Genomic DNA, 72,089 nt, shown 5'->3' on the forward strand with positions numbered 1-72,089 from the left:
CTTGGTTTCCTTAGGTTTCTTAGAATTTTCATCAACTCTAACATTGATGCTTTCAACAATTTTCAGAGTCCTATTGTTAAAACATTTGAGAGCTTTTCTCTTTGTGGAATACCCTAGGAATATTCCCTCATCACATTTTGCATCAAACTCTCTCTGATGTTCACTCGTCTTGATATAACATTTGCTACCAAACACTCTAAAGTAGCTTACCACTTGTGTCTTACCGGTCCAATACTCATAAGGAGTTTTATCCTTACCTTTCTTGATGAGTACTTGGTTCATAGTGTAGACTGCAATGCTCACCACTTCTTTCCAAAAAGTGTGAGCAACTTTTCCTTGGATCAACATTGTTTTGGCTGCTTCAACTACAGTCCGATTGTTTCTCTCTACTAGGCCATTCTGCTATGGAGTCTAGGGGGCAGACAATTGCCTCTTGATGTCGTTCTCTTCACAGTACTTTTTGAATTCACTGGAAGTGAATTCTCCTCCTTGATCATTTCTTAGGCACTTAATCCTCTTACCTCTTTCTATTTCAACTAGGGCTCTGAAGGCTTTGAACTCTCCAAAGGCTTCAGACTTGTCCTTCAAGAATGTGACCCACATCATTCTTGAGAAATTATTAGTAAGAATCATAAAATACCTATCTCCTTGCACACTCCTAGTTTTCATAGGACCACACAAATCAGTATGCACAAGATCAAGTAAATTGTCTGCAGTGAAAGATTTACCTTTGAAGGTTGATGAAGACATTTTCACCAGTTGACACTCTCTGCATAAAGGATTCTCTAGTTTTCTCAGCATAGGAAATCCTCTAACTACCTTTATTTTACTCGCCTTCACAATATTATCAAAGTTTACATGGTAGAGTCTCCTATGCCATATCCATCTATCATCAAACTTAGCCATTAGACATGTACTGATATTTGCATTCAATTGAAATAGGTTACCTTTGGTCTGCATACCAGTGGCCATCAGTTCACCACTCTTACCTTTTATTTTACACACTCCATCTCTGAATTCCAGAGTGAGTCTATTATCATTTAGCTAGGAAACACTCAAAAGGTTGTGTCTGAGACCTTCTACCCAATACACATTATCAACACTGCTTTTTCCATTCAGAGAGATGGACCCTTTGCCTTTTACGATACATGATGCATCATTACCAAAATGAACCACACCACCATCATACTCTTCTAGAGATAGAAACTTACTTCGGTCACCAGCCATATGGTGAGAATAGCCACTATCAATGATATACTTGTTGGAATTATCAAAGTAGGAGACAAGAGCCTTCTTATCTGACACATCTTCCTTAACTGCTACAAACACAATGTCTTCACTATCTTCATCTTCTGATTCCTCATCAGTAACACCTTCATCAACTGCTACAAAATAGTTTCTCCTATTTCCTCCTTTGAACTTCTTGAACTTCTCCAGTTTGTCCTTGTTATCACCATTAGGATAGTTTACATCAATGTGTCCTATCCTATTGCAAGAAAAGAATTTCAAAGGGAGATTTCCTCTGTATTTACCGGTTCCCTTAGGAATTCTCTTGGCAAGAAGAGCTTCAAATTCCATCAGGATCTCCTCATCATCCATTTCTCTGCTTTGTCTTGGTTCACCACTAGTACTAGGTTTTTTAGCCTTTCTAGATGTTGCAGCAGATGCTCTAAAGGTTGATTCAGTCTTCTGAATACTGGCATCATAATTATTTAGCTCATAAGTTGTCAACTTAGCAATGATGGAGTCTAGGGATACCTTTGTCTTGTCTATAGACCTCAACTCCTGAATAGCAACAACCCTTTTTTGCATAGACTGGTAATAAGGATCTCAAGACTTTGCTAACGATAGTGGAATCATCTATTATACCACCTACACTCTTGATGTCTCCAACAACAATTTTGATTCTTATTCCATATTGTTGAATGGTATCTCCTTCAACCATCTGCATGTCTTCAAACTTTCCCCTAAGGCTCTCTTCCTTAGCTTGTTTCACATGCTCATCACCACCATAGATATTCTCAAGAGCATCCCATACTTCTTTGGGATTATCTTTATCCTAAACATCAATAAACTCAATGTCAGATAGACTGCTGATTAGGGCTTCCATGACTTGCCCATTCTCCTGAATCTCTCTCTTTTGATCATCGGTGAGAGTACTGGTAGGGATAACATAAGCATTCTCAACATAGTTTGAGTGTTGAGCACCCATAATTCTAATGTATATCTTCATTCTATCCTTCCATATTTTAAAGTTGTCTCTGTTGAACTTTGGACCTTCCCTCTTCATCATTAGAGTAGGATCTTTTCCTCAAGCAGTTAGGCTTACAACACAGAGGACCTAGAGGATGCTCTGATACAAATTGATGAATAAATGATGAATAGTTAGTACCAAACCGGTACTGAGAGGGGGGGTGAATCAGTACAGGAAAAAACACTTACCCTGAACCAGTTTGACTACAAACACTGCACTTTGACTAACAAGCACTAACACCGGTCTAAATCAGATTACTACTGGTGAGACATAGTGAGAATTTTAAAGACATAAACCGGTAACACTTAACTTTCCATACAGTCTAATACCTCATTTCCACTTCACCCTTAAGCATAAACAAGTAATTTATAATAAAAAATACAATGACTGCTAGTTCCACATATTTTACCAGTTTGACATAAAACACTAAACCATCACATGAAAGGCATCACACATGACACATTGATTTTTCACGTGGAAACCCAACCAGGAAAAACCACGGTGGGGATGAATACCCACAAGCTGTTCTTGAACTCTTTTGAAGTTTGCTCTATTAGGAGCCTAGTCTGATTAGAGACTTTTGCAACAGGTTCTGCTAGGAACTGATCCTGCTAGGGATTACCTAGTTAAGGGATGGCTAAATACCTGATTAAAGGTTAGAACCCTTTTAAAGGTTACCTCGCAAGAGGATTTGAAGAACTAATTGAATTGAGTCACCCTGTTAAAGGATTTACACAAAAGCCTATTAAAGCTACCCGGTTAAGAGATTTTCCAACTGCTGAAATGGTTAGAAGTCAACAAGTAATACACTGATCTAATAATAGCACTCAATGCTAAGGCAGATCCAGTTTAGCTCCTTTTCTTCTACAATCACACTCTCTAGGTATCAACACACTTCTCCGGTCTGGTAACAATCAAGTATCACTCACTGGGATACACACATAAAATTTGCCAACAACTTCAAAATGAAAACATCATTGACCTTATAGGAAACAGATAGGTTGGTAGTATAAACCCTAAACCCTAAACATTTAGGTTTTACAATCCAGTCGGTTCAATCCTGACCGTTAATCACACTGCATTGAATACAACAATCTTGAACAGATCTCAAGACATTCTCCAACGTTCATTCTTTGCCGCTTCAGGAAGCTGATAACTTATCACATGCTCTCCAGTGTTTACAGAGACTTCACACATTCCCGAGGTAGATAGGATCAATCTGCATGCAAGATCCTCAAGAGAATCATTCATGCGCACAAGGCTAACATGGCAACACTTATCCGGTCTTCATTACAATGCTAACTCATCACAAGATGTCATCAATTGAATTGCATAATCTTGGAATGCATCAATTGGAAACCTTGAAGCTGAGACTACCAACTAGTAGTCATGCTAGATGAAACCCCGATACAAAACTTCTATTTACTAGTTCTCATTCCAACATACCGGTTCACCTTTTCACAAATACTGATTTACATCATCATACTAGTTCTCTTGCCAGTTTGATTACTACAACATCAATGACAACATACAATATCATCATGTCATCATGCTCTGCACATATGCCAACAGAAATTGCTGATAGCATTTTGTTTAGTCTTCATTAAGAATACTTAGTATAGAATCAATTAGACACTATTGAGTGTCTGGTCTCAGTCTCGTATTAGTAGATAAAATTTCACTAAAATGTCGGACCACCTCATAACTAATATCAACCTCAGATTCAATCTTATTTTCATTCTTGAAAATGTGGTTGATTCTATTAGATGCCTTGTATTTCATAGTAGAGAGGTGGAAGAATTTGGTGTTCCTATCACTATAAGTGAGCTAGGTAGCTCTCAAACTCTACTTCCAAATTCCTCCTCCTTTGATATGATATCATGGCATTTTCACAGAATATCATTTTCTCTTGCTAAGTAGCCATCCATATAACCTTTCGCTTGCATTTTGTCTTGAATTTAGCCAAAGACTTCCAAAATTTTCTTCTTGCAGGTTTTCTATTTGGGGTGTAGATGTTTGAAAGGATCCAACTGAAATTATCTCTAACATGATCAAATTTAGTAGCAATATGATTATAGTCTTCCAAAACTGATGAACCACTAATGCTATCAAGATTTCAGAATGAGGCAATTCCTCCAAAACCTCCTTCAGAACTATTACCATAAACCCCACTAGAGGTGAAGAACTTCAATTTTTCAACTCTTTCCTTAGGCATTTTGGAATCTTGAACTAAGACTATATCTAGTTTGTGATCTCTAACAAAATTATGTAAAATTTCTTATTTATGAGAGCTATTTAGCCCCCACATATTCCTTGACATTATATTCATTACTTACTAGGGGTTAGATTCTTATAGATCTCAATGATGGTACACTATATCCTATCTGCAATGTCTTGACTGCTATCCTTCTATTTACCAAGTGAATATCAGTGTGTTTTCCAAATATTTATCTCTCATCTTCACAAATGGGATTAGGGATCAAAGCATTGTTGAAAGACACAATCCTATTTGCTTCAATTTCCCTCAACATGCTCATTTTTTTAACCTTTACATCTCTAAAGAAACTTCTCACAATCATTTGGTTTTTGATGTTCTTGAAGGCTCTATGGAGACTCCATATACATCTAAGGAGTCTCCCCACTCCATTCCTCAACAAATAGAATAATATTTTGACTCAACACATTTGCTGAACTCATTAATCCTATTATATCTAGTATATAGAATAGATGAGAAGATTTTCATGTTCAAGCATTTGTGGATCAAACAACTCTAATTCCCTTGGGAAGAAAAAATATATCCATCAAAAAAAGAAAATGAAGTCCATAAAATTCCTAAATAGGAAAACCTAGATGATATCGTAAATAGAATCCTTCATAGAGTGGGTGAATCTCTCATGGGTTAGATAGCCAAATAGGTTCTTCAAAAAACTAATGAAAATAAGAATTATAATTTTTTAGTCAAAATACCAATATACAAATGAGGTAGATTGGAGATAGAAAAATATATATGCCTCTATTAAAACAAGTGAAGAACACCAAGATTTGAAAAGACATGAGAGGAGATAGCAATTGGCTTATAGCTACATTAGACAAAAACCTTAGTTTGATGAAAGCATGTCACTCTTGAGATAAATTAAGATCATTTATGAAATGTTAGGGGCATAAATGACCCTAATAAAAGATTCTTAGTAAAATATTAAATAGAGGGAAACAAGTTATAATATAATTATGTTGCAAGGAAATAAATTAGAGTCGGTTTAGACAAGGACTTTTTATCGAAATGACATCTTTGGAACTTTGAAATGTTTGAGGCTTAAGGTTATTTAGGTAGTTTAGCTATTCTATGGAACACCAAATGTATTCATCTTCAATGTTCTGTGAAAAGCCCTAGCTACATTCTAACCAAAATGCATTTCCTTTTCATAAATATGTAGCTTTCTGTATTCAATGTGTACAACCCTTCCTAAAAATTGGATAGAAATATGCAATCATATTTATAATAAACTATACCTTGTGAAGGATGAATTTAGTAGTGTTAGGAGGATATTTTAATATAATAAGTTCATCAACACAAAAAAGATGGAAGAAGAATCCTCTCCAAAATAATGGATTTAGCTTCAGAAGTTTAATATTTTACCATGAATTGGTAGATTTATAGGTACTAAAAATAGGAAATTTAATTGGTAAATAGAAGGAAAGGTTTTCTTCTAATTGTAAAAATATTATATGGTTTTTTCCTCTCCAACAATTGACTTATTTTAGATCATAGACATTAAGTTTCCACAATCCATGAGATATTAATCAACTATTTTTGGATTCAATTGTGTGTAATTTTTTCAATCGATGTTTTGGATCACACTCTGTGATCCATCATCGGGATGAATATTTTAGATCATAATATTTTTTAGAAATTATTCCCTTTCTAGGGTGGCTGCAAGAAGTTGAGTCCCACTTTTGGTCAAAAGGTGGAAGTGTTTTCTTTGTTTTTCAAAATTTATGTCGATTGATGTCAAAATTTGATACACTTAGAGATTGAATCTCAAAAAACTTTAGAAATAGAAAATGTAGTTCTCGAAGTCTAGTTTTCAAATATGTAATTTATTTTAATACCCACATGGTAGAAATTGTTTTTTAGTAGACATGTTTAAAAACCGGTTTTTTAAAATGTTTGTTTCAGGACCATACTGCACATGTGTACGACCACCCTTTTTTGATGCAAATAAATGATTTTTTGCAAATTCTTCTAGGAAACAATACCTAAGACACCAAATATTCATGAGAATATTTTTGCTTATTTCTTTATTGAATATATTTTTTATTTATTATTTTTTAACTGACAATAAAGTATATTTTCAAAACATCGGGTGTACGACCACCATAATTTGATGAAATTTTCATATTTTTCAATTTTTTTTTTAATATTCAAAAGAATTGTATGTAGATTGATGTCATAATTTATTTTTCTAAAATCCTAAAAATAAAAAAGTTATTAAAGTTTTAGTGAACCTCGGTTATTTTAGGTTTAGATTCCACTTTTGATTAATAAATAATACAAAAAAGTAAAAATAATCTTATCACTATGAAATTTACATTTATGAAATTAGGATGCTGAAAACTCTAATGGGTTTTTCGTTTCGGCAAAAAATTTAATCAGAAAGGCCCTCAAAAAATTAGGCCAAGGTAGAAATTTGATGTCGTTTTACCTTAGCCATTTTTTTGTAGGTCCAAGCATAGGCTTGGTGGGACCAAGCCTATCTCAAAGCAAAAAAATATGCTAAGGGTTGTTTCCTGCCCCTACTTTTAACAAACAGGCGCCCATTTTTTAAATTCAAAAAATGGGCGCCTATTTCGCTTTGTACCATTGAAAGCGAAACGGGCATCCAATTATAAAATGGGCAACCATTTCATTAAATAACAGGCGGCCATTTCTAAAAAGAGCTATTGGGCCAAAATCTGGCCCACAAGCACAAATCCCAATGATTGAATGATTTTTCAATCATTGCTTGACACGTACGATCTGCAAAGAGAATGTTTTGATTAATCATTTTTTTTTTGTGTCTTATTGTTGATTTGGTAAGGAGATCGATTCAAATTCAAAATTTGATGCAGCAATGGGATCAAATCAACGCAGGAAGAGGCAAAGGAAGGTTCTGACAGCTGAGGAGATTGCAGCAAATAGGGAGAAGGAGGCAATACGTCAACGAGAGAGAAGATCAAGAATGAGACAAGGAGCTTCAAGTTCCACAATCATTTTAGAAGAGGAGAACATCAATGAGACCATAAATGTTGATGAAGGAAACACAATAGAACCATTTAATTCAGGTGCATCTTCTAATCCATTATTGGATACATGTATGTCTTCACAGCCCTATGTTTTTTCTCATGAAGAAATTGGTGATTTAGTAGAAGCAGGTTACTTATTAAATCAAATGCCAATTGAAAATAAAACCCCAAATGAAATTAGAACTCAAGTTGAAACTGGAATTGAAATCCAAATTGAAACCCCAAATGAAACTAGATCTCAACTTGAAATTGAAATTGAAACCGAATTTGAAACTCCAAATGAAATTGAAAATCCACCTGCAACTGAAACCAATAATGCGGATGTAGACATGGAAACACCAATTGAAAATGAAACATGTTTGAATGATAATCAAACGAATGAAAATTTTGAAATTAAAAGTGATGTACTAGACAACCTTCCTAGCTTGGTTTCATGGAGACAGGTTAGGACACATGCATAAAGATTGTTTAGACATTTTTTTATAATAAGAAATCTGGGTTTCAATGTCAATTAATGGTACAACTAATTAAAATGACTAAAATGCGAAAAGTGATGAAGAAGTTAGGCTTTTATGTCAAACCCAAGAAGAAGGATGAGTCTTTAAAACAAGTTGTATCGACTGTTGCTAGCGTCTTTGATACAATCTGAAAGAAAAATCATTCTAAAGATAAAAATGCGACACGATGGGCAATAACAACAACTTTTATAAGCCAAACAACTTCTGATATAATAATGATGAGTAACATAGGTGGATATCTTAATATTCATCATAAAACATTGTCAAGAGCTGTAAAAAGAAGAGTTAATTTTGAAAGCGATTCGGCAAACAATTTTTTTTTTAGTGGTAGACTACTAAGGTCTGATATGAAACTTACTAGTGAAGTCAAAACTTTGATCAAAAAATTCTGGCATGATAATACGAGAGTATCACCTAATGTTAGAGATGTTCTTAAATTAAGAGTTGGGTCAAAAATTCATGATCCACATCCAAAACACCTATTAGACATGACTCAAATTGTACTATACAAATTTGTTTTGGATGATAAGGTGTTGACTATTAGCATTTGTCAAAGGTCTTTTGAAAAATGTAAACCTTGGTATGTTCGAATTAACAAGGAAAGAGTCACATGTTGTTGCAAAAATCATGTTCAATTTCTCTACCATTATGATGTATTTCGATATATATGTGTTACCATGCATAGTCATGGAATGTTCCAAGAATGTGGTATAAATATACCACCTGAAACTATAAAGGAGTTTATATCATGTTTGTTTTGTAACCCATCAAATGAGCAAAATTTTCTTTTAAATGCATGTGTTTTCGGTTTATGTGATATATGTGGCAATCTTGCATTGTTGGATAAATGTTTTCATGAAAATATTTCAAATGATTTTGGACAACAATTAGTTGATGTTAAAAGATTTAAAATTGTTGAGTATCCACCGAAGGATGGAAAGGTTGGAAGACGGTGCGATCTAATTACTGAAATAGTTAGTGTTCATGCATTTATGAATGAATTTAAGAGTAAGATTGTACCTAAATATGTTAAGAACACTCAAAATGCTAGATGGCTCGATGGTCAATTTTGAATATGTAAGGATAATTTCTTGTTGGTAGTATACTTTCGGTCATTGACTTTGTAGAGAACTACATGCTAGCACCACAAGATGACATCCAATCACAATACTACAATTTAATGCAAGTATCGATTTATGTCCATATTGTCTATAGGCATGGACCAGATAGTGTAGAAGAGGATTGTAAAATTTTGAGAGAGTACCATTTCTATATGAGTGATAATAAATTACACTCATCTGATTTTGTCCAGTATTGCTTCAAGACCTTTTTTGAGAATTTGAGGGAGAGAGAAATTCAGATGACACAACATCTAATATGGTCAGATAATTGCATAGGGCAGTTCAAGAATGCTAGAATGTTTTATAGGTTGAGTAGGATTCATAAGAAAACTAATATCGAACACATGTTGAGTTTTTTTTTTAGGCTAGACACAGGAAAGGAGAACATGATGGTGTTGGTGCATGTGTTAAGAGATCCCTTTGCAGAGAGCAACTCAAATTCGAGGAAAAGGCTAAATTTAAAAATGCAAGTGCAATTGTGGATTGGTGTAGTGCAACTTTATCCACAGGATCAAGTCAGAACTCTACAATTAGACATTTCTTCTAGCTAGTTAAAGAGGAGAATATCCTTCCAAGATATGATTGTGATACACTCAATGGGTCAGCTAGATGGCATTCATTTAAGATTTCTAATTCTAACACTTGGACTATATGGACTAGAGAGCTTGCATGTTTTAGTCAATTTTGTGTTGTAGGTGAATGGGAAGAATGCGAGAATATGGAATGGGTCGAAGAATGGCAACACAAATCCTTAACTCCTTGTGAGACACAATATCAAGATGTTAGAAGAAATGAAGGCCTAGATCATGTATTTGCATCAGAAGATTATGATCGTGTTTTAGACCTCCTACAACCTAGTAGTTTAATTCAATTTCTTGTTTATAACTTTAAATCATATATTTTTATGTATTGTCATATAATTTATGATTGTATTTGAATTATAAATTTGAACAATTTTTATTTCTACATGTACTTAAGTTTGTTTTCTAGGAAATGTGTATGTTGTTGTTGCACGCAAGGATAATGATGAGAAGGTTGAGTATTGGCTAGCTAGATGTATAGAACCTAAGAAAAAGTTGATATGTGATCAAGTAGATGATGATGGTTTTCATTATCTAGTTGGGTCTGTTGTGGTAGTTGGCACATGGCTACACAAATACTTAACAAGAAGGAATGGCTTACTAGCTTATGAAGACTACCAATCAGAAAAGAAGATTATACTCTATTCTCATTTGGTGGTGGCAAAAAACATCAAATTAGAAAGATACAAAGGTAAACCTGCTAATAAGGTATTGTGGACACTTTCAGCAGAAGAGCATGAGGCAATCATAGATGCATTGCAGAAGAGAGAGGATGAAGATGGTACATTAGGTTGAATCAAATCTATATGCATGTAAGTTTGTGTTAATTGTGGTAACTCTTTTATATTTAATTATGATAATTGTTTTTATTTGTCCCTTTAACATTGTATTTGTCTACATTTGATACAATTTTGGTTTCATAAACAACATTGTATTAGTTATCTTCTTCTTAATGTTATTTTATGCACATTGTAATTGTGTTACAATCATTCTGATATGATATATTTATTTTATCATAATCTCTTCGTAGATTAATTGTAAGTTCTTGATTTTATTATTATTTTAAGAATAGGATTTTATTTTAAATTGGGATAATTATTTTATTGAATTATAAACTGTTGCACTATAAGATGATCAATCACAATGTTAAAATATAAAGTCATAAATAGATCATATATAATCACTAGAGGACACCAAATCACAAAACAACATCACATATATAATCACTAGAGGGCGCCAAATCACTTAACAAGACCTGATATCATAATAGCAACAAAATGACATAATAAAAAGTCCTATATATAATCACATAACAATTCCTGATGACATAATAACAAGTCTTGAAAAAATAATAACAAGGAAATGACATTAAAACAAGTCCAAATAACATAATAACATAGCAAGTGTCATCATAAAAATTCCATAATACAATAACATGACATGATCTAAAATATATAATCTAAGAACTCTCGTGCATCTCATCTCCAGTCCTCTTTACTCCACGTGAAGGTGGCTGAGATGAATCAACCTATTGTACATGGTCCTGAGATGCACCATCTTGTGTGTGTGCAGTATCAGTGTCTCCACCCTCCTGTACATTATTAAAATATTTTGCATCAGAAGAAGATTTAACATGAGAAGAAGTTACTTACATAATTCACTTATAAAGTAATTAAATGCTGAAAATTTAAAATAAATTACCATACGACCGTGCTCTACAATGCCCTCACTAGTATGTGGAGGTCCACTATCATGAACAAGAAAAGTGGTTGAAGTCAAGTCCTATAAAAAAACATTATACATGAATTTTGATAATACCTCAAAAAGCTAGGTACATAGTATAAATAAATTAGAAATTATTTTTCTTATCATCACCACAAATGACAATGTCGACGGTTGCATCTGGCTCAATCCCATAGCCATACCAATACTGGTAGTGGTATTGAATTGAACAACATATAGAAAGCATGAATCAACTTGTATATATACATAAATTATAAAGTATATATATAGACTACAAGTTTATCACATAAAAGCATACATATGGTGTGTCATGTGCAGGCAAATTAACTGATGGGTGAAGGTGTACATATGATGCACCATCAAACAATCCAAAAGCCTGCAATTGCAAAAAATAACGAACATGAATCAGAGTTGTACATAAATTAGTAAGCATATAAATGCTTCAAATTAATGGATGAAAAACATACTAGTGGTATATGAGGCTGAGCCTCAGTGGTCGACGGGTCACGTGAAGAACTCCCACCTCGGTGCTACATGAAGCACCCTACAAAATTGAAAAAACATATCATACACATCATTACATTAAAATTTTTATTGTTTATTTTAAATGTACATATCAATACAATGTATCTAGATGAAAGTGCATACAGTAAATGGGGCACCAACATCTCTAGGTATCGAGGCAACATGATGTCGGTTCCTTAATGATGTGGTATGATCCATCATTTGTTCAAAAAAAATTGACTCATGTTATGGTTCATATGTGTATATATAAGGAATTTAATATTGCACTGTAAACTATATAAATAAATTTGTACCTCTGTAGGTTGATCATCGTCTACGCACAAGAGACCAACATATGAAGAGATGACATCAACATGTGCAGCCTCCTCAGCATCATCATAACCACCATGGGCAGCATCAACATCACCAAAATCACCATCTCCTCCAGGGGAAACCTCACTCTGTGGACCTGTACATACATTCTCATAGCTCATGCAAACATGTGCTAAGCTGGGGGCAACCCTCACCTCGTGCAACTACAGTACCAAATTGCCCGATAAGGCACTCAATGAACCAAAAGCAGAATCCACTGCTCGATGATGGGCACGTGCTGGAACAACCGGTGCAGGAAGAGGAACCAAGGGATCATCACGCACATAGTTTCTAACTCTGTTGCTCAATTTGGCCCTCGACCTATCTTGGGGCATGCCTCTCCCGACCCCCTGAAATGATCTAATATCAAAGTAATTGGATTTTTTACCCAATTCAAATTCAACCCACAATTTTTTCAAAAAATACATGGGGACCTCATGATTGGAGTGTGGCTGATAGTAAAAGACCATCCACCACCACTCCCAAAAGTGTCTAGCTATGCTTGGGTGCCTACACCATCGAATTCAGATCTGTGGCTTCTTCAGATCTATCTCTTCACCCGTCTTAGGGTTAACAAAATATTGTTTCAAATCCATTTTTGTTATTTTTAATTCATTGACTTGTTTGTATGATAGGCCATTAGTGTAAAATGCACGCAATCTCTCCCTCCAACTATGATGGCTATCCAGCTCACTATCTAAAGCTTGTACAGACTGTACAATCCCTTTCATACTATCTACAAGGCGTAACAGCTATGGAGGTGGATGAGGCTCATGTCTAATGGTATGGATATCTCTAATCAAAGAATCAATATTCCTCCTAATGGTCTACCTCAACTGATCAGGTAGAGGTGGAGGTGGAGGTGGTGCTAGACCTAATAGCTCATCTATCTCAAACTCATCCATTATGTGAAAATAATCTGCATATATATACAAACATGAAAATTTACAATTACTATTTAATTTACATTTCACCTTCCAAAAAAACTTATAATTAAATACAATTTACCAACTTAAATATAAATAAAGGAAACTCACACAGATTTATATTATTAATAGGTGGGTCTATTTTAATAATAAGCATCATTTAAGAAATATTATTCACTTAAATCAAAGTATAAGAAATATTCTACAAAATAAAACATCATAATGCCCATGCAACTCAAACAATACTTTTTAACATCTAAAGATGCATTAGTATAAGTTCCATCAAAATCATAAAAATGATCATATGAGAGAGAGAGAGAGAGAATAGATAATGAATAATCATCTCCTCTAGAATCCACTAAGGGTTCATTCTCGATTAAGATTTTGTTTTCGTTGGCATTTTGGGCCATAATGGTGCATTTGTATGTTTTTTATAGAGAGATGGATGATTACAATACCTATGATAGTTGTACTTTGGGACCCATAGTAGTTGACCATCCTATCATGAGAGGCTTCCAATCATAGTGTAATGGTAGCGTTGTGTAGTTCATCTTTTCAAAGAAGGTAACTTCCATGGAATTAGAATTTAGTACCCTTGCAATATTTAACCATTATCTTCAATTAGGCTACCACTTTATATTTTCAACTTGATAGGAATCAATTCAACTACTCTCTTTTGGTTTTAACTAAATCCATTAAAGTCATAAGTTATATCTATGAACTTGTCAATACATGTATTGCTTTGTTGTGTTCTTTGCTAGAATCATGGGATGATTTAGTGATCGCAACTAGTAGTACTACACTAAGTTGAAGCTTGAATAAATAGTAGGTTCTCTACTCTTGGAGGAGTTAAAACAAAAAAAACTCAATTTTTTTTAAAGGATGCATTGGTTATTAGAGGAAGATAAAAGGGTAAAGCAAAGAGAAAAAAAAGGAAAAAGGACATGTTAGGAACTGAGAAGGACAATTGAGAGGGGGGGGGGTTAATCAGTTGTCAATAAATTACAACCCAAAACAAAAATTATTCCAACTTAAAACTTAGTGTTAGTAAAATAGATTAATAGTTATATTAATATCGGTACAACTTAATATATGAAATAGAAAGAGAAACAACATCTGCAACACATGACACAAAGATTTTAATGTGGAAACCCTATAAGGGGAAAAATGACAGTGGGAAACCTTACCCACAATCAGATGATACTACTACAGATAGTAAGTGAATACAATAATGGGGTTTGCACATGCAGAAAGGCCAACCGCCTAGTGCTCACTTCTCAATTAGAAAATAGGAGTCACACTGACTACAATTGGATGGTTAAATCCAATAACAATGTATTGCTTCAGTATAGTATCTACAATGCTGGATTCAGTACTGGTTTAAGCTCTGACTATGAGTGCCAAACACTTCATAAACCTTTCCTTCAACCTTCAAATAATATCTGCTTGATTTGTACAAGGATCTGCTATTTTTTGCTTTTCACAATGATCTTCAATATTCACACACACTTATATACTGCTTCCAAATAAGATCTTACAATTATTTATACAAAACCTAAGACCTCATCATTAGGTCGGCTCCCAAAAGATATTACATTTACAAAATAAGTCTTGATGCAATACAATATGTTGGCCTCAATACATTTACACATTATCCAATCAATAAACCATTTCCAAAATGTGTTGTGCTGATCTGGAATATGATATCTTGTATCGTTCCATAACCTAGATGTATCTACTGGTTAGGAAAAATATGTGAACCCGATCAGACCAATAAGTAAAACACCAAATGTAAACATCCAATCCATGTCTTCAACATAACCAAATGATCTCCAGATGATAACAAGTCATCATCAACTTCCTGGGATGCCGATAAAAAATATAAGCTACCAGTGAAACATATACCGGTGACTGTGCATAAGCCAATATCCATACTGGGACCACAATGTGTCGGTTCAACAACAAACCAATATAACCAGAGTGCCAAATTAACAATGTAGACCTCCAGAAGGATAATTGTTGACATCAATGACAAAACCAATGCAACACATGATGAAGTCATCCATAATACTGAGAATCTCTTGCTTTGGAATTGATGGCAACACTAGATGGAAAAACATCTAAGTGCCAAAATAGAATGCCAACAATCTCCCTTAAATAGATCAATCACAAAGTTCTGTAGAAAAAATAGAAACAGTATAACCAAAACCAAAATACATCTTTCAGAGTAAAATATTTTTCCATAGACATCTCTCCCCCTTTGACATCAAATGCCAAAGTAGTCAAGAATCAAAATCAGAACATAACATACAACTAACTACTCCCCCTGAGTAGTAGCTCTCCTTCATCAACTTGGAAAAAATATTTTTATGTTAGTCCCTACTGGTTTTATGCCAATCTTCATCCTTCAAGTCTTTGCTGGTGGGGTGATTACCCCAAGCTTCTCTCTGAGATATTCAAATGTTTCCTTAGGCAAAGGCTTTGTAAAAATAACTGCAATTTGCTCTTTAGTATTCACATAAGCCAATCTCACTTCATTTTCTTCAACATTTTCTTTCAGAAAATTATACTTAATAGAAACATGTTTTGTTTTAGAGTGAAATACTGGATTCTTTGATATATCTATTGTTTCTAAATTATCACAGTAAATAATTACCAGTTCTTTTTATTTTACCTTGATATCCTTCAATATTTGCTTGATCTATAATACTTGAGTGCAATTAGTTGTTGCTACAACATATTCTACTTCTGTTGTAGATAATGATGTACAAGGCTACTTCTTGTTGATCCATGAAATTAATCTTTTGCCAAGAAAGAATGCACTACCATTGGTACTCTTTCTGTCATCCATATCTCCTACCCAATTTGCATCTGTATATGCACATAACTCAAAACTATCATCCTTAGGATACCATAAACCAAGATTTGATGTGCCTTGTAGGTACCAAAAAATCCTTTTTACTGCAGTTTCATGATTTTCTTTGGGATTTCTTTAAAAATCTTGAAACAATACACACTACTTTCATTATATCAAGTCTGGTTTGTGTCAAATAAAATAACCCTCCAATCATAGATTTGTACCTTGTCAGATATATAGGAGTTGAATCATCCTTTGATGTCAACTTATCAGTTGTAGTCATAGAAGTGCTTACCGGTTTGGAGTTTTCCATTTCAAATTTCTTCAAAAGTTCCTTTAAGTATTTTGTTTAACATATGAATATACCTTTATTTGTTTGAGAAATCTGCAAACCTAGAAATTTTTTTATCTCTCCATTCATAGACATTTCAAATTCTTTCTACATCTTGTTAGCAAAGTCTTTGCATAGCTCTTCTTCTCCTCCAAAAATGATATCATCCACAAATACTTCAATAACCAAAATATCATCGTTGGTGATTTTGTAATACAAATTACTATCAGTATTACCTTTTGTGTATCCAATCTTTAGAAGATATTTATCCAGTTTAGCATACCAAGCTCTGGGAGCTTGCTTCAATCCATATAAAGCTTTCCTTAACCTGTAAACCATATCCTTATCATCTGTTAATGAAAATCCATTAGGTTTTTCAATGTAAACTTCTTCTTCAATATCTCCATTAAAAAATGCACATTTTACATCCATCTAATAAACATTATAGTTCTTGTGAGCTACAAATGCAAGAAATAGTCTTATTGCTTCAATTCTGGCTACCGATGCAAAGGTTTCATTATAATAAATTCCTTCTTTTTGAGAATAAACTTTACAAACTAATCTTTCTTTGTTTCTGATTACTTCACCATCTTCATTAAGTTTATTTCTAAATACCCATTTAGTTTCAATTACATTTTTGTCTTTAGGTCGGGGAACTAATGTCCAAGTATTATTCTTTTCAATCTGTTCTAATTCATCTTCCATTGCTTTTATCCAATGTTTATCTTGACATGCTTCAACAACTGATGCTGGTTCAACTTGATAAATTAAACATACCTCTTCATTTGCCAATCTTCCTCTTGTCATAACACCTTGATTTTTATTTCCAATTATCTGATTTTCTAAATGATTCAATCTTACATACCTGGGTTTATTCTGATTTTCACTTATAGGCTATTGTTCTTCAGTCACAGTTGAGTTTTCTGATGATGCTGATGTGACTGGTTCTTCATTCTATTTTGGTGCAATCAGTACTGGTTCATTTATAATCATTTCTATTGCCAGTTCAGAACCTATAGATCTTGATTCTCTTCTAAAATGTTCATCTATCTTTACATTAGTACTTTCAATGATTTTCTGCAGTCTTTTATTATAACATCTATATGCCTTTCTTCTAGTTGAATAACCAAGAAATATTCCTTCATCACTTCTAGGATCAAATTTGCCAATAGACTCATTTCTCCTAATATAGCATTTTATATTCTGAAATATTTAAGAGTAGGAATATGACTGAACCATAGTTCATAAGGGGTCTTACCGGTTTCACCTTTGATGTGAACTCTGTTGAAAGTATAAACCGTTGTATTCACTGCTTCTCTCCAATACACATGAGGTATATTTTCTTCCATCATCATGGTTCTTGCTGCATCCAGTATAGTTTTGTTCTTCCTTTCCACAACTCCATTCTGCTGGGGTGTCCAGGGTGCTGATAGTTGTCTTTTAATTCCATTCACTTCACAAAATGAATTGAATTACCTAGATGTAAATTCTCCTCCTTGATCAGCTCTCAAGCATTTAATTTTCTTGCCTGTTTCATTCTCTACCATTGCCTTGTATATCTCGAATCTTGCAAAAGCTTCTGATTTCTCCCTGAGAAAAGTAACCCAACACATTCTAGAATAAGCATCAATTATTAGCATAAAGTATGTATCACCCTAAAGACTTCTTGTTCTTGTTGCACCACATAAATTAGTATGAATTAAATCAAGAATATTATTGGATTTTTCAGAAATGCTCTTAAATGTTGCTCTAACTTGCTTTCCCATTTGACATTCCTTACATATCGGATTATGAGGTTTTACAATCTTAGGTAAACCCCTTACTTCCTTGGTTGAACTGATCTTTACAATGGAATCAAAATTCACATGACAAAGTCTTTTATGCCATAACCAACTTTCATCAATCTGAGCAATTGAACATGTCTTATCACTAGTATTCAAATGAAAGATATTGCCTTTATTCTGATTACTGGTTGCAATTTCTAATCCAGTTTTGTTCATGATTTTGCATTTTCCATTCTTAAATTGTAGTTGAAATCCTTTTTCCACTAACTGACCAACACTCAAAAGATTATGCTTTAAACCTTCAACATAATAAACATTGTCAGTATTGTGCTTACCATCCAAAGATAAAGTGCCTCTTCCTTTGATTAAACAAGCTTTGTCATCTCCAAATCTTACTAGACCTCCATAATATTCCTGTAATGATAAGAATTTGCTTTTATCACCAGTCATATGATGTGAGCAACCACTATCAATTATCCATTCATCCTTTTCTTCAAATTTTCCTCCTAATGCCTGCTCTACCAGTTTGACAATAGGTGTCGGTTGATCTTCTTTTAATGCAAAAAATGCCCATCCACTATCTGGTGGATCTTCAACTGAGTCATCTATAGCACTTTCATCTTCATAGTAACATGACTTATCTCTATTTTTCTTAAATCCGTATCTTTGATATTCAGGGTTAGGTTTATATGTTCTTTTTGCCTCCTCTCTTAGTCTTGAATGTTTATCAGGACACCTAGACGCCATATGACCAACTTTATTGCAATTAAAACATTTTAAAGGTGCTTTACCTTCATACTTACTTCATGTTGGACCTTTAGGCATCTTCCTTGCAAATAGTCCATCAAGTTTGGGACTATCCTTCCTGAAGATATTTGCTGCCATAGGATCTCCTCAAGGTGTTAGGCTTCTGTAAAAAAGAGGACTAGGCTCTAATACCAATTGTTAGGAACTAGGAAGGACAACTGAGAGGGGGGGTGAATCAGTTGTCAATAAATTACGACCCAAAACAAATTATTCCAACTTAAAACTCAATGTCGGTAAAATAAAGTAATAGTTATATTAATACCAGTACAACTTAATGCATGAAACAAAAAGAGAAACAACATCCACAACACATGACATAGAGATTTTGACATGGAAACCCTATAAGGGGAAAAACCACAGTGGAAAACCTTACCCACAATCAGATGATACTACTGTAGATAGTAAGTGAGTACAATAATGGGGTCTGCACATGTAGAAAGGCCAACCGCCTAGAGCTCACTGCTCAATCACAAAATAGGAGGCACAATGACTACAATTGGATGGTTAAATTCAATAACAATGTATTGCTTCAGTATAGCATCTGCAATGCTAGATTCAGTACCGGTTTAAGATCTAACTATGAGTGCCAAACACCTTCATAATCTTTCCTTCAACCTTCAGATAATATCTGCGTGATTTGCACAAGGATCTGCTTATTTTCGCTCTTCACAATGATATTCAATATTCACACACACTCATATACTTCTTCCAAATAAGATCTTACAATTATTTATACAAAACCTAAGATCTCATCATTAGGTTGGCTCCCTAAAGATATTACATCTACAAAATAAGTCTTGATGCAATACAATATGTCAACCTTAATAAATTTACACATTATCCAATCAATAAACCATTTCCAAAACATGTCGTGCTGATCTAGAGCATGATATCTTGTACTGTCCTTAACCTAGACCTATCTACCGATTAAGGCAAATATGTGAACCTGATCAGACCAATAAGCAAAACACCAAATGTAAACATACAATCCATGTCTTCGACATAACCAAATGATCTCCAGATAATAACAAGTCATAATCAACTTGCTGGGATGCCGATGAAACATATAAGTTGCTGGTGAAACATATACCGGTGACTGTGCATATGCCAATATCCATACAGGGACCATAATGTGCCAGTTCAACAACAAACCAATATAAGTAGAGTGCCAAATGAACAATGTAGACCTCCAAAAGGATAATTATTGAAATCAATGACAAAACCAATGCAACACATGACGAAGTCATCCATAATACCAACTGGACAAAGCTCCAAATCTAAACTGAGATCTAAGTCTCTCAATAAATCCTATGTTAAGCTTTGATAATTATGTCAAGAAAATCCCCATAAAAATGAATGCAAGAAAAATATTACAAGAATGAATTAAATGATGATTTAGATTCAATAAATTATTAGGATGACAATAGTGATATAATTGTTATATATTTGGAATGCATATATGTGAGGATACATGGCTATTTCTCATTGAGGCATAATTTTACATTTCGTGTAATATTTTTTAAGTTCAAAAACATCTTTAGATGCACATTGCGACATTGGTAGAAGGTGGACTTTAGGAGTAGTTGAAATATAGTATAATAATGTCATTTTAGAAACAATTGGGACACTTCACCAATAATGTCACTTTGATGACAAGTTGAAACTTTGACAACTTTTTATGACACTTTAACAACAATTAATGTTACTTCAATAAGAGCTAACATTTAGTGGAAATCTATCACTTTGGTAGTCATTGGACTTTATGGACATACTACCTCTAGGTTGGAATTTAATATCTAGCATCTCAATGACTCAAATTTTAAAAAAATGCTTTCAACAACAATGTTTTCAATAACCATGTTTTCAAAGCAAAATAGGAATGGCCACAATTTTTTCTTTGCTAAGCAATATAAACAATTGAAAGAATTGCATCTTGGCAAGGATAGGGAGATCACTAAAATGATTGGTGATTCATGAAATAATCTAAAAGAATAAGGAAAAATTCATGTTTTCAACAACCATGTTTTCAAAGCACAAAGTTTGGAAAGAAGAAAGTTTAGTAGTAGGATTGTTCCACATGTTATTAAAAATATAAGGACTTGTAAACTCAAATTGGATATGGGATGTTGACATTAGGAAGTCTAACATTGACTATGTATTTAGTCTATGTGGTGGTGCAATTAGTTGGATGAGTAGGTGATAGGTTGTGGTTTCTCTTTCCACTATTAAGTCAAAGTATATGACATGTTATCATGTCTGTAAATATATAGTATATCTTTAGAGATTGGGCTAAGTTAGGAAGTAGTGACGATAAATAGTGATAGTTAGATTATTATCAAATTTAAGAACCCTATTTTTCACACACAAAAAAGCACTTTCATATTCATTATCATTTTAAAGTTCAATTTAAATATAAATTAAACATCAAAACATAAATTAAACATCTAACTTTTACAAAAGAATCCTATAATTAAATACAACATTTAGAAATATAAATTTAAACATTCAAACTTTTACACATGATTAAAATAGAGAGAGAGAGAGAGGGAGAGTAGGTAATTTGAGATACAATGAGTTAGAGAGAGACTAGATAATGAGAGATAGAGAGTAGGTAATGATAGAGAGAGGGTAATGAAAGAGACAAAGGGTAACGTGTGTGTGTGAGAGAGAAGGGGGGGTAATGTGTGAGAGAGAGAGAGAGGGAGAGAGAGGGGGTAATTAGAGATTGAGAGAGAGAGAGAGTAATGATAGAGAGGGTAACGTAGCTGGGATGAAAAAAATGGGTACCCGTGGTCCTCTAAAACGTTTACCTTTTTTTGAAACAGTGAAAATGATGGAAAATGGTTTAAAATAAATAAATAAATACATTCAAGAAATAGGGGCCTGTTTAGCTTCGAGCACCTGAACCAAAACGGGCGCATGTTTTCGAAAAATGTGCACCCATTTTTGAATGCCTCAGGCACCCGAAGCGGAATGGGTGCCCAATTTGTAAAAATTAGGAACTCGAAGCAGAATGGGTGCCCAATTTGTAAAAATTAGGCACCCATTTCTAGCAGGCTCTTTTCCCAACCCACGGACTTCCTCGGGATTGGGACCCAACTTTGTGCATTTACCCTCTAGGTTTAGACCATTTCCTTATAGATTTTTGTTTTTCTTAAGATAAAAAGGGTTTCAAATCATCCAAATTGGAATCAATGTGTTTCAAAGATAGAAATTTCTTCCCTCTCCTTCAAATCTAGTTAAAAGAAGGTCCCTTCTTCTTCAGTTCTAGGATGTTCTAGCTTAGTTTGAAACTAAAATATTTGAAAGTAAGGATCAAGCATTGGAGGACCCAACACTTCAAGAAGGAAAAGAGAAGATTTAGTGGCAGCTTCATTAGTTGAATGAAAACATTATTATGGAATAAATTCTTCTAGTTTTAAACTAGAAAAGTACTTAATGGAAGATTTTGAGGAAATATTATCAATAAAGGAAATATACTAGAGGCAAAAGTCTAGAGAAATTTAGTTGAAGGAAGGAGATAGAAACACAAAAATATTCCATGCATTTGCAAAGGTTGGACAGAGTGTTGCAAATGTCAAGTTGATAGTATGTCAGTATGGTTGTCATGTCAACGTATTGATTTTGTGTTTCTGTGATTGGTATTTTGCTTCGTATTTTTTATATGCTACTATTGTAGTCACAAGGCTTTGATATGTTGTTGGATATTTCTTGAGGATGTCATGATTTTGTTTTGGTATTTCAGAGGTTGTGCTTTGGAAGTATTCTCAGTGATGATGTCAGTTGATAGTGTTTGCAATGCTCTACATTTCTATGTATTTCCAGTCTTGATGATGATATCCTGGATTTAATATATTCATATCTTTATCTTTTTTATCCTAATATAGGGTGTGATGATGTACTATGGAGTTGTTGTTTCAGTTATGTTCATTCTAGGTCCGATTGACCTTGAATGTTGTGTTTCTACTCCAGTGATTGTGGCAATTTGATAACATGTTGTTTTGATCAATGTAGTGCATTGTGGTGTGGTCCACTTCTCATTCATTTCCATCATGAGAATATTTAGTATAGACCTATTTCAAATTTTGTTTTGGTGATTTGTTTTGGTCCTACTTGAGAGAATTCTTAATTTAATAGATTAGTATATATAAAGATGATCATATGTGAAAAATAGAGAAGCAAGTAGATTGAAAAGGAAGATCTATTTTCTACAAATGTGTGTGAGGTTATGTGAAGTTGTGGTTGAGCTGTAGTGTGCTATTGTTGTTTGATGCGAGAGGCAATGAGCCAAAGATTTCTTCGGGCATTGCAAAATTGTGGCCATTGTGCTTCAATGGTGGATTCTTTCTTTTTATTTCTTCTTGTTCTAAGCAGTGAGCCCTTCTTTTTCTAGTGGTTGTAGCTAGATAGTGCACCTACCTGCAATGAGCATTTGGGTAGTGAGCCACCCTTTGTAAAAATTGCCTTAACCCATGTCACCCTAACAAGTGTTTCATAATTAATAATTAGAATTCTCCATGGTTTTCCATATAAAATTTGGTGTTCATGTGTATGTTTCGTGTGTGTGTGCTCTTTCATGCTTATGTCTATTTATGGTTGAGTAATCAAAATTTTGTTTACTGGATCTATTTCTATGGAATAAGAAAAAAAATTTAATTGGAACAATTGATTCACCCCCCCTCTCAGTTGTTCGAGATATTCAACATAGAGAGAATAAAATTCATAATATTAAGTCTTCTTTGGAAGATTTGATCTTCTCTCTAGGAGACATTAAAAAAGAAGCAATTTCTTTATTTAAGAAAATATTATCCAACCCACCAAACTTATCTTTGTCCTCTATTTCAAGTATTTTTGAGAATATTTCAACATTAATTTCATTTGAGGATAACTTGAAACTTCTTGCTCCATTCACAATGGAAGGGTTAAAGCGAGTTTTTTTTCTTTTTCTCTGATCGTGGGAATTTTGTTGTTGTTGTTGTTTCTTGGATACCTCATTAGGCCTTGTAGCTAGGACCCATACATACATTCATAATTAGTTTTTTAGCTTCTCCCTAAGCTACATTTAAGGGGTGGTGTCAGTGTTAAAAATTCACCTTTAATCATTATTAGGTCCCCTTGTACACTAGTGTAATTAAATTTATTTAGATTATTATTTTTTTGTTTCAAGACATAGGATTATGACACATGTCATTATCTAATTTAATCCCCACCTAGAGTTCAACTTTTTAGGACTTCTTTGTCTTTTATCCATCGTGATTTATTTATATTATAATTATTCATTATTATTTGTGTTAGAATATTTAATCTTTAGTTGGCTTAGGTTTATTTGTATTTAGTTTGGGATATTCCTTTGAAATTCCTATAGTACATGTGTGAGGACAAGTCATTTTTTTAATTTTCCTTTATTAAGGAATATTAGTTTATCCTCCTTAAGAGGATGTTGACACATTGCACACACATATTATGAATGGTGGCATTCATAGATTTGGGAGTTACTTTGTATCTCCTCTTCTCATCTCTTTGTAAGAGATGATTCTCCTCTTATTCTTCACTTTGGATATCATTGTAATGAGCTTCTCTCTCTCTCTCTCTCTCTCTCTCTAGGGTTTGTCTTCATTCATAATACATAAGGGTTTTTTCTTTGCTTTTCCCTTTTCAAAAGCTCTTGTGTCTCCTCTTCAAGTTTTGGGTGATTGCTCTCAAGTTGTTCTCTACTTTGGTAACACTACTTCAATCAACATACTTACTTGGATTTATTTTTCATTTTCTTTCTCTTGTATTTCCTTTCAATTTGGATCAATAGTATTTTCAATCTTTCATAGAAATTCACGCATTCTCTCTTTTATCATAAGTATTTTAATTGTAGATAATTCATGGGAGTTGTAAGATTCAAACTATAGCATCTTAAATTGTACAACTTTAATTAGGTTGTTCAACTTCACACTCTACTAGCACCCACTTTAGGTTTTTCCCGTTCCTCTATTCATAATAGGGCCTTTATTGTATAAAATTTATATTTAATTCAATATTATGAGTCCTAATTCACTTATATACATCAAAACTTATTATTTGGGACATTCTTTGAGGTGCACCCTTTATCTTATTTATTTTCATGATTATATAGGTCCTATGTCATTTCAAAGTTCAATGCACCTTTTCCCACATGTAAAAGGTATAATTTTTTATATAAATATATTTATGGTATTAGGAGCTTATTATCTCACATTCCTAAAAATTAGGGCCTAAAATGCCCAGACAAGGTTGTTCAAGGTAGAATTTTCAGATGCTTTTTGGCTAAAATTTTAAGACGATAATATGTTGGTCTTACCATTTCCAAAACCATTCCCGATGTGAAAATATGATAATTCTATGTCAGTCACAAGGCAATTTTGCCTTGGGATCCCTATATAAGGCATCTCCCATAATTCATGTCGTCATCTTCTATTATCGCATTCATACATCTACAAGTTACATTCCAAGAGAAACACTTAAAGAGTTGATCTGAGTCTAAGAAGCAACAAGCTATATCAAGGAATCTTCAATTATGTTTCAATTATTATTTCATGATTGATTTTATGATGATTTATCATATTATATCATCAACACATGGCAGACTCATTCTAAGAGAATTGCATCACCTATTGATGATATAATCAATCCAAGCAATCATTTCAATTCAACCATTTCAATCCAAGTTCCAATTTCAATTCAATTATAGGGTTGATTCCAAACCTAGGTTTGACCTAGGCAAACCCCTATCAACCCAAAATCTCCTCTTGTGTGTAAATTTAGGTTACAACTATAGGTCCTCGATAGAGATGAAAGAAAGTTCTTAGGTTACAAAGACAAAACTTACCTCCAAAAACCATCCATAAACATCAAGACAAGGGCCTTCTAGGTGCCATTGTGAAAGACAAGGACGCCTAGGGCACCATTGTCTTTATAGATCAAATTTAGATTTGGCAAAAGACAAGTGTAGTGTCTCAAAGATCTAGATGTAGACTAGTGTGTAAAAATTCATCAAAAGACAAGGGCATTCTAGGTAGCCTTGCCCATCACATTTCAACTCAGTTTTTAGGCAAATGATCCCCTCCACACGTTCTTTCTAGATCTAGGTTGATTCTATGATTATCCATTTATGTTGTCCATTGTTAGTTTTGCACCTTCTAGCCCTAATTCTCACATTCAATTTACATCCTTTTAATTTCTCATTTTCAACTCAATCAAAAGGAGTAGAATCTAGCCCTCTTCCTAATATAATTGAGATTGGATCCATTGAATTTATTCTCCTTTTTAATGTAATCATTGTAAAAGAGGTCTTGTTCCTAGTTTGCATGCATAAACTAGTAAACATTATTTCCATAAAGTACACAAACTCTAATAGTTACTTAAAAAAAATTATATAAAGAAACATTATAAACAACATAAATTCAACACATTAGATGACATTTTTTTTTATGGATGATTTTATATCATCTACAAAGAAATTTTAGGTATCCAAGATGAGAGAACAAGCTTGTTAAGTTGAAACCTTTTCAACTAAGAGCCAATGACTACTTAGGGATATCTATTCCATAAAATTTGCCCAAGGCATGATCTCAACCCCATCCCTTATAATGCTAGAACCTTGCACTCAAAAAAACTTGATCCCTATCTGACTCATTCATAACCATTCAACTTGACCAATAAACCAAAGACCCATTGACAACTTCCTTATTCATAAATGACTATATAAAACATATCAAAGTAACCATCTAAGTTTTATACACAACTACCATTACATATAATATCAATTATAAATAATACTAACAAAAAATATCTATATCTATATATATAATTGTAATTTCTTTAAGTTCGAAGGTGAGGTTAAAAACTGTGGTGTCTCTTCATTAAGGGTCTAGTTTCAGGCCAGTCTTAAACCACACACTAAGCAACATATTAAATCTATAGAATGTTAATCAATTCTAAGTGTTTCGCACTTTTAAACCTAGAAATCAAAACTTAATGTATGAGATTTAAACCGTTGCTAGTTTCACAATCATGTAGTCAAAAGTTCGGTCTGGTTGTCATGGCGACCACAGCTTTCGATGTACCAAAAGTGCATTTATGCTCTACACGAGAAAAAGCTTAATTGATATATTAGTCTTCCTAGTTGCGTAATGAACATTGATTCGAGATATTCTCCCATGATTTTCCTGCAACTTTATGGAAACCCATCACTACCCAAAATAAAGAATCATAGCTGTAGTTATTCATGGCACATCTGTAATATGAATGATGGCTTTAAAAAAGAGTTTAGTTGTCATTGAAAAAGTTTGACGAAAGATTCTACACAGGCGCCCCCAAACTAAATAATCGTAGACATAAAAGATATACAGCTCGTTTGTTCTCATTCGATTCTTTCCTTCAGCATTCGATATTGTACAAAACATTAAAAAAGAAAAGTTCCACTCAGCACACAGGATTACAGCAATCGATATATAATGTTCTTTGGGTAACTGAAAGGCAAAATGATTTAGAACTTTACTAAATCTGAGTTAGGGTGGGCTGAAAATGTCTTGCAATATGTTTTGGAGTAAAAGAGAGAAAGGCAATGCGAACAAAGAGTCATTGGAAGGGCTGCTTCCGAAGTCAGAAGAGCTCGACTTTAAAACGGGAACTTTACCAGTGGTGAGCTCGCACTTCTGTACACGCAATTATTCACATGTTTTTACTGTGCAAAAAATGCGAAATCGAAGTTGCAGTGGAGGAGATATAATCATAAATGACTCCGATTCATTCCCATTTGCCAGAGCAGACGCCCGCCAATGCCGACTGCAAGAAAAACGACTGCTTCGCAACGCCTCTGGGAAACCCCTCCTCACTCTCAAGCGGAAGGTACCCATTATCTGTTTTCTTAGTTTTTCCTTCTCTTTTTGTTATGGTCAAACTACATTCACAGGATTAGATTTTCAGAGTCCATTTTTTTTAATATTTGATTGGTCGGTAGAATATTTATGTTTGTCTTTTGTTTTGTTTTGAATTGTTTAGTTGGTTCATTTTAAATTGATAAATTAAAGTTAGAGTGTGTTGTTTAATTCTGTAAAGATATTTATATTATTCATAAAAATGTTTAGATATTTGATGCAAGATTATTAATCTTAGATTGAAATTTCTTTCACTCAGAATCAAGTTTTGAGAAATATCTATTCTGCTTCTCACTACTATTTCTGAATTCGATTGAGTGTCTTTTTGCATAGTTTCCAATCACATTCCATAATCCATTATAAGAATGTTAGAAAGCTCAAAGATAGAAATGAATTTTTTTATTGATAATGCACAATTCAATCTGATGTTTGTGTTCATCTTTTTATAATCATAATCCAAAATCCATTATCATCAAAAAATTTGCTTAATATTTTCTTCTTTAAAATATTAGAATATAATTCAAACTTTACTAAATTAGTATGAGATATTTCTAAATTTGACTGCATGAACTTTTTTTAATGAACATTTCTTATCAGATTGAATGATCTATCATGAAAAAATACAAATGATTTCATCTAATACATTAAACAAATCGAAAACCATCTCATACTAATATCTATTGAAAAACATACATCTACAACTAAATTGTCACACAATTTTCTTCAAAGGTTTGAAAAATCCATATCATATTGATTTATGTGGGTACGTGGTTTTGAAGCTCCTGAGCATCAACAATGAGTGGGAAGTATATCGTGGAGAGACGACTGATCCCGCAAAGTTATTGTTGAGGGCGAGGGCGTCTTATTCACTGGAGCGCAAAACTGCAGTGAAAGTTTACATGGCCTACAATAACGATGATGAACAGTGGAATTTCATAGTGAAAGGGGACTATATAGAACGGGAGTCTGTTTTCTATTATGGAGCCCGGACCATCGCAGAGGTAATACTAGTTTTCATCCTCCAATTCGCTTGATCCACCATTTTTCTAAGATCCTTCTTAGTAACTCTAAAAATTAATGTCATTAGATCTTTACAATTTGTCATTTTCGCTTTTGAATTCTATTGTCTGAATTTTTTTTAATTTTTATCATGGATCTATTCTTTATGTTCTCCAAGATGATAGGTCATATATATGACCAGGAAGAAATGCAAAAATATTATCCTTCCAAATCAAATAAACCTTACAAGTCTTCAACGTATTCTTATACCTATAAAATCCTCATTCATTAGATTGAAATTTTTAGCCTGACCCATAAGATAAATCAACTGTTTGGTTTTACTGTAATTGTAACTGGTGTTCTGAATGCAGCTGAGTCGTAAGCGGGGACCAGACAATGAAATGCTGGGAAGAGATACTTTTCAGATCACAGTAGAGCCTGGTGTGGACTATGTGTTTATCATGGCGTTGGTAGTAATTCTGGACGAAGTTAACAGAAAATTTACAGAGTGATTCGAACTTTCCTATAATGGCATATATTTTATAAATGATTGATGTGTACTGTGGGGGAAGATCGAATAATCTCATTTTGTGTGAAAACATTTTTATTTCATGGATGTCTTGCCAACTTGATGATAAGATTCCATTTTCCTCATTGAAAATCTTGAATGTTTCTTGCATCAGTCATTTTCACGCTTTGGAAAAAAATTTATTTTGGAAAAAGAAACCATAATTGTCCTCAGACATGCACCCCTCGAGACAAAGTGGATTTTTAATATGTATTTTTATTGCTGTGTTCATTATTACTCAAGACTAAGTGTAATGTTGGGGTCACTTCTAAAGTTAAAAAATTGGTATTATAATCATATTGTATTAATTGTTTAAATTCTTTTAAAATTAAAATGATTAGTGATAATAAAGGGAAAGTAGTTTTTTGTTTAGATTTGTGAGATATGATTTTGATTTACATACTGAATAAGTGTTTAATAAAGTCAAGTTATTTTGTTATTTGATTGTTTCACATCTTTCACATCAAAATCTTTCATGTTGGAAATTGTGTGGATAAAATATTTTTAAAAATAATTATATTCAAAAGGAAAAATGAAGATAGAGATATTGAGATTATGGATGCCTAAAGAAAAGGGACACAAGGCATAGGATTGATGGTGTGCGTATGGATGCACTAGCATATGGTATAAATGTCCATCGATGGAGTAGATGGATTTTGTGACATTTTTTGGGTAGAAATAACATTTTTTAGGGAGCAATTCGTGAAATATTCAAGGAGGACGAAAAATGGTTTTCATATGCTATGAGAGTGGTGTGAAAGAGAATTACACTACTAAGGAGGAAGAAGTTGGTTGACATATTTTAATTAGAGCCTATTCTTCTCAAAGTTATTAATTAGTACTACCTTTTATTTTGTTATTAGTTAAAAGAAAAATTACAACAAAATGAAATATACAATCAAATTTAGGCTAAACTAGGGAATACTAGTTGTGTTGGGATTATACATCAAATATCTTTGTGAAATTTGGTTGTCGATTTGTATACGGGTCTGACACAATTGATGCCCATTAAAAGGGTGGGTTTTCCAAAGGTAAATTCAATAGTCCTTGAGAATTTGAAACTCTTCCTCTATATATTATTTGCTATTTGTGCATACACGCTCACAAATTTTCTAAATCACTTAATTACATAATCAGAGGAGACATATTTGACCTATATGATGTACTCTAATTCACACATACCACTTGATAATGGATAGTTATTAGAATGACATAGCATATAAAGCAGTAAAAATATTAAATCATGATTGCACCAAAAAAACTTCAAACTATAAAAGTATTAATGCTTCTTCAGTTGAATTTAGCATTACATTCCTATAACATTCAAAAACTACCTAAAATGAATAATAGGAAACTAACTCCCTACTAAATGTTTATTAATTTGAAAACTAAGTGATTTATTAAAATACATAAATCCTAAATTTTTAACACCTCTTTTAAGGTTTAAATTAGAACAAAAATATTAATAAAAAATCACGAGAGAGCTACAAAATGGACTACTTGTGGTAGCCAAAATAATCTCCATCATATCAAGCTTTCTTCATTTAGAAAACCCCAAACTTATCATTTCTAGGAAAATGTCCTAGTTGAAAATGCCCTAGTTGAATGTAAAACTTTGATAGAACTATTGTCAATGATTTTGAAGAGTTTATATGAAATTTTGGATGCAAGAAGTTGAATGGCTAGTAAAGAAGAAGAGAGACTAAAAGAATATGTTTTGATATAACTTTGTTTGGTTATAGCTAAGGAAACGATAGGTAGAATTATCAAGCTAGATATTCTTAACTTCTGTAGCATAGCTAAGGTAGAGATAGCTAGAATTCTTAAGCTAGCTAATCTTGAGATTCATAGCAAGACTAGGGTTAATAAGATTATGATTGGGAACATTGATGAAGTTGTAAAAGATATAGAGATAATTTTGAGGAAATTTTTGCTTGAGAACTAGTATGAAGTTGTCCCTGAGAAAACTCAAGATAATCCAGAAGCTGAGGAGACAAAAGATGATATTCTAGAAGATGCTACAGAAATTAATGTTCTGGATGTTAAATTAGTTGGGCAACCACATGGTGATACATCTATTCCAGAAGTACAAGTTGATAATCTGAGTAATGCAAGTGTTTTGGTAGAACAGTCAATGGGTGACACTACCACAGTCAATGGGTGACACTACCTTTGTTCCGATGTGGAAATAGTTGATCAAGGAAAGGATAATGTTCCAGAAAAGGTCAAAGTTGAGCACACTATAGAATATAAGGGTGAAAAGGATGCAGGGAATGCAGATGAGGATAAGAACAAGGATGATAATCCTTTGAAGGAACTAGAAACTGAGAAGAGTGCAAAGAAGGTATAGGTTGAGGTCAAGCAGGAAACAAATCTGGCAAGAGACACTACAAAAGTTGTGAAGGGCAAACAAATTGTTGATGACTTGAAATTCATGCAAGGACTGATCAATCTTGACTCTCTATCGCCTATTTAGAAGCTTCAGTTAGCATCATTTGCGCAAGCAAAAGCTAGTGAGGATCTTTTAAAGTCTCATACAAAGGATAGTATGTTCTTGACCCTGGCAACCGATATTTTTGAGAAGTTAATGCCCTAATTTCAAAAGGATACTTCAAACACTCCATCCAGGCAGTTAAAAAGTTTGATCAATTATGTAGATACATATTTTGAGTCTTTTGAAAAGTCTGTTGAGGAGAAGGTCCAAAATGAATTCAATGCAAAGAGGCTCCAAAATTTGAAAAGGATGATTGCCAATGACAGAGTCACTTTAGATGCCTGTGTGAAGAGCATGAAGGAAGCACTATCTGAGGGAGGAAAATTATACAAATCATGATTATCTTTGACCAAGTTCACTAGAGACATTGAAAAGAATTCTAAGGCACATGAGAATGATCTTGAATGCATATCTTAGTTAGTTGATCCCTTGTTAGTATCATTGAGCAGTCATGAAAATCAGGTAATATCATTACTTGAGAAAATCAGAAGTTTGAGCCACAACTGGGAGAGAATAATTGGTAGAGTTGGAGAAATTAGGAGTCTCGTTACTCCTAAGATGGAGATTATGTTGAGTTCTCTGAAGGATACTCAAGATGCTTTGGCTAGTGGTGATTCAAAAGATGTAAAAATAGCAAAGGCACAAGCTTACTTGTTTAGTGGATTCATAACAATTTTGGAGAATCTATAGAAGGGCTAGGACAGTCACTTGGACACTTTGAATAATTCATATGCAGACATCTTCAAAGTTTTGTGAGCATGTAAGGACTATTTGTACATATGTAAATAGCATTTTTGTCTTGAATTTTTGGTTTGTAGAACCCTACCTTTGTGATTTATGTCAAAGGTGCAGGAGTGTATAGCAATGAAAAATGTTGATCTTAGGGGGAGTTATTGATTTTTGGGAAGTCCGATAGTTAGATTCTTGTACATTATTTTGGTTTTGGTCCAACACTTAGTAATTTTTCACTAAGTGTTGCCATCAATGCCATAGGGGGAGATTGTTGGCAAGAGACACTGTATTGATAATCAAATGTTTTCATTGATAATAAGTTGAGTCAAATATCCAATCCGCAGTTCAAGATTCATTCATACCAGAAGATTGATTGAGGTCCGGTGAGAAGAATAGGTCATCCAGCAGAGTGTACAGTGTTTTGGTTGGCAATTTAGTTGTGTTAAGTATTTGATGTTGCGAATCTCTTAGATGCATTGTGGACATGTAAATTGCCTTATTCTAGGTCTGTGGCCTAGTCTGGTGATAATTTTTGGGCGAGTTGGAAGATCCGATAGACAGGTTTTGGCTAGAACAGTGGTTATCAACAATAACGTGTGGAAATTCATTATGCGGATCTTGTGGATCGATTTTGGTGATTGTTTGTGTGTTTTAGGATGTTGAGACGACATGTGGAAAGTGTGTGGACATTTTGTTTTGGTCTTCATGACTGGTTTTATTTGGATTACGCTAAGGGTTAGTGCAGGATCATGGGGGGTCAAAAAGTGGCAATGTAAAAAAAAATAGCCTTTTCCAATCTGTGTTGACTTTTTGCTTGGCCTGGGTGTCAGTACACCTTGGTATGGTAAACACCTAGGCAAATCTGATATTCGATAATATCGGATATTTGATTTTTATAGGTAATTTTAAATTAAAAAATAAATTATATATTATATAATATATAATAGTATATTATATGATATATAATAGTATATTATATGATATTTAATTATATATTATATATTATATAATATGTAATATATAAAATATTATTATAATACATAAGATATTATATATTATATAATACGTATTATATAATATATTATTATATTATTATATAATATAATAATATATTATATAATATGTTGTTATTTTAAAATAATTTAACTATAAAAAATTAGATATTATCAGATATATGATTTCTTTGAGACAATAAAAGAGGACTGTGACAACTCGTGGGTTATTTATTACCCATGAGCTGCACAAATTCAAGCAAATCCGATATCTGGTTGGACCCCATATCCAATTTTGTGACCCAAATTTGCAAAAAAATCTAATAAAAGGTAGGATTTTTATTGTTTTTCATCATTTTCATTCAAATTTTTGCATTTTTTTTAATGTTTATTTATATTTTCATTCAAAATATGTTTTTTCATGAAAACTAGGTTTTTGTAAATCAAATACAAAATTGTTCAAATTTGTTAACTAAATTCAATTGTTTACATTCAATTAGGTTAAAAATGGGGGATAACAGTGAAAAAATTGATCAACCACAACCGCAACAACCAAACCCTCCTACACAAAACCTTCCTTTGCCAAACCCCCACTCAATTCAGAATTTAATTGCACAAAAAATGAACCAATTGAGGGGGATTGTAGATGTCTATCTAGGATCCCTCACCTAAACCCAATGGTTGATCCCCTCACATCCATCATAAAGAGTATAGAAACCATCAGTGAGGAGCGCAATGCCGCTCTTTTGTGGTGAGATTCTATGAGGGAAAAATATGCAGATGGCTTGTCCTATAAGGAGATCAAGGATCTCTAGATATCCAAATCCGATATCGCCGCATTGTTTGTGAATCCCCACACTGGTCAACCCGTAGACCCCCCCCCCCAAAAAAAAAACAAAAAATAAAAACTTTCTATTAAATGGTGCACAAATGATGATATTGTGAAAAACTTTTGGGATCGGTGGTTGATGGTTTTTGATAAACCACCCAACAACAATCTTGATGTCCCCTTCTACTTCATCAAAAAATTGTATTATGAGTTTGTTTAAGGAAAACATTTGAACTACTTTGACATCCAACCTTTCCAGGGTGTGGGTTTAGGTATGCCCTAAGATAGACCTAGGGCAATCAGAGTAGTCCAAGGCCCATATGTCCCCCCTCCTCCTATTGATCCCCCACCTTGAGTGTAGCATCTAGATATCATCTTTGAGGCGGCATCACGGACCATATTGGTTATTCACTCTTTAAGTAGCCTTTTGGTTTCTCAGGCTAGGGTGGTAGCTCAATCTTCTTTTGATTGTAGAAATGCATCTGGTGGCACTGACACTTTCTCCTCGGCTCCATATATTTGCATGCCCCATAGTTGTGTCATGTGTGGGCACCTCCGCTTGGGTCTAGTTAGACATGTTGTTGATCCTCCTGCGCACACTGCAGATTATGAGGTGCATGAGATGCACGATGCACCAAATGTAATGACGAGGTTGGAGGATACCCTGGAGAGTCCTCACATGGTAGAGGCGAGGATACACCTTCATCATGCGTTGATGATGTAGTGGTAAGATTTGTATTTTCACAATTTATTCTATATTTTAAATGAATATTTATAATCTAGATAATATTAAGTACTAATGTTTATTTACGTGATCTATTGAACAGTTGATGATAAAGGAGTTGACACAGATCTAGGAGGGCACCTTGACAACCATTTCATTTGGCCTAGATAGCTTTACGGTACATATATTATTACACCTAGTCATTTGTATTTTATTCTACATACATGCTCATCATTTATATTGAAATTAATTAGATTATGTAGTAACTTGCATGTATATCTTATTTTACTCTTGTAGTGCACAAGTAGCGTGAGTGTGGGGTTGTGTGATTCAGGATCTGGTAGTGCAGCTGGAGACATGGGAAAGGTAATTGAATGTAAATATGATTGAATGAATAGTTTAAATACCTTATAATGATTATATACATCTAGACATAGATTGATAGTTTCACATACTTGTTGTGTATATGTACAAAAAATTCTTGGCTTCACATCCTTGTTGACTACACCCACTATACCTAAAGATGAAGAATAAGAAGAAGAAGAAGAGATGCCTCAAGTACATGTGTTTATTTTATTTTGTGTTTAGTAGATATAATTTGTTACTATCAGTGACAATTATATGCTAACTTGTATCAATGTCATGTTTGTGAACATATATACGTTGTGTATGAAAATATTGAAAACATACCTCCTCTACCGAATACATACATCAAGAGTCCTCCAAAGCCGAAGACAAAACATGGAGATAAGGTAAACACGAATAGTTCAATTATAGTTCATTTTTATGTTAACTTTTCAAATGTGAGTTATATAATATAACTAATCTTAATTGTGGTTTATTTTTTCTTGTGTAGGATCCTTCATAGCCAAGTAGTGCGTTGAAGAGGATCGATTTTCATGATCCTTCTATAGCTTAGGATGTTATAGTTAGTTTTGGGATGCTTGTCTAGTTGGCATGTATATTTTGTATATGGAGATACATTCACGTATATAGACATACATTTTGTTTGAGTTGGCGTTTATGCCATATTTGTGTATGGACATACACTTGTAATCATTTGACATTTTCATATATACAAAAGTTGATATTTGATCATATAAATTGTTTCTCATGTGTGCATGGTGTTATCATTTTAAACTTTAATCTTCAATCCAATAATTAACAATGGTTAACAATGGTTAACAATGGTTATTTAATGAATAATACAATTCATTTCATTTCATCGTAAGTGTTGTTTGTATAATCTTTAGATTATATATAATTCATTTCAACTAAATCATAAGTGTTAAATTTGGTTGCCTTTGGCAACTTCACCAAATTTAATGACCTCCTTTCTCATCAGGCCTCCACGAGGTCAAATTCGGGAGACAAGTGTTTTGATGGATTCTCAATGTAAATAAGGTGAAATATAATCATTTTTTTATGTAATAAGGTCATCTATACCAATATTTGTTATGTGTAGTCATAGGTTACTCATATTGGCAAAATTGCTCAAGATTGCTCAAAAGTTGTAAAAATTTGTCAATGGGGATTCATGTGTCGAAATGATTCATCTTGATTTTTCTAGATTCCCTATAGTCTTATCAGAGAAGCATTTTTTTAGTTGGCAAAAAAATCATTAGTCTCATTCAATCAAATGTTCTTGTGTGGCCAATTTCTTGTTCTGCTAGTCGTGATCACGAACCGTCGGTTCCAAAATGTCCATTTAGGCATTCTTACCATATGCATGCTCCTATTCCCCCCCCCCCCACTCGGTGGAACATTCAGGGTCATACCCTACCGATGTCGTCCCTTGAGCGCCCTAAGTGCTAAAAATTGTCAAACTTTGACGACCCCTAACTCGAAATCTGTGGCACCTGCAAATGATCTGTTTGAACCTATGGGGCCATGAAAGGGGTCCCTAAAAAATCCTGTCTCATTTATTTAATATTCCCTATGGTTTTATTAGGGCAACATTTTTTCAGTTGGTGAAAAAATCGTCAGTCTCACTCAATCAAATGTTGTCGCATGGCCAATTTATCATTTTTCTAATCGTGATCACGAACCGTCAGTTCCAACATGTTTAGTTAGGCATTCTTACCCTATTCATGCTCCTATTTCCTCCGCCCCACTCGATCAAACGCTCAGGATCATACCCTACCAGTGTCATCCCTTGAGCGCCCTAAGTGCTAAAAATTGTCAAACTTTGAAGGGCCCTAACTCGGAATCTGTGGCACCTGCGAATGATCCATTTAAACCTATGGGGCCATGAGAGGGGCCCCTACAAAAGCCTATCTTGGTTTTTCAATATTCCCTATAGTTTTTATTAAGGCATCATTTTTTCAGTTGGTAAAAAAATAGTCAGTCTCATTCAATCAAATATTGTCATGTGGCCAATTTCTTGTTTTTCTCATCGTGATCACAAACTGTCGGTTCTGACATGTCCAATTAGGCATTATTTCCCTATGCATGATCCTATTTTTTTCTCTCCACTCACTAGAATGCTCAGGGTCATACCCTACCGACATCGTCCCTTGAGCGCCCTAAGTGCTAAAAAAATGTCAAACTTTGACGGGCCCTAACTCAAAATCCATGACACTTGTGAATAATCCATTTGAACCTACGAGGCCATGAGAGGGGTCCATACAAAGCCTATCTCTTTTTTTCAAGATTCCCCATGGTTTTATTAGGGCAACATTTTTCAGTAGATGAAAAAATCGTTAGACTCATTCAATAAAAAATTATAGATAAACAAGCATTACACTGTAGACACATAATGATCATCAATATTTCCATGTATTGTATACACATAATTACTATTACACTTGCATGTGACATCCATGAACATATATGCAAACATGATTTTTATCGTTATCAATACAACTACACCAATGTACTCATGTACAGATACATTGTATATCATCAATATAACTAAACCAGTTTGCTCAAGGAAATCATATATCATCATACAAAAGTTACATCAATTCACATCCATATGCAAGTGCAACATCCCACTTCATCAGTATCAGACATCCTCATGTCCTAAGAGAATAGCTTACATAGAGCAATGCCTGCATATAAATGAAGATCAAAATAAGCAACCTTTTTATACAGAATGAATGTGCTACAAGAAACAAATTATAACACTTAATACAAATTATTTTGTGAAATTATAAATATATCATTTGAAACATTTTTAAGATGTACAATATTGTATAATTATGAAACTTACCATTTTCTCTACAATGTCTACAAGCATAACTTTGAAGAAAGACGCATGTTGATTAAAGCCCTTCTCACTGCATTTCTCACTGCATTCTCTGCATGGTTGAAGACTATGGTAGATATTGTCATTTTTGAATGTCAATACATTCACTTGACATAGTGTGTGAAAGTTTACAAAATTTAATCTCATTGACAAAGTGAGGGACTTAATGTTTACACACAAAATTTAATCTCATTAATGCACACAAAGCATACATTGTTGTGTTTGGCTGTAAATTTTGCAGTTCTTGAAAAGAAAACTTAAAAAGTACCTAAATATTGATAACCCCAAGGAATATGTACCATCACCAAGAGTAAACTATTCAATGACAAGTGATCTAGCATGAACCTATATTTTTAAGAATTGTTAGTCTACACATAAAATGCATGCATGAACATAAAGGCTTTATGATAATCACTTCAACTAAAATGCATGATAATAAATGAAAAGGTGGGATTATATACCATAAAAATATGTCCCTTCGAATTATATCAAGTGAACCCACCATGCTGATGCAAAAATCATAATGCGATGGTGTTGTATATCATCAAAAAGACCTGCATGAGCATAAAGGTTTTACGATAATTATATCATAAAAAATTGTCAAATAGTGTTGTCTATTATCAAAAATTGTAATTCTCATCAAATGCATGATAATAAGCCATGTTGCAAAATACGTCCCTTCGAATTATATCATGTGTACCCGCTATGGCATGCAAAAACCATGTTGGAAAAAAAAAGGTTCATCAATAGACCTGTATTTTGAACACATCCTTAATATAAACGTAACAAACTTGAACATTAAGGTTTTATGATCATTGTTTGAAATGAAATGCATGATAAAAAAAAATAAGACACCATTAAAGACCTACTATTGAAGTGTGTCTGAAGGGTCATCTCTTTTCTTAGGAGTATCCAGTATTGCTTCATGATCAATAGTAGTCACTGTCCATAGCTCTTTGGTCTTCGGTTTTTCTTGATGCTTCAACAACTTGACATTTGTAGCTATAATAAGGTGTGAATACATGAGAATGGTTTTGTGTCTCTCATAGTCTACAAATGCAAGTATGCCATTATTTCTAATAATGTATGTTCCAACCAAGTTCCCACAACAAAAAATGAACTCGTAGGATATGTGAATCCATCATCATCTATCACTAGTTGTGTTAGCTTTTGTTTTCCTTGTACACATCGTGCCAACCAATATTTTGATCTCTCTTTACTCCCTTGTGGTGCAACAACTGCAAAAACATGTCCTGGCTATACAAGATCTAATAGACGGTAATACTCAAGTGAACTTTCCATGTCATCATTTGACAAGGATATGGTTTGAGATAAAGGAGTTAGATGTTGTGGAAGTATCAACCCACCCACTTAATTCGCAGTGATCCCAATCACACCAAACACAACTCTAACAAAAAAAGCCAATGCTCGTGTCCAAATGGTCCATGTACTTGTACCTGAGCTGAGAAATGAATGTATCTTTGAAGAATCTTTAATTGTTTGACAATCCAATATGTCTCCCACTATGCCCTCCTCAACCAACCAAGAGAATCTAGTCACTATTGAATCAAGAGTACCTCCACGTGACAATGCTAAACTACACCAGTCAATAATTGAATGTTCATTAGAGAAATTTGCACCTGAAATCATCAATTCCTCCTTAACTAGAGCTCTCTTGAAACATGCACTTGCTCCATCATGCTCCCCCTTCCCATGCCTTGCCTAAAAAAACACCAAATATGAGGTATACGCCTCTCTACATGCATTCTAATCAACCAATAAAACATACGGGCATTATTGAATTGACCCATACAGTTATCTGACCATATGAGATGTCGATCGATTGCAATATCTTTCTCATGCAAGAACTCAAAAAACATCTCGAAAGAATGTTGCACATACTTGGAGGAGTGTGATCTATCATCACAAATATAAAAATGATACTCCCTGATTATCTTCCTGTCCTCTTCTATACTATAAAGAGCATGGTCATATGTAATATGAAAAAAATAGCAATCTGGATTGAATTGTAGTACTAAGACTATACCTCATTCTGTGGTTGCAATGTATACTTCTCTGCAAAATCAACCACCGATACAATAGTGCCAATTGGGAAAGAGTTCTTACACATCTTGAACTATTGATCCAACCACTGAGACCTATGGGTGTGCCTTGCATACTTGTAGAAAATATTTTCCTTAAAATCCAAAATAAAATCAGCAACATTCACTTCTCTTGAGACTAATTCGCATCTAGAACCTTCACCTCCACTCTTCAAAGTATATTTCACTATTCATATATTTTTTTATCAACATAATTCTTTCCAAACTCGTGTTTGCTGCCCTCATCAAAACATGAAACAAAATTTGACAACCCACCATATTGTGAGTACTTCTCATTCAAACAATCATTTCTATAGAAATAGCAGCCATCATCTCTAGGGCATAAAAATAGATCTTGTAAGTCTCTTGATGATCTTGGAAATAGCATTGCACCACACTCTTGCAACATCTCATTAGTATGCATCATAGAATGAATATGGAATAAAAGTTCATGGTACATTGAAAAATCCACATGGTACTTGCAACAACAAGTATTACAATATGGTAATTGAGGGTGTTACATATTGTTCACTTGGTTGAGCAATTCCACCTTCAATGCCAAATTTTTCCACATTTCACCTCAAATGTCAAAATTTTCCACATGTTCACCTCCTATGTCAAAATTTTCTACATTTTCACCTCCAATGTCAAAAAATTTCATATTTACACCAAAATTATGGACACCTTCATTGTCAACTCCCAAATTTTCACTTTCCATTCTCACATCATGTTGAGCAATTTCATTATCATTTTCAACATTTTCACTTTCAAAATCTACATTTTCATTTTCAATAACATGTTCAACATTTTCAAATTCAATTTCTTCTTCACTTGAAGTAACATTCGAAATAATTAACACACCTTGTCTTCTCCTCCTATGACCTCCTCTATCTCTTTCTCTATACACTTCAATTTGGTCATTTGAAATCTTTCTTTGCATTTAGACTTCCGATGACTACTATCCCCCATTTACCTCCATAAAGATGCTCCTAAATGATTGACAATGTAAGATTTGACTTCAAGAATCTCTCAAAAGCACAAATTTGTCTCAACCTATCTGAAAAGCTGTGATTATCGACAAAAACCAGAATGTGAAGAATGTGGTCGTTGGAATCCACAAAATGGCCCACAAGGCTCTTTTTTATTTATAGAAATTGGATATCTGATTATATCGGACATCCGATTTTAATGCATAAATTTGGGGTCCCAAAAATAATTCCCATTCTCGCCTTTTTTTTATTGTTGCCACATTAATGGTAGTGGCAGAACTTAGATATCCAATTTGAGTACTCATATTTTAAAGAGAGAGAGAGAGATTAGGGGAGAGTGGGGGTAGGGGGTAGAGAGAGAGAGAGAGAGAGAGAGAGAGAGATTATGGGGAAGAGAGAGAGATTAGGGGAGAGAGGGGGGAGGGGGTAGGGGGAGATAGAGATTAGGGGACAGAGAGATTAGGGGAGAGGGATAGAGAGAGATTATGGGGGAGAGAGAGAGATTAGGGGAGAGGGAGAGAGAGACTAAGGGAGAGGGAGAGGGAGAGAGAGAGATTAGGGGAGAGCGGGGGAGAGAGAGAGAGAGAGAGATTAGGGGAGAGGGGTCATATGACCCCTTAGGACCCATAACGACCCAATATAGTGTCCTAAGGGGTCATATTGTGTCCTAAGGGGTCATTTGGTGTCTTAAGGGGTCATATTATGTCAATATGGTGTCCTAAGGGGTCATATTGTGTCCTAAGGGGTCATTTGGTGTCTTAAAGGGTCATATGACATAATATGACCCCTTATGACATAATATGACCCATAATGACATAATTTGGTGTCGTAAGGGGTCATATGTTATTATGTTGGCTTAAGGGGAGATAGGACCCAATATGACCCATAACAACATCGTATAGTGTCGTAAAGGATCATATTGTGTCCTAAGGGGCCATATAGTGTCTTAAGGGGTCATATGACACAATATGACCCCTTAGGACACAATATGACCCATAACGACACATTTTGGTGTCGTAAGGGGTCATATGGTGTCCTAAGGGGTCATACGACACAATATAACCCCTTAGGACACTATAGGACCCATAATGACACAATATGGTGTCAAAAGGGGTCATATGTTGTACTTAGGGGTCATATGGTATCCCATGACTCCTTATGACACCATATGACCCATAATGACACCATATGGTGTCATAAGGGGTAATATGACCCATAACAACACTGTATACTGTTGTAAAGGGTCATATTATGTCCTAAGGGGTCATATGGTGTCTCAAGAGGTCATATGACACAATATGACCCATAATGACATAATTTAGTGTTGTAAGGGGTCATATGGTGCTCTAAGGGGTCACAAGACACAATATGACCCCTTAGGACACCATAAGACCCATAACGACCCAATATGGTGCCATAAGGGGTCATATGTTGTCCTTAGGGATCATATGGTATCTCATGACCCCTTAGGACACCATATGACCCCTAAAGACACCATATGGTGTCCTAATGGGTCATAGTGTGTCATAAGGTGGCAAGATGAACCATTATTATAATATAAAAAGCAGTGCCAATACTATTTACAAACATTTGACACCTAGGGGGTCATATGGTGTCCTAAGGGGTCATAGGACATAGTATGACTCCTTCCCCCTCCCTCTCTCTATCTATCTCCCTTCCGCCTCCTCTCTCTCCCCCCCCCCTCTCCCTCCCTCCCTCTCTCCTAATCTCTCTCTTTCCCTTTTCTCTCTCTCTCTATCTCTCTCTCTCTCTCTCTCCTTGGTGCAGGGGAACTTAGAAATTTTTGTTGAGTTTGTTTTTACGATGTTGGACTCATGTTCTTAGCTTTGTAATAAGGCCAACAGGGCATTGAGTGTGTGCTCAAATGATTGTAAGGGCCCTAAGAGTCTTTGTTTGGTCAATGTTGGCATGAGAGCTCTTAAGGGTGCCAAGTAGAGAATTTACTAGGATAAGTTATTTTTGGGGTAATGTAGGTTGTTTGGGGTTGTTTTGAGGTTAATAAGGTCATATGAGTCATTTGAAAGTGACCAAGTTTGGGTTTGAGAAAAGTTGCTCACCAATGCAACAAATTGCAAGAGTTACAAAAGTTGCTCATAGCAACTTTGCAACATTTTCATACACCAATAGCTAGTTGGTTGACACAATCAGTTGTGAGCATATGTAACTACTACAAGGAAAGTATAAGGCTTAGAAAATATAGATGATAACTAGTTGTTGAAGATTTGAAGCAAATAAAACAATTTTGGTTTCTCCATTTGGTGTGTTCTACCAAGTTATTGCCTGTTCTTTGCAATCTTGTATGGCCTGTATGGATTAAGAATTCCAAACCAGGGTTATGGATTGTTAGAATGGTTTCTTACCTTCATTTTTCTTTTGGTTCGGAGTCTGTAAGTGTTGTAGTTTGTGAATAATCTTCATTTTATTGCAGGCGGGTTCAAAGGTCCTCAAAACCAGGGTTTTGAGAGCAAAATGGCTCCAACCTAGCATTCCATGGTGGATATCCTCTCCGAAACCTTGTAATGTTAGGTTTTTATGTATACTATGTTTTATTTTTGGTTTTGAGTTGAGGGAAGCTAAATCAAATATTTGCCACCATACCCTAGGCTTGGCACAATGAGTTGGCAAGCATTGGGAATCATGGATAAGAGGCCCTAATTGGGTGAATCCGGTGGATGGAGGTGAAGTATGATTGGAATGGAATTCCATATATAAGTACAGAAGTAAAACCAACATTAGTTTACAAAGGGAATTGGATTGGTGAAGGTGTTTGAGAAAATCCCTACTTTTAAGGCCTAGGAAGGGGCAATTAGGCCTAATTAGCCCTATAAGGGTTATATATGTAAATGATAAAAACCACCTCCGATTTTGAGATATTGTATGTAAACCCCAAAAGGGTGTCTATAATGTTAAAGATTTCATAGGGTTGTTAAGAAAGTTTAGCAGATAAATGCAGAATACCCTACTGACATGGCTATTAGAATTAGGTCTCCTATTAGTGCTAAAAGTGAAGCTTGTTTGTAAAACTTGGAATCAGTAAATGTAAAATCTCTTGAGAAAGGAGTAGGGTTGGTAATCCTTCCAAAAAACTCCATCCTTATTTGTGTATTTTGGGGAATTAAAATCCTATGGTAGAGGGGTTGAACTCTTAGGTTGAATGTGAAAGAGAGTGGGAAAACAAGGTCTCCTAAGAAAGAAAATGGAAGTCAGAAAATAACAAGTGGTTATCCTAGCCTAAGGACCTTGGTAAGGTCATAGAGGGTAAATATTTAAGACCCTTGAAGGGTGTGGAGTGTAGAATCATTTTATGGTTCTTGTGTAGCTTGGAGGAGATATCTAGACAAGGTAGCACAAATAGGTGAGAGACAACTCACTCTACATTAGATTGGTATCAGAGCCAATTGATTGAACAAAATGGTATATGTGAGACCCAGAGGTAGAGTCAAAAGCCAACAACATGCCACCAAATGCAATGAGCCAAGATGCCATCAGGAAGTTGGTCCAAGACATGCTTATTGAAGCTCGGGAGGAAGAAACCAAGAAAGGCAAGGACAAAGTCACTAAATGAGGTGATGAAACTGATGATGAAGATGCAGATGTGATAGGAGTCATAACAAAAAAGAAGGAGTTGGACAAAGATCAACAAATCTTTTTGGATTCCCTCAAGTCACTCAATAAATACAACATAGAAGGTTTACCTATCTACAATGGAAGCCTAAATAGAGAAGAGTTATTGGATTGGATAGAAGCCTTGAACAATCATTTTGAATACAAAGAAGTTGCAGAAGAAAAGAGGGTCAATTTGGGTAGGTCAAGATTGAAGAGATCAACCATAGTGTGGTGGAACATGATGCAAGAGGAAAGAGAACAAACCGAGAGGAAGAAGATCATCTCTTGGGAGAGAATGAAGATTAGGATTAAAACTCAATTTCCACCTATAGACTGTTGGCATATGCACACTCCAATGAGACATTGTATGTGATTGAAGGTTTTGTCATTGATGGCAACCTTACAATCCTATGGCACCGGCAAGGCATTACACCGACAAGATAGTTCACCGGCATCAACAGATCACACTCTACACTGGCACTGACATAGATAAAGGAAGCATACCGGCATATAGGCCGACAAGATTTTTGTTATATTATATTTTGTTTATTATTGTAAAAACCTTGTAAGCTGACTTGGCAAGTTGTAAAATGACTTATATATAAAAGAGATCATTGTAGACATTTTGAAAGTAATGAAAGTGAAAAAGGAAGATATTAGGTAGAGCTATTATGCGAAATATAGGTTAAAGGTTTTATATAAAGAACAGAGCAGAAACCAGTACTGGATTAGGCATTATAGATGCTATTGTAAAGTAGTACAAGATATTGGATTTGTATAATCCACATTGTAAGTCAGTGAGACTTCCCATTGAGCAATGAGCTCTAGGCAGTTGGTCTTCGCGCATGTGCAGGCCTTCCCGCATGTACAGGCCCCTCTTTTGTAAGTAATATTCTCTTATTGGCCAGTAAGTGGATATTGTGGGTCACAAATCCCACCGAGGTTTTTCCCACACCGGGTTTCCTCGTTAAATCGTTGTTTCACGGTGTGCTTTTCATATGGATGTTTTTAATTCTATTTATTTCATTATTTCTTGCATACTGGTACACTATTATAATATGTTCTGCATGTTTTAAGTTGAGAAATTCTAATTACCGGTTAGATACTGATTCACCCCCCCCTCTTAGTATCTGTGAGTTTCCTAACATAGACTATAAGGTACAAATGCACAAGAGGTTGCATAATTTGAAACAAAGAGAAATGGATGTGAGCACCTATACAGAGGAATTTAACAAACTTACCCTAAGAGCTAGGAAGCAAGAGGAAGAAGTGGAGAAGGTTGCAAGGTACTTAAATGGTCGTAGACAAAACATTCAAGATGAGATCAACATGATAGCACCTAACATAATCCATAAATGCTTTCAGTTAGCCTTGAGATCAGAAGATAAGATCAAAAGGAAAGGTGAACATAATCAAAGGGGCAAAGGTGGCAGAGGTTATAGAGGAAGAGGCACCTTTGGAAGGGGCTATAACCTCAGCAAGAATGAAGAAGGAAATCAATAAGAGAGTGGTGGTGATAATCCTAACAAAGGAGGATAGTTTAGAGGCAACTCTAGAGGGAAAAATAGCTATAGAGGTAGATTTGGCAATTCGGGAAGATGAACCACAGCCTTCACTAGAAAATGCTACAATTGTCATAAAGTGGGGCATACCATGAGCCAATATCTTGAAAAGACTTCAATCTCTCACATGGGAGAAAGGAGAACTCAATTGGTGCAAGAAGAAGACTATCAAAGTGTTACCTCACCAATCAGCAAAGCAGGACTAGTCCTAGATGGAGAGAATTTGATGCTAAGAAGGACCTTGTTGAAGGTACCATAGTCCAAAGAACCTACTCAAAGGAAAACACTTTTCAAAACCACCTGCAGATCTCATGGTAATATTTGTAAAGTTATAGTGGATTCAAGGTCTATTGAGAACATTGTAGCAATTGAGATGGTAAACAAACTAAAATTTAAAAGGTTGCACATGTACCACCCCCTATAAGGTGTCTTGGTTAAGTAAAGGTTAGCATGTGCTTGTAGATGAGAAAACTTGGGTAGATTTTGAAATAGGAGATTACAAGGATAGTGTGTTATGTGACATATTTCCCATGGATACATGCCACTTGTTGTTGGGATGCCCTTGGTAGTATGATGTCAAAGCCATACATGATGGGGAGAAGAATTCCTATGTTATCACCAAGGAGGGTAGAAAGTTTCAAATGCATCCCTTGATCGATTAGGGTGAAGAAAGACATGTTGGATCAAGTGTTCTGTTACTCAGTGGGAAAGAGTCATTGAAGTTGTTAAAGAATGAAGGGAACCAATGATGTTTTCTCATAGTGAAACCCAAAGAAGAGACAAAGACTGAAACCAAACTCGTGATACCTCAAGAGGTGCAGACCTTGCCAGACTGGTACAAAGACATAGTTGACAATGAGATACCAAATGCCTTACCTTCTATGAGATATGTTAACTATCAGATAGACCTCATACGTGGTTCAAATTTTCCAAACAAAGTTGATTACAAAATGACACCTACTCAAAATGAGGAAATTACAAAGAAACTGTAGGAATTGCTAGATAAGGGGTTGATAAAGAAGAGTGGATGGCAAGTGGAGGATGTGCACCGATTCAAGGGCCATAAACAAAATCATAATTAGATACCAGTTTCCAATGCCAAGGATTGAGGATCTAATGGACTACCTAGGTGGAGCTTGCTACTTTTCTAAGGTGGATTTGCAATTAGGTTATCATCAAATTAGGATCATACCTGGTGATGAAAGAAAGACAACCTTTAATACAAATGAGGGGCTATATGAATGGTTGGTGATGCCCTTTGGGCTTAGAAATGCACCTAGCACCTTCATGAGACTCATGAATGAAGTTCTTGCAGAGTTCATTAGTAAGTTTGTCATTGTTTATCTTGATGACATTCTAATTTTTAGTAGGTCAAAGGAGGAGCATATCAAACATTTGAATCAAGTTTTGAGGAAGCTACATCAAGAGAGGTTGATGATCAACTTGGATAAATGTGATTTTTTCAAATATAAATGGGTGTATCTTGGTTTTGTAGTTTCTCAAGGAAATGGATCCATCAAAAGTGGAAGCAATAGTGAATTGGTCTACTCCTAAGTCAATAGGAGATGTAAGAAGTTTCCATGGTTTGTCTTCTTTTTATAGGAAGTTCATTAGAGGTTTTAGACATGTGTGTGTACCTATCATGAACACCATCAAAGGTGGGATAAAATGTCAATTTGACTGGACTAGTGTAGCAGAGAAGGGGTTTGAGTTGTTAAAACAAAAGGTAGCAGAACTCCCTTACCTTAGGCTCCCTGATTTTAATCCCCCTTTCACTGTGGAGTGTGATGCTAGCAAGTTTTCTATAGGGGCCATTTTGAGCCAAGAATGTCACTCGATTGCATTTTTCTTTGAGAAGCTCAATGAAGAAAAACAAAAGTATTCTACCTATGATCTAGAGTTGTATTCTATGGTGCAAGCACCCAAGAAGTGGTGGTATTATCTATTACCTAAAGAGTTCATAGTCTACACTGATAATCATGCACTTAGTTTTTTGAATGGGCAGGAAAAATTGAATCAAAGACACCTTAAGTGGGTTGAGTATTTCTAGGCCTACACCTTTTCTATCAAGCACAAGAAAGGAGTCACCAATAAGGTAGCAAATTCCTTAAGTAGAAGGGTTCTAACCATTCAAGAGGTGAAACTACAAATTGTGGGGTTAAATGACCTCAAAGACCTCTATCAAGGTGACAAAGATTTTGGTGAAGCATATTATGTTTTCTCAAAGTTTTCTAATGCTTGTCATGTTGCCCATTCTGATTTTATGTTGCAAGAAGGTTTTTTGATTAAAGGACACCTACTTTACATACCATAGAGCTCTATGAGAGACAATATCATTAAGGAGAAGCATCAAGGTAGTCTAAGTGGACATTTTGGTCTTGACAAGACCTTAGAGTAGGTTGGCAGGTTCTACCATTGGCCTAGATTATAGACATATGTTAGGAAGTTTGTGGAGCAATGTCCTATTTTTCAGAGGGCTAAGGGTACCTCCAACAATGTAGGGTTATATCAACCTCTTGCCATACCAACAAGGGCATGGGAGTGTGTGAGTATGGAATTTGTCCTTGGTTTACCTAGAACTCCAAGAGGATATGACAATGTCTATGTCATAGTGGATAGATTCAACAAGATGACACACTTTGTGCCTTGCAAATGCACTAATGATGCCTCCCACATAGTAGGGTTGTTCTTCAAAGAGATTGTAAGGATCCATGGTTTACCTCTTAGCATTGTGAGTGATAGAGACAAAATTTGTGAGCCACTTTTGGCGAAACTTGTGCAAGAAACTTGGTACCAACCTTTCTTTTTAATCTACATACCATCCACAATCTGATGGTGAAGCTGAAGTAGTGAATAGGTCATTGGGTAATTTACTAAGATGTCTCACCAAACAACATTGTCAAGCTTGGGATCTAGTATTGGGACAAGCAGAATATGCCTACAATGACTCTATCAACAGGAGAATAGGTCGAAGTCCATTTGAGATTATATATAGATGTCATCCAAGGGGTATTTTAGAACTCAAAGATCTCAATTCCATGGACAATAGGAGTGCTCAAGGGGAAAACTTTACAGAGAATATGAAGGAGATCCATGAACAAGTCAAGAAAACATTGTAGCAGAACAATGAGAAATACAAGACACAAGCAAACAAAATAAGAAGAGAAGTACACTACAAGGTAGGTGATCTAGTTATGGCCTATCTAAGAAAGGAGAGACTCCCTAAGGGGCAGCCTAGCAAATTATGCATGAAGAAGATTGGACCTCTTAAGGTTGTGCATAAGTTTGGCAACAACGCCTATGAGGTGGAACTGCCAGCAAACATGGGAATATCACCAATCTTTAATGTGTCTAATTTGTATCAATATAAAGGAACTTAGTCAGTTGCAAACCAAGAAGATCCTACTACTACTGAAGATGTAGAATGGATACAAGACCTACCTCCAAGCCAACTGATGACATTGGATTGCATTCTAGATTCCAAGATTGTTAAAAGGACTAGAAAAGGAGTCTATAGAGACTATCTGGTTAAATAGACAAGTCTCCCTGAATTTAAAGCTACATGGATGTCAGAAGGAGATATACTACAACATGTAACCAATGTTCAAGCCCTATCCACTCAAGGGACTTGAGTCTTTCCTACCCTGTAAGTATGGTGCAGGGGTACTTAGCAATTTTTGTTGAGTTTCTTTTCAGAATGTTAGAGTCTTGTTCTTAGCTTTTTAATAAGGCCAAGAGGACATTAAGTGTGTGTTCAAATTATTGTAAGGGCCCTAAGAGTCTTTGTTTGGCCAATGTTGGCATGAGAGCTCTTAAGGGTGCTAAGTAGAGCATTTACTAGGATAAGTTGTTTTTGGGGTAATGTAGGTTGGTTGGGGTTGTTTTGAGGTTGTTAAGGTCATAAGAGTCATTTGAAAGTGACCAAGTTTGGGTTTGAGAAAAGTTCCTCACCAATGCAACAAATCACAAAAGTTACAAAAGTTGCTCATAGCAACTTTGCAACATTTTCATACACCAACAACTAGTTGGTTGAGACAATCGGTTGTGAGCATATGTAACTACTCCAAGGCCAATATAAGGCTTGGAAAAGACCGATGATATCCTATTGTTGAAGATCTGAAGCAAATAAAACAATTTTGGTTTCTCCATTTGGTGTGTTCTACCGAGTTATTGCCTATTCTTTGCAAGCTTGTTCGACCTGGACGGTTTGAGAATTTCAAAACAGGGTCATGGATTGTTGGACTGGTGTCTTACCTTCATTTTTTCATTTTTGTTTTGAAGTGTTGAAGTGTTGTAGTTTGTGAATAATCTTCACTTTATTGCAGGTGGGTTCAAAGGTCCTAAAAAATAGGGTTTCAAGAGCAAAATAGCTCCAACCTAACATTCCATGGTGGATATCCTCTTTGAAACCTTGTGTAATGTTAGATTGTTATGTATACTATATTTTATTTTTGGTTTTGAGTCAGGGGAAGCTAAATAAAATATTTGCCACCATACATACCCTAGGTTTGGCATGGTGAGATGGCAAGCATTAGGAATCATGGATAACAGGCCCTAATTGGGTGAATCTGGTGGATGGATGTGAAGTATGATTGAATGGAATTACATATGGAATTAAAAACCTAAAACCAACATTAGTTCACAAAGGCAATTGGACTGGTGAAGGTGTTTGAGCAAATCCCTACTTTTTAGGCCTAGGAAGGGGCAATTAGGCCTAATTATCCCTATAAGGGTTAGATATGTTAGTGACAAAACCCACCTCTAGCTTTGAGATATTGTATGTAAAACCCAAAAGGGTGTCTGGAATATAAAAGAGTTCATAGGGTTGTTAAGGAAGTTTAGTAGATAAATGCAGAATACCCCGCTGACAGGGCTACTAGAATTAGGTCTCCTATTAGGCCTAAAAGTGCTTTGTGTGTAAAACTTGGAATCGGTAAATGTAAAAGCTCTTGAGAAAGGAGTAGGGTTGGGAATCCTTCCAAAACCATCCATCCTTATGTGTGTAGTGTGGGGAATGAAGATCCTGTGGTAGAGGGGTTGAACTCTAAGGTTGAATGTGAAAGGGAGTGGGAGAAAAAGGTCTCCTAAGCAAGAAAATGGAACTCAGAAAACAACAAGTGCTTATCCTAGCCTAAGGACCTTGTGAAGGTTAGAGAGGGTAACTCTTGTAGACCCTTGGAGAGTGTGAGGTGTAGAATCATTGGATGATTCTTATGTAGCTTGGAGGAGATATCTAGACAAGATAGCACAAATAGGTGAGAGACAACTCACTCTACATCACTCCCCCTATCTCTCTCCCCTCTCTCTCTCTCTCCTCCCCCCTCTCCCTCCCTCCCCCCTCTCTCTCTCTCTCCTAATATCTCTCTCCCTCTCCTCTCTCTCTCTCTCTCTCTCTCTCTCCACTCCCCCCTTTCCCTCTCCCTAATATCATATACTAATATATTTATAAATTAATATATTGTATAATAATATATTATATATAGGGCTACTAGAATTAGGTCTCCTATTAGGCCTAAAAGTTCTTTGTGTGTAAAACTTGGAATTGGTAAATGTCAAAGCTCTTGAGAAAGGAGTAGGGTTGGGAATCCTTCCAAAACCATCCATCCTTATGTGTGTAGTGTGGGGAATGAAGATCCTATGGTAGAGGGGTTGAACTCTCAGGTTGAATGTGAAAGGGAGTGGGAGAAAAAGGTCTCCTAAGCAAGAAAATGGAACTCAGAAAACAACAAATGCTTATCCTAGCCTAAGGACCTTGCAAAGGTTAGAGAGGGTAACTCTTGCAGACCCTTGGAGGGTGTGGTGTAGAATCACTGGATGACTCTTATGTAGCTTGGAGGAGATATCTAGACAAGATAGCACAAATAGGTGAGAGACAACTCACTCTACATCACTCCCCCTCTCTCTCTCCCCTCTCTCTCTCTCCCCTCCCCCCTCTCCCTCCCTCCCCCCTCTCTCTCTCTCCTAATATCTCTCTCCCTCTCCCCTCCCCATCTCTCTCTCTCTCTCTCTCTCTCTCTCTCTCTCTCTCTCTCTCTCTCCCCCCTCTCCCTCTCCCTAATATCATATACTAATATATTTATAAATTAATATATTGTATAATAATATATGATATCTTAATATATTAATAAACAATATATTAATTATGTGCAAAATTAATTATTGAATTTACTTATTAAAATTGGATATCTGATATAATCAGATATCCAATTTCTATTGTACAAATTTCAAATTTGAAATTTTGGCTCGGGCTTTCTTTGGGATTTGGCTTTGGAAGTGACAAGCCTAGAAAGTCAACTGAAAAACCGCATTTTTCAATATTCCTTGATTTTCCAAACTTTACACTAGTGGCTGGCAAATTTTTTTATAGCCAAAATTGATAAAATGAAAAGGGTTTTTTAAGGAAATTCTCAATTTTCCAGCAATATAAGGCCTATCTTATTTTGACTTAAATAAATAATTATTAATTGTTTTCTAATTGAATTCTGACAAAAGTCTTGATTGATAGACTGATTGAAAAACACTCATAACTTTCAAACAGTATAACATTTTTTGAATCCAAAATATGCGTCACATCCTATGTTTCATCTACTGTAGGGAAATTTTTTTTTTAAAAATGATTTTCGTAAGGTTTTAACCAAGTTAAGGTGGTCAGATGTAGGAGTTTCTGAATTTATGAAAAAATATAGTAAAAAATTCATAAATAATTATTTACTTTATAAAAAATTATAAAAAAAATATGTGTCACATCTGGACATGGCTCTAATAATTATATTATAAATCTTATAAAAAATTATTATGATTTGATTGTGATTAGGGTGGTCAGACATACGCCTACTTCTTATCTTTTTGCTGAAATTTTAGTACCATTGCATTGAAATTTGAAATTTTCATCAAATAGGATTTTTTTTTTTCCAAAAAAAAACTAGTAGCTTAGAAACTACATTCAATTTTCTATAGATTCTCTTCTTACATATTTTAAAAATAATGGTGATAACTTATTCCAATTTTCATGTCAAGTTGCATAACTCTGATTTTCTGAAATTTCATTGCCACTTAAGGGCCTATTTTTTCACACCATGATCCTGCACATACCCCTGACTTGAGTACATGTTTAATCTTTTGTGTCATTTTCTTGAAGCTGACATGATGAATTCCTAAATTGGTGATGCGAATATATAAGATAGGTTTATTCAAGATCATTTTAGTGATTGAGAAGTGTGTGTGATGTGTGTATGATCGATTGTGCATAGTTTCACGTGTGCAAGGTGAAGATTTGTGTTCCGATATGGTGTAAAATATCATAATAGAGCAGTGTTGTAGAGTTGAATAAGATACAATATTTCATGCTTAACCAAAACTATTTTGGCATATGTAGATTTTGTTTATCAGTTCAAACATTCCAATTATTATATGTAATCATTTTCTAAGGTAGTGAGCATTTTGAGGTTGTAGCCCTTACTTCTAAATGAGTAGCAAGATCTAGACAGTGTGCTTGAATGCATGTGCATTCTCCTTATGTAATATTTTTATACTTCTAACAGAGTATATTAATATTGTGGATTTGAATCCCACCATGGTTTTTCCCTTAACCGAGTTTCCACATAAAAATCCTAGTGTTATGGTGTTATTATTACTTGCTTTGTGTTCTACACTTTTCTTTTATTCAGCTACATTAAGTGGTTTAGAGGACAAATTAAGAATGTTAAAATTCCAAAACACTGATTCACCCCCCCTCTCAGTGTTCCTTGATTCAAACACAATCTTCTTAGCACATCTAAAAATGCTCATTTCCAAGAAAATGTTCTAGCTAAGTAGGAAAACTCCTTAAAACACCCCAAACTAATTATTCTTGAGAAATTTTCCCAATTGCATAATGTTAAATATGACTTGAGATGTACATGACTATTCACAAGTACACCATTGTTCTCTTGAATTGAGACAAATTGAATTAACCATATGAAAAAATGTCGACCACCAATGGATCAAGAATTACTCCACTATATCTAGAAACACTCATCACTTTGTGAATTAAGACACATTCAATTATCTACAAATGATAAAACTTCCAATCCCACTTTATCCATGATACTGTCTTGAGATGGTAATATTCATCCAACCTTTGATGCCTCAAGAGTTCTATTACATCTACTTAATTCTTGATGAAGATATTCCTTCTCATTGTCATTATAGGAAGAACCTAGATCATGTATAAACCACACATTTATATCTTAGTTTTACTAGTAGTTTATGTTGGTGTGAATAAGGTTTTGTACCTAGTAAAGGTCTTATACCTAGCATTTTTTCTAGTTCTTAGTAGGGGACTTATTCACATGACTTAAGATTACCTAGTTCCTAGCTGTCCTTCTATAAGATTGATTACTTGTCACATGATCTTAGCTTATTTTTTGACAACTACTTTGAAATAGTTACCTAGTTCATTTTATATTTATCACTTTAGTTGTCTCACTGCATAGGATTAACACACATGCCAACACCTGTCTAATCCTATATCTCACCTTGCCTTTATAAGAAAGGCCTCTCATGTATATTCATTCCATTCTTGCATTAATAATAAATAAAAATATTCTTTTGATTTTCTCTCTTGTGCAAATTATTTTTTTCCCGCATTATTCCTAGAGGTGTTGAGGAGTTGCCAATCATCTCCTACATAATATCAAATCTCTAGATATGAAGAATGTTTCCCCTTTTTAGGGTGATTTGAGAAAGTGGATTTTCATTTTGTAGTTTGGGACCGAATGTACCTCATGATTGAGTTTAGATATATTAAATACTTCGGTTTCGAAGGTCAACAATTTTTTGGCCATCTTTTCTAGGGTTTGCAATTTTTTGGTAGAAAACTTCCATATAGTCTATATTCTAGTAGGAATCACCAAAAGAGTATGCATGCATAGAACAAATATTATTCTACCAATAGTAAATTTTCAACACAATAATTTCATTCGACCTGCATCATCATCATCCCTTGTGCAACTCTAATGCATCATCTTCACGCCAGGTTGGCATAATCATAGCACGAATTCACATAATGAATATTTCAAGGAATAAGAGGAACATGTGTAGATCAGAACAATGAAAAGGAAGTAAGAAAAGATTGTAGTTCGTACTAGAAGGATGACATAAATTTCTATCAGAGAAGGGAACCTGATGGTTATCGGAATGAGGGTTATGGAAAAGATGACAAAAGACTGGATAAGAAACTGTTTAGAGGAACTTTCTTTAAGTGCAGAGGAGAAGGACATCGTGCTTTTGAATGTAAGAAGGCAGAGAACACCGGAAGAACAACATTGGTAGAGGAAGACCATACTAGATCATTTAACAAATCAGAAGATGGAGAACTTTTGATGATGAGGAGAGCATGTTGTGTCATACCAGAGATGACGAGGAACCCTTGCAGAGGAGGAATTTGTTCGAGACCAGATATAAGGTATCTGGTAAGTCTTGTAAAGTTATAATTGATAGTGGTAGTTTAGATAACCTTGTTTCAGAAGAAATGGTGAACAAGTTGAAGTTGGAAAGATTGAAACACCCTAAGCCTTATCAGATAGCATGGATTCAGGATGATCATAAGATATTAGTAAGTGAACAATGTTTGGTGAAATTGAAAAATTGGAAATTATAATGATGAAGTTTTGTGTGATATTATGCCTATAGATATTTGTCATATCTTGTTGGGAATACCTTGGTAGTATGATAGACAAGAAATACATGATGGAAGGAATAATGTATACACTATTGTTGCAAATGGGATGAAGAAGACTTTGTTACTCTTGGAGGAACCGCTAAAGAGTGAAGTTTGTACGAATGCTAGAATTTATTTGGTTGATGGAAGGAGATTCCTAGATGGAATGAGACATGAGAATGTGTGTTTTTCCTTAATTCTTAGGTTGACTGAGAATCCGTAGCATGAAGAAGAACAACTAAAGGAGATAAAGGAGTTACTGATAGAGTATGTAGACATCATTTCAGATAATGTACTTGATAGATTACCGCTTGTAAGAAGTATCAGTCATTGCATGGATCTGATTCTCGAAGCTAGTTTTCCTAATAAAGAAACACATCAGATGACACCGAAAGAGAATGAGGAGCTGAATAGACAAGTACAAGATTTTTTGAAGAAAGGTTTTATCAGAGAGAGTTTGAGTCCCTGTGCAGTACCTACGGTCTTAGCACCTAAGAAGAATGGAGAATGGAGGATGTGTACTGATTCCAATACAATAAACAAGATCACAGTGAAGTATCCGTTTCCTTTTCCTAGGATGGATGACATAATGGATTGTTTGAGTGGAGCCAGATACTACACAAAGAGAGATTTGAAGAGTGGATATCATCAGATTAGAATCAGAGAAGGAGATGAGCGGAAGACAAAATTCAAGACAAATGAAGGACTATATGAACGGTTGGTGATGCCTTTTGGATTGACTAATGCACCAAGTACTTTCATGAGGTTGATGGGTGAGGTAATGAAGAAATTATTGGGTAGGTTTGTTAATGTATATTTGGATGAGATTTTAATTTTTAGTAAGACCAAGGATGAACATATGTTGAATTTGAGACAAGTTTTGTAGAGATTGAGAGAAGAGAAGTTGCTAATAAATCTTAAGAAGTGTAGTTTCATGAAGGAAGAGTTAGTCTATTTCAGATTTGTGATATTTGTGGATGGGTTAAAGATGGGCCCTGAGAAGGTAAAAGCAATTCTTGAATGGCCTACATGGGAAAGCATTAGGGAGGTAAGATCATTTCATGGATTGGCTAGTTTCTACCAGAAGTTTATCAGAAATTTCAGTTCAGTTTGTGGTCCTATGACTGAGACAATGAGAGGAGATGGGAAGGATTTCAAATGGTCAATCAGAGAAAATAAGAGTTTTGAATTATTGAAGCAGAAAGTGACTGAGTAGCCTATGTTAGCTTTACCTTATTTTAACAAAGTATTTCAAGTGGACTATAATGCAAGTGGAAATAAAATTGGAGCAGTGTTAAGTCAGGAAGGAAGAGCAATATCTTATTTCAGTGAGAAGTTGAATGATGCAAGAAGGAGATATTTGGTGTATGATTAGGAATTTTATTCCATAATTCAAGCATTGAAGAAGTGGAGACATTATTTGTTGCCTAAGGAGTTTGTGTTGTATACGGATCATCAAGATTTGCAATATTTGAACACTCAGAGTAAGTTGAATCAAAGACATATGAGATAGGTAGAGTTCTTACAGAGTTAGACCTTTATGTTGAAACATAGAAGTGGGAATTCAAATAAATTTGTTGATGCATTGAGTAGAATGATAAATTTGCTGACAGAGATGAGAGTGACAGTGTTAGGATTTGAGAAGTTGAAGACATTGTATGATGATGACTCAGATTTTGTAGAACCTTGGAAAACATGTAGAGAACCAATTATGATGGATAGAAGTAAGTGGTTGGATTATTTCATTCAAGATGGGATTTTATTTAGAGGAGTTCAGTTGTGTATACCTAAGAGTTCTATGAGGGAGAATTTGATAAAGGAGAAGCATAGTGGAAGATTAGTCAGACACTTTGTTGAAACAATAGTGGCATTGGTGAGTGTACATTACTTTTGGCCTCAGATTCATAAGGATGTCAAGAAATTTGTGTACAACTATAGAGTTTGTTAGGATGCAAAAGGTAGTATTCAGAATGTGGGATTGTATAAGCCTTTGATAGTTCCAAAGAGACCTTGGGAGGACATAATAATGGATTTCATACTTGGATAACCTAAGAGACAGAGAGGGAATGATTCCATATTTGTGGTGATGTATAGATTCTCAAAGATGGCTCATTTCATACCTTGTAAGAAGACATCAAATGCAGTGCATGTAGTTGACTTAGTTTTTAAGGAGGTGGTGAGATTGCATGGATTACCTAAGAGCACAGTCTCAAACAGAGACACTAATTTTGTTGGTTATTTCTAGAAGACACTTTGGACGAAGATGAAGATAGATTTAAAATTTAGTTCTACTTTTCACCGATAGTCTGATGGACAGATAGAGGTAGTAAACTAGAGTTTAGGAGATTTATTGAAATGCTTAGTTGGAGAGAAGACCGGAAGTTGGGATTTTATTCTTTCTCAAGCAACGTTTGCCTATAATAATTCAGTGAAAAGGAGTGCCGGAAAAACACCTTTTGAGATTGTTACCAGAGTACACCCTAGAGGTATACCAGAATTAAGAGATATTTGAAATGAAGAAAAGAGGAGTGAAGAAGTAGAGGAATTTGCAGATCATATCAAGATATTACATACTCAAGTCAAACACCATTTAGAAAACATGAACAACAAGTATAAGCAGAAGACAGATGAGAAGAGGAGACATAAGAAATTTGAAGTTGGTGATGAAGTGATGGTATATCTGAGAAAAGAAAGATTTCCATTTGGAACCTATAACAAGTTTCACATGAGAAAGTTTGGACCTTGCAAGATCTTGAGGAAATTCAGTTCTAGAAATGCATATGAAGTGGAATTATTGGACAGTTTGGGTATTTCACCTATATTCAACATTACATATTTACATTAGTATCACGAGATAAAATTTAGTGAAGACAGTGTTGCAAAATTGGAGAAGTGGATGTGCCAAAAGGAACCAAATCATCTATTGAAGACATTTTGGACAGTAGGATTGAGTGTAGCACCCGGAGCAATCAGTACAAAGAATATCTTGTGAAATGGAAGGACAAACTAGTTGAAGATTCATCTTGGATTTCTCAAGAAAAGGCAAATCGCCTTGGTTTTCCTCTAACCCCAGTAAAGTGAGGGACTCACGTTTCAAAAACCTTGGATGTCCGATGCAAGAGCACCCCTAGTTCTCGACAATCTTGCATCAACCAAAAACATTTCTTTTCAATTCATTTTTTGTTTTGTAGTTTCAATATTTCATTTTACATTTTCTTGCATTTGCTCACCAAATCTTGTGGAGCTAGATTTTGCTAGTGAACATGATTATCATCCTTGCCCCATGTTTGCAGGATATTTGGATCTTTTTCTGACAAGTTATTGCTTCCAGATTCTGAAACAATTTTCTGACTTAGAACACCAAAACTGCTTGGACCTATTTGCTTTTGGTGAATCTTGCGGATCTGTTCCATATCTTGTGGAGCTCCTATTTATTGTTCCAACGTTCCTTGGCATGTGGCTGACCTTCCCTCTAGTCCACACTTATTCCTTTGGATTTTCTAGAGGATTTTCATTGGTGGAGGCCGACCTATTGGTTTAACATGTTTCATTTTGTTCATCGGCATTTGATGCTTCTTGGGTCGATGAGGATCACTCTAGATCATATAAATAAATGTAATCTAGCATGTAATAGGAATTCATTAGCATATAGAAGATAAATCTAAGGACTAAGTGTTCTGGAGTTGGCTCATTTTCTTACTTGAGCCAGATGTTGCATAACACATATACTGTAATCAGGCCTATGAGCCTACTGTGGTAGCCTACATGTTGTTAGCATATTGTAGTTGCTTTTGATGATATAATTTAGTCAGTTATGCATTTCCTCCATCATCTTATTTTGTTTTCGTTGTGTTTACTCTTGCTGGATGGTCCAAATTGATCTCCTTGAGGTCCCTCCTAAACATGACTGTGTTGGCATTTTGATGATATTCTGATTGTCATTGATGGACACACACTTGTTTTATGATCATTTCCCTATGTATGAGTTATGCTCAACTGGTAATTGTTCCAACCGGTATTATGAATTATAGTCTTTAGACTATTGGTGCTTTTTAGAAGATGTTTACCGGTCACAAAGCAGTATGAAGACCTCAAGAGATTCGAGGATCCCAAAGCGGTATGAAGGAACAAAGCGGTTGTTAATGTTTTCCCAGTCTTCATTTTGACAAACTGGTAATTAGTAAAATGTCTGAACTAGTAATCGGTAATAAACCAGTATTACTCTGAGAGAGTTACCAACTGGTATTTCTATGATGAGTTATCATCCATCGACACTTTGGCAGTGATTTTGTGTCGTGTTACCAAATGTGTCTAGATGCACTGAACCTAGGAACTTGCAATGTAATCCAATCGAACCAACATGAAATCAGATTCCTTTATAAGGACATCATGTCTAGGGTTTTAGTAGTGGAAAAGGGTTTTAGAAGTGCATGAGGTTTTTCTATGTGCAATCACAGAAGAGAAGATTAGGTCTATGTGGAGAAACAGAGTGTGGAGATACTGAAGACTAAAGTAATGCTAAATGTGCATTAACAATGAGCTATCAAGGATCTAACCAAGCATACTATGCTAGTATCTAGATCACTCACTTATTGATTACTCACATCTTCGACAAGTCTGAAACCCTTCACCAGGTAGGCCTGGCAAAGCCTTTGTAAATCCTCTAACAAGGTGGTTCACAACTGTGGATCTGAAATCCTCTGACAAGGTAGTCTTTAACAAGACTTATCTCCTAACAGAGATCTAGTTAGTAAATCCGTTGTAACGATTAACTGCTAAATTGTTTAAGGGTTTGAGTTCAATAATTTTTGGGATACTAATTAACCCCCCCCTCTTAGTATTCATTAGACTATACCAAAGACGCAAGATGCGCATGTAAAATTGTACTCACTCACTCCAAAAACTATTTCTCTCACACCTTCTCTATCTAAGAATCATCATCCAAGTCGATCTTATATATCCACACTGCCAAAATAGATCTCCAACAAGTCAGCTTCACAAAATTGTAAAATATGAAACCTGTAGTCTCATCTCATCTCAATCCATACCTAAAACATATGATCACAAGCTTCACATGCAACATCATAAACTTATTGAACATAATGTCTAATTACTGAAATCATCCCTATAGTTTCGCATTGATACACATCACCCAACTTGTCCATACAATATCTCTCCTCTTCTAAAATCACCAAATATCGGACAAAGAATCATGCACTGGAAACAACATCGAAGGTTGGAATTACAAAATGATCTTCCTTAAACAGCCAATCAACTATCCTAATTGAAGAGGAGAAAATGGAGCAAGGTGGATTTGGATGGTTAGTATGCAAACAAAACACTAAAAGATATTAAAACATGAAACATGCATAAAACAACATAAAAACATGAAGATATACCTTGCAAACCTTTTCCTTCTCCCTCAGATTGAGCCTTTGGTGAAGTTGAATAGAACCTCTCTTCAACTTGATTGGATGGGTTCCTTCTTGATGGACGTGGAATGCTCTCCAAATTCTCAACAAGGTAAGTGGATTTGATAGGATTGGATTTGAGTGATGGATAGGAGGATTTGGATTAGAAGAGGATGAGAGAAGAAATAGGCAGCATGATAATGCATGAGAAGTGGATTGTTTGTGAGGAGAATAGGCTCCAATTTATAGATTGGATAAGGCCAATGGAGGGCCAAGATTGATTTGATTATGAAGGGTTGAGATTGATTTTAGATAGAAGGCATGGATCAAGGGTGGCTAGGGAAGATAAACATGAATATAAAATTCCTTGGGAAAAAGGGGGGAGAAATTTTAATATCAAATATGAGGAATTAAAAATTCCAAAATAAGGATGCAATGAGGGATTCAAATAAATTTGAATTTCTTTGAGAGACTCAATGTTGATGTGACATGAGTGGGAATTAAAAATTGAGGGATAATGATAATCATGATTATGAGAGATTCTACAAGGATTAATTAGGTTGAGCGAGATTAGGAAAAGTTATTTGTAGGAATCACATGGCTAGGTTAATTAATTAGAATCAATTAACTGAGTGGGTTTAGAGGAAATAATTATTGGAGGGGACTTTAGAGGAATAGGGGAATAATTTATTTATTTGATAAATTAATATTTGGACAATAGTGACAAGATTAATTAAATTAGATTTAATTGATTTTGAGAGGAATGAGGATAACATAATTAAATTAATTAATTATGTTGATATTCTTAAATTAATTAAATATTAATTTTAGGTGTCTACACTAATCACCACAACCAAAGATGCAACACTAGAAATGAGTTGTGCTCATTGAATCTGTAAGCTGTGTTCCCAGTCTATCAGACTTATGCCTAAAGTCAATATGACTTTCGGTAGATCAAATCTATAGGTACAGGATATGATTACTATGTTGAGTTGCCATCAATGACAACCCCTAAGTAATCGCCATGCATCTAATATCACTAGAACAATGTCTCTTACCAACATCATCTTCATCATCACTGTCAAACAGATGTAAATTTTCAGATTGAGCTAATTCTTTGAAGTCTACTTCTCATTTAGCACCTCTTCAGCCATGAATAGGTTAAATTATTTTTTATTATCATTATCGCTTTTAGTTGATTCACTTTCGTCATCTAAGACATCACTATCTAGGGTAAAGAGACTTTTCTTCTTTTGAAAATTTTTTCTTCTTGGTCTAAAGGATTTTTTACCTTTATTTTTATACTTTCTCACTCATCATCTCCCTTCTCTTCAAATCGACACTTAGCAAAAAAATGTCATATCTTGCCATAGTTTAAACATTTGAATGGTAGCTTACCTTTATATTTTCTTTGTCCTTTCTTTAATTTTCTAACAAAGTTTGTGTAAAGCGGAAAAATCGCGATCGAACCCTAGTTGCTCTCCCCTCTTCCAACTCCAAGGAGAGAGAAGGGAGGTTCGCTAGGATTCGATGGTTTTCACTTAGGGGGGAGACTTTACATTCAAAAGAGGGGTTGAAACCCACAAGATCCAATCCCACGCAATGCAAAATTTGGATGCTAAATGAGTTTCAAGGGTTAAGACAGCAAGGCTACCCTCTTTTGTAAAGAATGTGCATAGGAGAATTAAGCTAGGAATGCATAGAAAGTGACAAAGATTTTCTTATAAACTGAGATAGGAATATAGTATGTAGCTGCGGACCTGGAATTAGCAGTAAAATGTCGATATGGCCCTATCCTACAAATTTGAGCAAAAGTTGTCGAGACGATGGCGCCCGGCGCCACGGTCCTCCGAAAAATCCATGAAACGAAGGGGGATCTGTTCGTCTCTGCACAAGGATTCCAGATCTTCAATCTTAGCCGCGTACCTGCAACCTACACACAGAAAAGCGAAGACGATTGGGGGGTTAGGGATTAGGGGTTTGCCTTTAGGTCAAACCCCAGTTTTGGAATTAACCAAGAAATGAGCAAGAGCTGTAAATGTAAATGACTGTAAAACAAGTACTAATACCTTGTTCTAAGGATGTTTGTATCCTTATGTGCGAAGGTTTAGATGTTGTATGTTGTATGTTGTAGTAGTATGTGATCTCCTCTTCAATGGTTGAATCCTTGTCTTGAATGCAACACTTAGCCTTGAATGGAGACTTGAAATGATCAATTGCTTGAAGGAATGCTTGAATGCTTGAATGCTTGAGTATAGTTTCCACGCCTTTTTCATCATTTGACCTTCTTACCCTTTTTTCTTACCCAAATGGGAGAGGCAAATGTAGTTTATATACTTGTCAATTAGGGCTGATAGACTGATTTTCCCGACCTTAGGCCGACCAGGAAAGTTAATTTCCAAATTGCAAACAAAAAGACCCGAGACCCCTTAGGAGACCGGGCCCAAAATAGGACCCAGGGACCAGGGCGCTGGGCGCCCTGGTCCTGAGGGACCAGGGCACTGGGCGCTCTGGTCCCACCTCCCGGGACAGCAGGGTGCAAGGAGGTTCAGGCCAGGGTACTTGAAAAATGCAGTTTTTGGTGTCGTGAGCAAGTTTCAGGGTCTCCATTCAGGTTGCGTGCTGCGTCGCCATCGTGAAGACCAAAATGCAGTCGAAATTGCAAGTGTCGCAATTTTAGGACGCTACATTTAGCCCCCACTTTAGCGGGAGTATGTATGCTCATACTTCCGGTAAAGTACAAGGAAACAACATTGAAAAACTTTCACCACGTCAAGGAGGTAAGACACACCAAGCCCCCAGTGGACTAAGGATCTTATGACTTCGATTGACAAAGTAAAAGGGAAGATCACGAGGGAGAACCATGATTGTCAGTAGTAAGGTTCCCTCACTATGAGTCATGCATGAAAGATATCAAGAATTTTCAAGGCAAAGCTAAATTTGCCAAGAAATTCTCAAGTATCTTGAAAAGATATGAACGGGATGTATGCCCCCCTACGTTAAAGCGATCGCACATGCCTCACCGGGGGTGATTGTTTTAACGTAGTGATACACATAAGAATGAGAAAGGAAAGGAGCACGTTATCGCAAGGATTTAGCCCCCAAGTGTGAGATAAGCCCAAGGATAATAGACACAAAACACAAAGCACGAGGTGACTTCGCTTTCCTTGGGGTCAGTATGCTGTATGATAAGTCATGTATATATATCATATGTATGTATGCATAATTGTTCTTCATTCCCCAATCAAGGAAGGTCACCTAGAAGAAGGGAACACATGTGTCTTTTGAGTCAACATGAGAGAGATCGAGAGATCTCAATGCTTTGCATCGTCCTCAAGTAGACAACACTAAGGACAACAAATAGAAGAATGAGAATAACATATAGAAGAAGTAACACAAGAGAGGAGGAGAGAATCTGCTATGCTAATGTAACTAGTCTAGCACATCATCTACCCCCCGATCTTGCTGATCAATGTTTCGGGAAGGCAGGGAACATGCTAGAGGAGGAACATTCAACACAACAGATGGAGCTATCACAAGATCCAAACAAGGGCTATGTTCATGTTCTGAGCCACATTGTTCTTGTCTAGGAGCTAGGATAAGTGCTTTAGAAAATTCATTAGATAAATGGTTATCAACATCAACAAGTTCGTATTCACTATCAGAAGCAAGAGAAGTAATATTTTCATCATGAATAACATTTTCATCTATATCATCATCAAGATTTATAAAAATAGGATCTTTAACTCGCACAGGATCAAGACCATCATGCATCTTATGTTTAGGAGATTTAGGCTCAATGTCCGGCTGAGGAGAAAATGGAATAATGCTCATTGAAGGTGTTTTTGGAGATGGCAAAGTTTGAGAAGAAGCTGCTTGAGCTCTAAGACGACGCTTTCGTCGGCGTTCACGTGCAGAACGATTTCATCTAGTCTTAGTAGGAAGTGAAGAAGATTGAGGAGGAGGACTATTCTCATCCCTATCACTTGGGTGTTTAGGTTGTGGTCTCTTAGGCTGAATAATAGGAGAAGAAGAAGGTCTCTTCTCTCTATAAAAGGAAGGAGGAGGAACTGCTCCATATAAAGGAGGAATTTTTGGTTTAGGAAAGAGACCAAGTCCATCATGATGAGGAGGTATAGGTCTACTTGTAGGAAGTTTATTAGATATAGACATAGTCACATCCATAGGGATGGGTTGGGAATCTTCTTGAGTAAAGACATTAGTTTTATCTTTCAAAGGAAGAACTTCCTTCTCAAGAATGATAGGAATGTCAAGTTTAGGTGTTCTAGGTTCACTTAAAGATAGGATCATATCTGTTTTCCACTTTTGATAAGATTTGAAAAGATGATCACTTCGCGGAGGAAGGGATTGGAATTGTTTAGGCCAAAAGTAATCAAGAGGAACACTAGAGGTTCTTTCAGCTGGTTTAAAGAGGCTATGATTGACAGTAACAACTTCACCATTATGGGGAAATTTCAAATACTTATGAATAGGAGAAGCAATAGCTTTCATGGAAGATAGCCAAGGATAGCCAAGCTTCACACGAAATTGTTCGGAAGATGGAATAATAGCAAAGTTCACATCAAGGGATTTGTTATAGACCTCAATAGGCAATGTAATAGAACCAATTGCAGGAGAAGAAAATGCATCAAATAGTTTCACAATCACATCTGTTTTGTCATAAATCACTTGATTCAATTGCAAAGTAAAAAGAAATTCTTCAGTAATAACATTAACCATGCACGAAGGATCAATAAGCACTCCACGGCAAGGTGTATTCTTGACTTTTCCATCAGGTGCCCTAATGGTTTCATTGGAATCAAATGTGATGGAAGGTTCTTTAGGGTTTTCTTGCTGCTCTACAAAGTTAATCACATTTGGAGTCATAGACACAAGACCATCAGATGAAAGAGAGGAATCATTAGTCTCAATCGCATTAGAGGTATGAGAAGGTAATGGATCAGTGAAAATCTGAAGATTTTGATTAGGAGGAGCTACAGATGTATTGCCTTTATCATTCACTCCAGAAACAGAGATAGTATTATTATCAATCAAATCTTGAATTTTACCCTTTAAAGAAAAACATTTTTCAGTATCATGCCCAGGCTGACGATGAAATTGACAAAAGGCTTTGTTATCAAAATAAGGTGAAGTAATCTTTGCAGGATCAATTTGTCTTATAGGAGGAAGAGTAAGCACATTTTGTTCCAATAATTTATTCATAATACTATGCAATGATTCATTCAAAGCAGTATACTTTCTTTCTTTCTTGAAAAATTTAGAAATAGGAGGCACACTTGATGCTGCATTCACATTGTTGTTGATGATGTTTTCATTGAATTTGATGGAGTCTCTGTTCGGTTTAAACTTCCCAAATGGTTGTTGACTGCTATCACCCTTATCACTCGGAGCCATAGGATGTGATTGTTCCATTTGACTCACAGTCAGTTGATAATTGTGAAGAGTTGCACACAACTGTTGGAAAGAAGTAAACTCAGAAAACAGAAGTTTGTCTCGAATATCTTTTTGTAAATTAGAAATAAAGATTCTTTGAATATCATTGTCAAGCACTGGAAAAGAAATTTGAGCATACAAATGCTTATATCTACCAATGAAATCAGTCACTTTTTCTTTAACACCTTGTTTACAATGCATTAAATCAATCAAAGTAACTTTAGGACTTATATTGTTTTGAAATTGTTGAATGAAAGCATTTGCAAGTTGTTCGAAAGAAGTAATAGAATAGGAAGGCAACGAGCAATACCATTGTAGGGCTTTGTCTCTTAATGTTCTAGTGAATAGTTTTGCCAGCAACCTTTGGTCATAAGCAAAATCAGTACAAATTGTTTGAAAAGTCTTAACATGTGTTAGAGGATCTCCTTTACCATTATAGAGCTCCAAATGCGAGATTTCAAAATGTTTAGGAGGGATAGCTCGAACAATGTCAAGAGAAAGTGGGCTCGCAACATCAAATGTGGGTACACTAAACTTAGATTGATTCATAGAGGCAATTTGTTGCTATAAAGAAGAGACAGTTTGTGCAAGATTGTTAATGGTCGCTTCAGTCGAAGAGTTCATATTAGATGTGTTAGATTGAGATGGAGGTGTTATGTTATTGAAAGAAGGTAAAGAGTAAGGTGGTGGGACCCTATGATAATTAGTCATAGGAGATGATTGGACAGGAGGAACACTACAAGGAGGAATGGAATGGTTAAACGAATTGCCCCCTTGCGTCATGTTCATTTGTGAAGATGTAATAAGAACACTCATTGAAGGAGTGAATGAAGAAGTCGGATTGAATGAAGGAAGAGGCTTAATTGAAAAGGAAGGATTGCCCCCATGACTAGTGATCACAGGAGGAATGTCTTGTGTAGAAGTAGCCATTATGTTTGATGTAAAGGTAGGTATGCTAGCAATAGAAGTCATCAAAGGAATAGAATGATTGACTTGAGTAGGAGGTTGTGTATAACCTAAAGTTTCGGCACAACTCTTCATAGGCATCACGTTCGAATTCACAATGTGTGAAATACCACGCAAAATATCAATTCCATTCTTATCACTTTGAAGCATACATTTTAGACCCTCAATTAAAGGAAGAGCTTGACTATCAGGGTATTCTTGAGACATCCATTGTCGAAAATCGTCAAATTGGTTATCCAATTTTGAAAGTTGCTCTTCAGAAACCTCATGGAGAGCTTCTTCATCATTAGGAGGATTAGAGGAATTACCCATGTCCTCGTTAAAAAGGCTATTCAAATTAGGTTCCATCTCCTCAGTAGTTAAACCTCGGAAAGACTTAATTCTACGGCTTCGTCTAACGGGAATAGTGTAAGTAGGGCTTATTGTTGTAAAACTCATGCACTAGAGAAGGAGAGAAAATTTTGATTTTAGAGGTAGCAATTTTCAGTAAAATCAGCCAATCTTCTAGATTTAAGCTGTTAAATGCAATCACAACAGTCTCCCGAAATTTCGGAAAAAATGTTCGGGACCGTGGCGCTCGGAGTGCAACACGGTCCTTGCAACTTTTTTCGAAATTTGCAGGGATGAAAGGTATGATGATTTTAAAGCCAATCTGAAAAAATTGAGTGATTTTATGATCTGTAGATAGACCAAATTAAAGTTGCAATCTCAAAATTGAACCCTACCCAGATTGTCGAAAAATGCAAAATTTGAATTTTGAAAAAAAAGAGAGGGAAACTGAAATTTTGAATTTTATGATTTTAGAGAGAATGTCAAGAGTAATGCAAATTTTGAAATTTAAAAATTGACTCAATTTCACGCAAAATTCAATTTTGAAAGCGGAAATCAAAGTTGTTATAATTAAGCACTTAATTTCAAAAGTCACAAAATGTAAGAATTTGAATAAAGCACTGAAATTTTTAATGAATGTTAACGGACTTTTCAGATTTAGGACAGTAAGAACACAATTTTGACACAAAATTTTAGTTTCAATGATTTTTGAATGTTTAAAAGCCTTAATCCAAGCAATCACAAGACCAACTTTGACTGTAATTTTGAAGGTGTTAAAATTGATAAAATCAGCCAAAATTCTGGATTTTAGCAGAAAAATACAGTAAGATCTCGCTCCCGAAATTTCGGAAAAAATGTTGGGGACGATGGCGCTCGGCACCACGGTCCTTGTAACTTTTTTCCAAATTTTCAGGGATGAAAGATATTGTGATTTTATTGCTGAATCCAAAGTTATAGCTGATTTGGAGATGTTTTGATCAGTGAAATTGTCGGACAAAGGTTGAATCAAGAGGGTTTCAAAAATTAGGGTTTTGACACTTAACCACTTAATTTTCAAAATTAAAACATAGATATGAATTGATAATTTGTAATAGAAGGATAGATCTGAAACAAGCATTAACAATTAAACATTTCACAAGCTTAATTACTAAAAAGAAATTTTAGGGTTTTTATGCAATCATCTCTAAAATTTTGCAAAAGATCAAACATGGAAATGTAATCAATTTTTTCAGATCTAAGCATGAAAAATCAGAAAGCATGTTCACATCAGGTTCACCAAAATGTAAAGCAGAAAAATCGCGATCGAACCCTAGTTGCTCTCCCCTCTTCCAACTCCAAGGAGAGAGAAGGGAGGTTCGCTAGGATTCGATGGTTTTCACTTAGGGGGGAGACTTTACATTCAAAAGAGGGGTTGAAACCCACAAGATCCAATCCCACGCAATGCAAGATTGGATGCTAAATGAGTTTCAAGGGTTAAGACAACAAGGCTACCCTCTTTTGTAAAGAATGTGCATAGGAGAATTAAGCTAGGAATGCATAGAAAGTGACAAAGATTCGCTTATAAACTGAGATAGGAATACAGTATGAAGCTGCGGACCTGGAATTAGCAGTAAAATGTCGATACGGCGCTGTCCTGCAAATTTGAGCAAAAGTTGTCAGGACGATGGCGCCCGGCGCCACGGTCCTCCAAAAAATCCATGAAACGAAGGGGGATCTGTTCATCTCTGCACAAGGATTCCAGATCTTCAATCTCAGCTGTGTACCTGCAACCTACACACAGAAAAGCGAAGACGATTGGGGGGTTAGGGATTAGGGGTTTGCCTTTAGGTCAAACCCCAGTTTTGGAATTAACCAAGAAATGAGCAAGAGCTGTAAATGTAAATGACTGTAAAACAAGTACTAATACCTTGTTCTAAGGATGTTTGTATCCTTATGTGCGAAGGTTTAGATGTTGTATGTTGTATGTTGTAGTAGTATGTGATCTCCTCTTCAATGGTTGAATCCTTGTCTTGAATGCAACACTTAGCCTTGAATGGAGACTTGAAATGATCAATTGCTTGAAGGAATGCTTGAATGCTTGAATGCTTGAGTATAGTTTCCACGCCTTTTTCATCATTTGACCTTCTTACCCTTTTTTCTTACCCAAATGGGAGAGGCAAATGTAGTTTATATACTTGTCAATTAGGGCTGATAGACTGATTTTCCCGACCTTAGGCCGACCAAGAAAGTTAATTTCCAAATTGCAAACAAAAAGACCCGAGACCCCTTAGGAGACTGGGCCCAAAATAGGACCCAGGGACCAGGGCGCTGGGCACCATGGTCCTGGGGACCAAGGCGCTGGGCGCCCTGGTCTTGAGGGACCAGGGCGCTGGGCACTCTGGTCCCACCTCCCGGGACAACAAGGTGCAAGGAGGTTCATGCCAGGGTACTTGAAAAATGCAGTTTTTGGTGTCGTGAGCAAGTTTTGGGGTCTCCATTCAAGTTGCGTGTTGCGTCACCATCGTGAAGATCAAAATGCAGTCGAAATTTTAAGTGTCACAATTTTAGGACGCTACAGTTTGCTTCAATAGTGTCAGAGTCATCTTCATCTACACTTGTAGCTACTTCTTTCCCTTTCTTAGTTGTCTTGAAGACAACCACTCTTTAAGTTTCAACACTTAGAGTCCTCATTTAATAAGCTGATAATAAACCAAATAGATCATCTATGGAGAAGGTTTTTAGGTCTTTAGCTTCTTCAATACCATAGATATTTGTGTCATATTTTGTTGTCAATGATCTCAACACCTTTTTTACTATAACTTTGTTTGAAACATCCTCTCCTAGTCCTCATATAGAATTAACTATTTCATCCACTCTTTAAATATAATCAAGAATCTTTTCTTCCTCCTTCATCTTCAGTCCTTCAAACTGACCTCAAAGATTTTGCACTTTAGCCTCCTTTACCTTTACATCTCCTTCATAGATTCTTTGCAGCTTGTCCCATGTTTCTTTTGTAGAAGTACAGTGCATAGCTTTGACAAACTCTATATCATATAGGCTACTCAAGATTTCATTCTTAGCTTTAGCATTATACTCATATTCTCTTTTAGCATTAGGATCTATAGGAGGAGTTTGAGGAACTATATAGCCATTTTTAATCGACATCCAGACATCAAAACCTAGGGAGGATAAATAGGTTTTCATTACGTTTCTCCAAAAGCCATAGTTTGTGCCATTAAATATTGGCACTTTATTAGAGGAGGGTTAATTTTTAGCCATTGCGTTCACAGAATAGAATCTACCCAAGCTAGAGAAATCTTATCTAATAGGAGAAGATTGAAGAACACAAATAGACCACTGAGAGTTGGGAGAGTGAATTATTGGAACTTTTAAA

General features: G+C 35.2%; 1 protein-coding gene across 1 annotated transcript; it reads left to right on the forward strand.

The window, feature by feature from the left end:
* Nucleotides 1-27,578: 27,578 nt before the first annotated feature.
* Nucleotides 27,579-29,729, forward strand: LOC131060307 (protein LURP-one-related 15). The gene is made up of 3 exons (XM_057993486.2): nucleotides 27,579-27,958; nucleotides 28,767-28,988; nucleotides 29,358-29,729. Exons 1-3 carry the CDS (start codon nucleotides 27,635-27,637, stop codon nucleotides 29,496-29,498), a joined length of 687 nt encoding a protein of 228 aa, XP_057849469.2. The 5' UTR covers nucleotides 27,579-27,634; the 3' UTR covers nucleotides 29,499-29,729.
* Nucleotides 29,730-72,089: the final 42,360 nt, after the last annotated feature.

The sequence above is a fragment of the Cryptomeria japonica genome, chromosome 3 (assembly GCF_030272615.1).
Source record: "Cryptomeria japonica chromosome 3, Sugi_1.0, whole genome shotgun sequence".
NCBI lineage: Eukaryota > Viridiplantae > Streptophyta > Pinopsida > Cupressales > Cupressaceae > Cryptomeria > Cryptomeria japonica.

Bases quoted from the DNA above. Each gene is read 5' to 3' on its own strand.
- LOC131060307 (XM_057993486.2), top strand. From the start codon at position 27,635: ATGTCTTGCAATATGTTTTGGAGTAAAAGAGAGAAAGGCAATGCGAAC. The intron at 27,959-28,766 runs GTACCCATTATC...GTGGTTTTGAAG, and splicing joins TCCTCACTCTCAAGCGGAAG to CTCCTGAGCATCAACAATGA. The intron at 28,989-29,357 runs GTAATACTAGTT...TTCTGAATGCAG, and splicing joins GAGCCCGGACCATCGCAGAG to CTGAGTCGTAAGCGGGGACC.